The sequence below is a fragment of the Pteropus medius genome, unplaced genomic scaffold (assembly GCF_902729225.1).
Source record: "Pteropus medius unplaced genomic scaffold, Ma_sr-lr_union100, whole genome shotgun sequence".
In the NCBI taxonomy this organism is placed as follows: domain Eukaryota; kingdom Metazoa; phylum Chordata; class Mammalia; order Chiroptera; family Pteropodidae; genus Pteropus; species Pteropus medius.
Window position 1 is genome coordinate 259,023 of NW_024353905.1, and position 65,526 is coordinate 324,548.

At 44.5% G+C, this 65,526-nt stretch overlaps 3 protein-coding genes and 1 non-coding gene across 9 annotated transcripts; 2 read left to right on the forward strand and 2 right to left on the reverse strand.

The window, feature by feature from the left end:
* Positions 1-12,530: 12,530 nt before the first annotated feature.
* Positions 12,531-45,590, reverse strand: SMC1A (structural maintenance of chromosomes 1A). 2 transcript variants are annotated; one of them, XM_039851442.1, is made up of 25 exons: positions 45,404-45,590; positions 42,724-42,912; positions 42,499-42,611; positions 41,340-41,543; positions 41,006-41,244; positions 40,122-40,380; positions 39,888-40,028; positions 35,479-35,561; positions 35,118-35,325; positions 33,946-34,131; positions 33,674-33,853; positions 33,431-33,577; positions 33,204-33,341; positions 32,224-32,340; positions 32,011-32,117; positions 28,903-29,044; positions 26,720-26,865; positions 26,475-26,628; positions 25,353-25,463; positions 17,561-17,717; positions 16,938-17,092; positions 16,657-16,808; positions 15,528-15,597; positions 15,127-15,237; positions 14,223-14,697 (listed from the first exon to the last, which is right to left on the reverse strand). In XM_039851442.1, the coding sequence occupies exons 1-25, from the start codon at positions 45,510-45,512 to the stop codon at positions 14,614-14,616; spliced, it is 3,702 nt and encodes a 1,233-aa protein (XP_039707376.1). In that variant the 5' UTR covers positions 45,513-45,590; the 3' UTR covers positions 14,223-14,613. The 2 variants fall into 2 exon arrangements, with proteins under 2 accessions (XP_039707378.1, XP_039707376.1); XM_039851444.1 differs by lacking the exons at positions 42,499-42,611; positions 42,724-42,912 and having other exon boundaries at positions 12,531-14,697; positions 45,404-45,542.
* Positions 38,371-38,489, forward strand: LOC120593590 (5S ribosomal RNA). Its single transcript, XR_005650395.1, has one exon. It is a non-coding gene; the product is annotated as a 5S ribosomal RNA (ribosomal RNA).
* Positions 44,666-58,404, forward strand: RIBC1 (RIB43A domain with coiled-coils 1). 5 transcript variants are annotated; one of them, XM_039851445.1, is made up of 8 exons: positions 45,704-45,941; positions 49,697-49,772; positions 50,627-50,743; positions 52,026-52,107; positions 52,277-52,654; positions 57,104-57,222; positions 57,652-58,043; positions 58,159-58,404. In XM_039851445.1, exons 2-8 carry the CDS (start codon positions 49,749-49,751, stop codon positions 58,238-58,240), a joined length of 1,194 nt encoding a protein of 397 aa, XP_039707379.1. In that variant the 5' UTR covers positions 45,704-45,941; positions 49,697-49,748; the 3' UTR covers positions 58,241-58,404. The 5 variants fall into 5 exon arrangements, with proteins under 5 accessions (XP_039707380.1, XP_039707383.1, XP_039707379.1 ...); XM_039851447.1 differs by having other exon boundaries at positions 45,715-45,941; positions 52,310-52,654; XM_039851448.1 differs by having other exon boundaries at positions 45,717-45,941; positions 57,787-58,043.
* Positions 58,405-58,549: 145 nt separating this feature from the next.
* HSD17B10 (hydroxysteroid 17-beta dehydrogenase 10) lies at positions 58,550-60,728 on the reverse strand. The gene is made up of 6 exons (XM_039851450.1): positions 60,652-60,728; positions 60,196-60,360; positions 59,500-59,664; positions 59,246-59,374; positions 59,056-59,164; positions 58,550-58,884 (listed from the first exon to the last, which is right to left on the reverse strand). The coding sequence occupies exons 1-6, from the start codon at positions 60,676-60,678 to the stop codon at positions 58,694-58,696; spliced, it is 786 nt and encodes a 261-aa protein (XP_039707384.1). The 5' UTR covers positions 60,679-60,728; the 3' UTR covers positions 58,550-58,693.
* Positions 60,729-65,526: the final 4,798 nt, after the last annotated feature.

Here is a 65,526-nt window from a genome sequence, read left to right on the forward strand (position 1 = left end):
TTAAATAAGAGTAAACAACCATGGACCACCAAGCATTTGAGAAAAGACTGCAAATTGAAAGGGACCAAAATAAGAAAAGAAAAAAAAAAGCAAATCTCAAAGGAAATAAATATTTCAAAGAAAAGAAGGAAATATAAAAATACCTCTATTATTCTCAGAGAGATTCAAGATAATAGTTCATTCATTTAACAATAATAGGATACTATAAGAAAAGAAAAGAGAACACGGATGGATATTTGGAAATTTTAAAATGGGATTGTCAAAATGAAAAGAAATTCAATAGAAGAGTTGGAAGATAAAATTAAATCTTTCCCCAGAAAGAGCTAGAAAGTTAAATGTGAGGGAGAGAGGAGAAAAAAAGAAGGAAAGAGAGAACAGATAAAAACTATAAAAGACCAATTCAGAAGGTCTAATATCCAACTAAGGAGTTCTAGGAGATAACAAAGAACATAGAAGAGAGGAATGTGTCAAAGAAAACAAATGAAAGTTCCAGAGTTAAAGAACTTCAAATTGAATGGACCTAATCAATGACCAACACAATGAATGACAAATCACCAAACCTGAATTCATAATTATGAAATTTCAGAATACCAAGATACAATTTTTAAAAAATAACTTAAAGAGGAGGGTGGATAGAGTAGAAGTGCTGTTCCCTATTCCTCTCCCCAAGTACAGCTTAAATTCTGGGACATTATATACAAACATAAGAAAACTCTGAGAGGTGGAGAGAAGAAGGCAAACCTGCTGGGGACATCAGTAGCAGAGGGGTGACATGGTGATGAGTTCCCTGGGTTCGCTTTTCACCTCATATAACCCAGACTTGGTTCTGGAGAAGATAACAATTAGATAATAACCACTCTACTCCAGCCAAACCACACAGGAAAAAAAAAAAAAAAAAACTATGGCCCCGCTAGCAAAGGCAAAATGGGGAGCCTAGATTTCCACCCTCAATGGTTATTAAGAGTCACCCATCCCCCTTCCTACTGGGGTAATGTCAGAGAATGTTGAGTGGGAAGCCAGAACTCCCATCCCCCATCCAAGAGTGATGAGGAAAACCTCCCCCTAGGGTGTTAATAGAAATAAGTGGGGATCCTGGACTTCCATGCCCACCTGGCAGTAACAATGCATGTCCCCTCTTTTGCTGCCAGAACAGTGTCTGAGAAGGCAAGCTAAAGCAAAATGTTTAAATCAGATCCAGAATCTCAAAAACACAATACTCCAAATTCCCAGGTTTCAATAGAAAATCACTCATCATACCAAGAAACAAGAAAATCTCAACCTGAATGAGAAGACACTCAATAGACTCCAACAGCAAGATGACAGAGATGTTAAAAATTATCTGACAAGGGTTTTTAAGGATCCATAATAAAAATGCCTCAATGTACAATTAAGAACATGCTTAAAACAAATGAAAAAAGTAGAAACTGTCAGTAAAGACATAGAAGATATAAAGAAGAACCAAATGGAAATTTTAGAAGTGAAAAATAAAATAACCCAAACAAAAAACTCAATGAACAAGCTAACAACAAAATGGAGAAGGCAGAGGAAAGAATCAGTGAACTTGAAGATAGAACAATAGAAATTACTCAGTCTGGAGAACTGAGAGAAAATAGACTGGAAAAAAAAGTGAACAGAGTCTTAGGGACCTGTGAGACTATAACAAAATATCTAACATTCATGTCACAGGGGTCCCAGGAGAGAAGAAAAAGAGATGGAGAGGGTTACCTATAAAGCAGTGAGATTCAGACTGATATCAGACTTCTTATGATAAAAATTGGGTGCTAGAAGGAAGTGGAGCAATGCCTTATATAAGTCCTGTGGGAAAATGATATTGAACCTCAAACTTTATAGCCAAGTATAAAGGTGGAAGAGATATTTTCAGACATGCAAAGACTCAGGAAGTCTACCTCCTACACAACTTTCTAAGAAAGTTACTTGAAGATGTTCACTATCAAAACAATGGCTTCCAGTAAAGATAGCGGAGTAGGTAAACACTGTGCTTGCCTCCTCTTACAACCACATCAAAATTACAACTAAACTACAGAATAGCTGTCATTGGGAGTCGCTTGAAGTGTAGCGGAACAGAAGTCTCACAGCTGGGGACACACAGAAGAGGCCACCTCGAGACTGATAGGAGGGATGGAGACATGGAACGGGCTGATCCCCATACCCATCTGCGGTGGTTGAGAATTGGGAGAGATATATTGGCTGCAGAGATACTCTTGGAGGAGCGAAGGGACCCGGCCCCATAATGGGCTCTCCAGTCCGAGGTTCCAATGCCAGGAAGAGAAGTCGCCACAACTTCTGGCTATGAAAACAAGCTGAGATTGTGGCTGAGTGAGACAGAGGGCTGTTGGAGTCACAGACATTCCTCGTAAGGGGCCCGCACACGGACTTACTCAGTGATGGACTCACTCACTCTGAGATCCGGCACTGAGGTTGCAGCTTGAAAAGTGCCCAGGACATACAGGGAGGAACTGAGTTGTCTGGCTTCAGGGTGAGGGCTGGAGGGGCAGATTTCTTCCAGACAGAATTGCTGGCAGAGGGCATCGTTTGTTGAGCCTACTCCCAACCAGAATGCAGACACAGGTGGTTGTCATATCTGATTCTCCACCAACCTGGCTACCCAACCCTGGTGATTCCCTGAGACCCCTCCCCAACCAACTTGCTGGCCCATCCAAGCCACTTCTAGTGGATTTTCCATACAAATGTCCTGTCTTGGCTCATGCTACAGACTTTCTTAAAATTTCTCAAATGTTCACAAAACCCAAGCAAGCAGCATCTAGCCTCAGTGTGCCCTGTACCACTTGCTGCATAGCCTCAAGCCCAGCACTAGTGGCAGCTGGCCTCAGTTTGTGACTTGGCCTCTTAAGACACATCCAAGCCTAGCATGGGTGGTGGCTATCTGAGGATAGCTTGGTGGCTTATGCCAGGTGGCCCCAGGCAGGGCACAGGCTGCAGCTGAACTTGGCCTGTGGCAGGGCCCCTCCCAGGAGGCCCTAGCCTGCAAGCCTGGTGGCCAGCTTTGGTCTGAGTCACAACACCACCCAGGGCCACATCCAAGGATGACACACCCAAAGGGCAGACTGGGCAGGCACCAGAGCCCTGATAAAGTGAACCCTGCTCTGTAGGGTCAGCCCCTATACAACAGCTCCTCCACTGTAGTCACCAGCCAGTTCTCAAAAACAATCAGGGATGTTTCACAAAAATGGAAACAAACAAACAAAAAAATCCCCAAGGGGTAGCAATACTTATACCAAACAAAATAGACTTTAAAACAAAGGCTATAACAAATGACAAAGAAGGACCCAGTAATCCCACTTCTGGGTATTTATCTGAAGAAATCCAAAACACTACTTTGAAGGGACATGAGAATGCATATATCCATTGCAGCATTATTTACAATAGTCAAGATATGGAGGCTACCTGGGTGTCTGTCAATGGATGAAGGGTTAAAGAAGAGGTGATTTTATTTACACACACACACACACACAAATAGAATGTTAGCCATAAAAAAGAATGAAATCTTGCCATGTGCAACAACATGGATGGACCTAGAGGATATTGTGCTGAGTGAAGACAGAGAAAGACAAATGCTATATGATTTCACTTACATGTGGAATCTAAAGAACAAAATAAACAAACAAAACAGAAACAAACTCATAGATACAGAGAACATTTTGATAGCTGCCAGATAGGAGGGGAGGTGAAGGTAGGTGAAAAAGAGGAAGGGATTAAGAAGTAGAAATTGATAGTTACAAAATAGTTATGGGGATTTAAAGTATAGCGTAAGGAATATATAGTCAATCATATTGTAATAACTATGTACAGTGTCAGATGAATACTAGATTTATCAAGGTGATCACTTTGTAAGTTATATAAATGCCTATTCACTATGTTGTACACCTGCAACTAATATAACATCGTATGCCAACTATAATTTAAAAATTAAAAAAATATATTAAAATTCTAAAAAAAAAAAGAAAGAAAAAATAAACACAACAAAAACCATGGGAACAGTAAATAGTGGATATAACTAAAGAAAGCAGTGAAGGAAAGTCCCAAAATGACAGCAGTGCATCAGGCCTAGAGAGCAACTAAGTCCAGATTTGAGAAAGGAGATGGAGCATTCCAGAAAGAAGATCTCTTGGGGAGAAAAAGTGGGCTTGATGGAATAATTAATGTAATAGAGAATTTTTAAAAGAAAAAGAATGAAATATACGATAAAGTAGTGAAAGAAAAAAGAATTAGAAATTTGAGGAAAAATGAACTGCTACAAGGAAAAACTTATAAAAGTATATTAATTGGCTCTGCAATGAACAATATGTATAGTCATATTAATATAATAACTATTTATTGCTTTTCAAGTTTTAAAATCAAACTATAGACAAAACACATGAAAAATTAATCATGATTACAGAACAGAATTCGATGTTATCAACTTTGACAATATAAAAGACCAGATGACAGAAGTTGGGAGGTCGATAGTGGAGAAGATGGTAAAAGGAAAAGATATTATCATCTAACGAAGTTCTGATCAAGAAATATTGTTTCTAGAGGCACTTTAAATGGCATAGATAATAGAGGCTTTGTTCGTCCCTCTTGCAACCACATCAAAGTTGGGATGGAAACACGGAGCAAACAGCAAGCAAAGTCACCTGGGATCTACATGAACAGAAGCACTACAACTAGGGAGAGAAATAATTAATCTGTCTGTAATGGTAGAAGGTAGGAAGGGGCGAAGACGTGAGGCTGCCCGGTCTTGAGCAGCTGAGTGGAACAGAGGCCATAGCAGCAGCAGCCGGCAGCTGCAGATGCTTCTTAAAGGGACCCTGTCCACTAGCGGACTTTCGTGGTGATGGATTTGCCTGCCCTGAGGATCAGCACTGGGTCAGCTGCTCGGAGGCACCAAGGCTGGGGGACACTGAGTTGTCGGAATGAGGACCGGAGGCGAGGCTTTCCCTCAGGCAGAAGTGCCAGTGGTACCCATTGTTCCTCTGTTGAGCCCTCCCCTCTCCCAGTGTGCAGACTCAGTGCCACCATAGCTGAGACATCATCAAACTGGATAACAGAGGTCACTCCACCCAGAGGATTCCCTGAAACCCTGCCTTTCCCAACTCGCAGCCCCACCTAAACCACATCCAGGTGAATCCTTGGTGAGTCTGGTGCTCCTTAGTGAGCCAACCCCAAGACCCACACTTTTGGCAACTTGCCTTGGTTTCTGGTGTGGCCTCTTGAGGCAACTATAAGCACAGCATCTGTGCCTTGATTGCTGAATCTTAACAGGTGGCCCCGGAGGGGCATAGGCTGGGGTTAAACTTGGTCTGCAGCTGAACTCCTCTCAGGAATGTGCGCTGGACACCTACTACACAAACCCACGCTATTAAGACTGGGAAACTTTGAAGCTTTGCTTAGTACATAGAAACAAACACAGAAAAGCAGCCAAAATGGGAAGACAAGGAAGCAAAAACCATATGAGAGAACAGAACAGAGATCCGGGAATAATGGAGTCAAGCAATCGAACAGATGCAGAGTTCAAAACACTGGTTATAAAGATGCTCAATGAATTTAGAGGAAGTGTAAATGAATTCATTGAGAACTTTAACAAAGATAAAAAACACAAAAATGAAAATGGAAATTATAAAAGGGAACCAGTCAGAAATGAAGAACACCTCTGAGATGAAGAGTATATTAAATGGAATAAACAAAGCAAATAAAGAAGAGGATCGAACCACCAATATAGAGGATGGGGAAGCCAAGGGCACCCTATCAGAATGGCAAGAAAAAAGAAGCCAAGACTATAATAATAAGTTAAGGAGCCTATGGAACACTATTAAAGGTAAAAATATTCATGTCATAGGGGTACCTGAAGGAAAACAAGATGTTGAAGAGCTATTTGAAGAAATAATGATGAAAAACTTCCCTCACTTGGTGAAGGAAATAGACATACCCCAGGAAGCTCAGAGAGTCCCAAAAAAGATGAACCCAAAGAGGCCCACCCCAAGATACATCATAATTAAAGTGCCAAATGTTAAAGACAAAGAAAGAATCTTAAAAGCAGCAAGATAAAAGCAGTTAGTTACCTACAAGGGAGCACCCATAAGACTGGCAGCTGATTTCTCAAGAGAAACTATGCAGGACAGAAGGGCTTAGCAGAAAACATTTGACATCATGAAAATCCAGAATCTACAACCAAGAATATTTTATCCAGCAAGGCTATCATTTAGAGTTGAAGGACAGATAAAGAGCTTCCTAGACAAAAATACGCTAAAGAAATTTATCAACACCAAGTCAGTATTACGGGAAATATTGGAGGGACTTCTTTAAGAAGAAAAACCATGTATCAAAAAACATGAATAACAAATGGTAAAAACTACATTCCTATCAACAAGTACCTCAAATGGAAAAGAATTAAGTGCTCCAACCAAAAGAAAGAATGGCTGAATAGAGAAGAAAACAAGACTCTTACATATGCTGCCTATAAGAGACTCACTTCAGATTAAAAGACACACACACAGACTAAATGGAAGGGGATGGAAAAAGATATTGCCTTGATGGACCTAGCAGGTATTGCACTGAATGAAGTTAGTCAGATAAAGATAATATCACATGATTTCACATAAATGTGGAATCTAAAGAACAAAACAACAACAACAATAAAAAAAACTGAAATGAACTCATAGATACAGAGAATATCTTGAAGGCTACTAGATGGGAGGGGACTTGGGGGAATGGCGAAAAAAAGCAAAGGGATTATGAAGTACAAATGTATAGCTATAAAATAGACATGGAGATTTAAAGTGTAGCATAAGGAAATAGTTAATAATGTTGTAATAAATATGTAGGGGTAAAGGGGTACTAGATTTAGTGGGTCGATTACTTTGTGAGCTATATAGATTTCTAATCACTATGTTGTAGTGAAACTGAAACTAATGTATTATTGTATACCAACTATAATTTGAAAAAAACTCATTGAATTTTACAATGTAAAAAAATTTAAAAATAAAGGTAGCCTGGCCAAAAAAAAAAAAAAAAGGAAATATTGTCTCTAGTTCACGAAATAAGAAATAAAGGTGTTACTTAAGTTCATAAAGTTTCATTAGAAGCAGGAAGAGTTGAACTTAGTGTAAATAACTTAAATCCTCATCTGTCTTAGCAGGACACCAATGGGTATCTGAAATTGATAAAAGAAAAATTCCCACATAGCATAATATTTAGATATGGATATAACAATCATAAGAAATAACTAAAAGTTGTTGCTAATAATTAAAAGTGGTAGAGTGGCAGGGTGGGGATGTGTGGGGCAGTAGGCACTTGCTTTTCATAATGTCCTTTTGTACTGATTCTATTGATTTGTTTTCTAAATAACATGCATGTGTTACTTCTATTTTTAAATGAATATGTATTTAAATTTTATTTTTAAAAACACAGAAAAAAGACACTCTTGTCCTCTCCTGCCAAACTACCTTGTCCCTGCAGATCTAATGACAGCAGAATATAGAAAACTTTGGGAAACCTTCAGTTTCCCTTCCTGCCTCTCCCTTAAATGCAGCGCTGCTGCGGTCAAACTGAAATATTCATTCGCCCAAACTTGCCATATTTATACCCACCTCCTTGCTTGTTTTCATGCCTCCCAGGCCTGAAAAGCCCTTATTCCTTATCTCTACCAGCTGGAATCCTGAATTCTTCAAGGCTCAGCTCAAATTCCACCTCCCTCAAGTCTTCCCTTAGTCCTCCTCCCCGCCCCCAGAACTTCCTCCCTCCTCCAGGCCTCCAGAGTCTTAGTTCATGCTTCTAAGAACACTTACATGTTCTTTCTTCAAGTACATTTTTAAGTCAGTGCTTAATGTCCCCAACCATCTACCAGAGTGATCTTCCTTCTGACTCTGTCACTCCCCTCCTTCAAACCGTTCTATGGCTTCCCATTGCCCATAGGATCAAAGCTAAGCTTGATTGCCTGGCTTCCTGCACTTCTTCCACTGCATGGGACAATGCTGGCTCTCTTCCAAACCCATGCACTTTCATACTCTTCACATAACTTTACTTAAGCAGCTTCTCTGCTTCGAAAGTTCTTTCCCCGCTTTCCATGTGGTAAACACCAACTCTTCAAGACTCAGTCAGCTGTCCCCTTCTCTATAAAAGCTTTCTTGAGTACTCCCTCCATCCTGCCCAACCCCAGGAAGAACCATCCAATGGTCCTATGTTCTCTCACTTCTAGACTTCTGTATTTCCTCTGCCACACTTGGTGCACTTATCTGCTTACTTAGATCGGAGTCCCAAATAAAATGTGAATTCCTGGATTTCAGAGAGTATATCTTATTCCCAGAACCTAGCACAAGGCCTGACACACAGCAGGAACTCAATGTATGCTTGCTAAACAAATGGATGGGAAAGTGATGATTGAGTGGATACAGAAAAGAATAAATGAACAAATGAATAAGTGCTTATATTAATGCATGGAAGTGTAAGTGAATGAGTTATACATGAATAAGTGAATAAATGCATGACGAGTAGATGAATGAACGGAAAAAAAACAAGCCAATAAGTAAATGAAAAGTGCCTGTACCAGTGAGGGTATGAGAGAAAGAATGAGTGAATCCCCACCTCCGTCTTGGTTCAAACCCACCTGGAACACCTTCTACCCTGCTTTCCATTCATCTAAGGTGCATAGTACAGTGTTAACCTCTTGTAGATTACAAGAAACAGACACACTCAGGTTAGAGATGGAGATTTATTGAAGGAATCACTTGGAAATAAGAAAGACAAAAACAGCTACACAGGCAGCCTCACAGAAAAGCAGAAACTTGAAAACGGTTCATGATCCAAAGGCCAGGCTACCTTTATTTTTAAATTTTTTTACATTGTAAAATTCAATGAGTTTTTTTCAAATTATAGTTGGTATACAATATATTCTATATTCTGCTGTCAATGGTTCATGATAAGAGCCTAGCTTATCTTGTCATTCCCTCAGCTGCAGGCATCTCTTGGTCTCTTCTCTAGTGCTTCCCAAAATGGTGACTCAACTTCTTTTTGGCTGTATTTATATTCCTACTGCTACTGACTACCTTCTCTCTGCTCCCTTCTTCACTATCCCAGGGCCTTCAGGACCTGGCAACTTCTGGCCTTCCTGGCACCTGCAAGCATCCTGGCTTCTGGGGCTTCAGTTCCAAATAGTCCGGGGCTTCACTGTTTTGTAACTTCTGCTTGCCTTGTAATTCCTGCTACTTCTTCAATTCCTGTTGCCTTGCTGCCACGTGATTCCAGTTACCTTGTGGTTTTTGCAGTGTCATTGCTTCTGCTACCTCATGGATCTTGTCTGCTACTGTATGGATCTCACAGATGCAGAGTTTTGTCACATGGTTTTTGTTTCTCATGGCTCCTGGTACATCATGGTTCCTATTGCTTCATGGCTTCTACCTTGTGGCCCCACATTCTCATGGTACATACATCTCATGGTTTCTTCAGTTTTCCCCTTGCTTTTGCTGTTTAGTTTCTGGCACACCTCATCACCACTTCTGCTTCGCTAAAATCTAATTGTTCACTTCTTCTGAATGCCTCACATTCAGTCTCACTGAAAAAGGATGATTGTTTCATACATTTGTCATTCGATACAGGCCATCTCTATGAGGCACAGTTCTTACATCGGTCCACCTAATAGGCTGCCAGCCAGCCTAGAGATTGGCTGTCCTCGAGTCAGGTACTATCCCAACCTAACCATGTGTGGCCAGGATTGTGAAGTCACACGGTACAGAGCACAGCAACCCAGACTTAAGAAATGCCTTCGAAGAAACTGTGGGCATGGCAGGTTTGCTGACGGTTTCCAGAAGGGGGCAGTGTAATTGCAAACTTCTTGTTTTTAGCCTGTCCAGTACATTGAATTTCAAGGCCAACACAAGCCCCACCTTCTCCCTGGCCACCTCTGCCTGTCCTAATCTGCAGTGAGGCGAGATCAAGGCTCTGGGGCCAATGTGGAAAGGGAAATTAGGTTCCAGTTCTGGCTCCAATACTTCCTAGTAGTAGGACCTTGGGCAACTTCCTTCCCCTCCGAGAGTCTCAGGAGGGGCATGGACAAAGTCTATACGTTTCTTTACAGATCTGACATCTGGGCATCTCACTTTAGGTTTCTTTATAAGGGATGTGGGTTTTACTTGGAGAAATCCTCAAAAACACCTCTTGAGGTAGGAAAGACAAGTCGGCGTCCTGGCTTGGAAAAGCCTCACTGCACAGGAGGTGCTTAGCCAAGATTTATCGAACTGGATGAATGAATCAATGGCTGGGGTTGAGGGAAAGACCACAAAGCACAGAGAGAACGTTTAACTAACTTGAGGAATTGCAGTTGGTGAGGCCGGAAGGAGATTCTGATTCAGATGAATGAGAATGGGATAGGGAAGGAATCTTGGCTATTAATGGGCGAGTACTCATTCTATCCTCTCAGTTACCCTCTATGTCCAGTAATCAGTCACCAAGCCTGGTTCATCATTGTCCCTTAACAGCTCACACCTTATCGCCTCCAATCCATACCCACTGCCCTTGCCCTTGAGTAGGCCTCCTGGTATTTTCAATAGCTTCCTAAATAATCTCCATCTTCTCTTCCCTCAGAAATGCATTCATTGATGCATTCACTCATTCAAAACTATTGGGTGCCTGTTTTGGGTCAGGCACTGTGTTTTTTGCTCGAAATATGACAGTAGCAAGATAATCCTGGACCCACCCTTGTGCTTACCGCTTACTCAGGGAGACAAAACAAATATAGTACACTGTGAGAAATGAACAACAGGGAAACTACAAACAGGGGAGCATACAGCATAAGCATCTAACTTGATCCATTTCTACAATGGCTGGCCAGAATTTGTTACATTGACATTTGATCCAGTCTCCCCTGCTTAAAACCATTTAATGGCTCCCCTACTGCCTTCATGCTACCGTTCTCAAACCTGACTGTACCCTAAAGTCATGTGCTGACCTTCATTGCACTCAAGATTCTCAGGCCTCACCCGTTACTGAAATTGAACTTAGAGGTTGGGGCCAGGATACCCACATTGACCCATGAGATAAATCTGACCTCTGTAACCAGACTCAGGATCCTCTTCAAATCTGGTTCCTGACTTCCTCTCCAGTTTCATTTCCTGCTGCTCTTCCTCACCCTGGGAAACCCTATGCTTCAGTATTTCTGAATTGCTTTGCCGTTTCTTGCCTTTAGGTCTTTGTCCATACCATTCCCACTACCTGGATATTCCTTCCACTTCCTAAACTGGCTAATTCCTGCCTGTCCTTCAAGACTCAGCTCAGGTGTCACCTCCTAGACTAGAGGATGTCTTCCCTGAACCTCTACGTAAGATGGCGCCCCGCCCCCACCTTTTCTGTTCCTGTCAGAACACTGATCATACTGTATGGTTGTCTTATGAATTGCCTACCCAACTAGAGAGTGAGCTCCTTGAAGGCAAGATAAAGATTTGACTCATGTTTGTGTCCTTGACATGCAACACTGTGACATTCAAGAATGAAGCGCCCAATTAAAGGCAGACACTGTTGTGGAATACTCTTCTACTGGGTCCAGAGCACAAGGGATTCAGCCTAGTGTCCTCCAATGAACCCTAAGGATGCAACTCAGACCCAGCTTTCTCATGGAAACATACCGGGGATTCTGCTCTCCACTGAGCACAGCCTTCACTGAGCATGTGTTGCCTTGCGATGATTGAGGCAGTGTAGCACTATGGGAAAGCACTGGGCAAGCACAGAGAAGATTCGAGGTGAAGTCTAGGCTCTGCCACTGAAACACTCGGATTTCAGACAAGTCATCTCACCTCTCTGATCCTCAGGATTTAAGTCCATTTCAGCACTTGTGTTCCTGTGTGCCAGGGCCTTAGCCCAAGGCATCTCATGTAATCCTATCCACCCTATGAGGTAGGAATTAGTTATCCATTATCTACACCTACTAAATTAGATTTCCAGGGGCGGGACCAAAGCAAAGCGCTCCATATCCTTCGGATGTAGAGATGTCAGCAGAGAACTGCTGCTTTTCATTGTTAAGTTCTGTACTACTTTATTTTCTAACCAGTGTATAATATTTTTTTTTTTTTAAAGAAAAAAGCCTCACAAGTGATTCCAATGCACAGCCAAAGTTGATAACCACCTTCACAGTGGAGAAAGCCCGAGACTGAATTGGAGGGCCTGGGTTCAAACCGTGTTATCTAGTAACTGGGTCGCTTAACCTTCCTGGGCCTCAGTTTCCTTACCTGTAAATGGGGAGAATAGCAATCGCTACCCTTAAAGGCATGTGATCATCTAGTTGCCAAATTGCTTCAAACGTATTTCATCTTCCCTACATGGCTACAAGGTAGGCCTCTATTATCTCCTTTGCTACACAAGGAAACTGAGACTCAGGGAGGTGAAGTGATGAACTCAAGTTTCTACAGCTGGGAGTTGAACTAGGGTGACTTCCAAATTGTGCTCTTCCAGATATGCCAGTACTTCCCAAGCTGCGGCACACATACCACTGGTGGTATGGGACATTTTTGATTGAACACAAATTTATTTTGTTTCGATAGTTATACCTTTTAATATGCATTAGAAAAAAACAACAGCACATCAAACCCATGATTTCACGGATATCACTACTTAAGATGAAACTGAAGTAGATAATGATGTTACACCTAAGACAATCTCAAGAAAAATATTGAGTAAATAGTACAGGAGGGCAATTTGGAAGTGTCTATTAAAAACAAAAATATAAATAGCCTATGACTCTGCAATTCAACTTTTAGGAATCGATCATAGGTAAATTTTCAGACACACACACACACACATATTACTCCTATGTAATATTTTGTAAGAGCAAAATAGTCTTACTATCACAAGATAAATGGGTAAGTAAAATGTGGTAGTCATAATGGCAATCTATACAATCACAAAGGTGACCTGAATCTACTGGCAACATGCATAGATCTCAGGAACATTAAGCAAAGAAAGCAAATTGCGGAATGACTCCATATACCATTTGCATTAAACACAATAAAATTTCCAATGATTTCATATATGTAAGTCTTAAAACAAAGTCTAGATAGATGTACAACAAAGAGAACAGCAGTTAAAAAGGGGGGAATGGTAGTTGAATAAGCCTAGCTTTACTTGTAACAACCTAATTTCTTAAAAAGAGAATGACTTCATGCACTCTTGGGTAATCAGAACTCATTTAACTTTTAAAAAACAAAAATGCAGTATACAGACTGGGACAAGGTAATAGTCTGACGATACATATGAATGAGCAAAGGCTGACCTCATGGCAGCAGGCTGTGCTGCCTCTACATGGTCCCTGCCGCTAATGTGGTTAGTTCCCAAAAGGAACGTCACATGGATTTGGCTGGGGTGTGGGCCATGCTACCTCTCCCCCACTTCCTCACAACTCAGGTTGGGGCTTAAGCACCCAGTTATTATAGATGATTGGAGCTAAAGATTTCCTTAGGCCTTCTACTTACCAGGTAAACCCCATCAGTGCCCTGAAACTTTCCCAGTAACCAGGGCATTCAGTATCTCCAAGATTTGGAGGCTCCTTATGTCCCTAACAACTGGGATCAGAAGCACTCAGGGGTCCAGGCATGAGAAGGCTGTATTCTGAGGGGTTGGCACCTAGTGGGCTCCAAGCAAGGATAAGGCCTCCAGTGAGGAGCCTGACATCATTAAATCCTATGAGGTAGGTAATATTGTTAACCTCATTTTACAGATGAGGAAACTGAGGCACAGAAAGGTCAAATGACTTGCCCAACGCCAAACTAGTGAGTGATTAAAAAAAAAAAAAAGGACTAAAACCTGCAACTATCCCCAGAGCCCAGGCTCTGCTCCTAGTGCCTAATCAAATCCTATTGAGTTATCGAGGTACGGCTCAAATGTGACCTTCTCCAGGAAGCCTGGAGGTGACCGTCCTCTTCTCAAATTCTAAGTGCCTATAGACGTGGTTCAGTCAACCACGGGAACTCATGAACCCATAGCATCTCCTTAATAGGAGGGATCATGTCAGATTCAGCTCTGTATTCCTAGGAAAGAGCCTGACAGAGGTTGTTCAGTATGTCTCCGATGAATATATGAATAAATAAAAACACAAATGGATAAATGAAGACAGTTTCATGTGACTGCCTGACTCCTATGAAGTCCTGAATATCTTTGCCCAGCTCTGGGGTGCTGTCACACTAAGCTCTCTTGGAGTCAAATTTAGCCTAGGCCTCTTCTAAAATGGGTCTCCGATATCTTTATTATTTTGCAAACATACCCACATGCACTTGGGGACACACACATACACACATATCCACACACAAGCAATATGCAAGAAGCCCCATAAACTCATAATTACGGGTGATGGGGGGGGAGGTTCTGGGAGGCAGGAAGACGGGAATGGACAGATGGCCCTGTCCAGCTCAGCACCTTCTTCCAGAGGCCAGGATGCTCCCTGTGGCTCAGGAGTTTTTGCTCCAGACCTAACATCACCTATGTTCCTCTTCATGCTTGATAGCAGTGCTAAATCCCATGACTATAGCAAATAGGGGAAGGTTGGGAGCCAAACATCCAGAGATTAAGAGAGGGACAGCTTAGGGACCCAGATTGGGCGGGAGGGCAGAACTGCTACTGCTCATTGGGGTTGGGGTTGGCATCTGGATACTTGGTGAGGTCAAAGGTCAGGACTTTGCTGATCACACAGTCCCCTTGCTGAAGGAATGAGAAAAAAGAAAAATGAAATTATAAGGAGAGAATTAAGAGGGGTCTACCACCACAGGACCAGGGGCCTCAGAACCCTCCTCCCTACATACCTGCCCAAAGCCCAGGCAATGGTTCTCCCTGAGTGAGAGGATGTGTTCCATCCCATGTGCCTTTGCTGCCTGCCTACCTCTACACTCTCCTCCTCCTCTGCTGTCTGGCTGCCTTTGCCTGGCCTTTCCACCTGTCCCCAAATGCAACGGCCCTGCCCATCTGAGCTGGCTAAGCCTCCAGGGCAAGGCTCCAACAAGCCCAGATGGCTGCTCAAGACCTGAGTCTCTATGCTCCCTGGCCCCCATGCCCCTCCACTGAGGCCTTCCCTTCCTGCCCTGGGAAGTCGGGCAGGGTGTGGGGCTGGCTTCTGAGCCAGGCCCACCCTACCTCGGGGTAGACTCCAATGAGGCTCTCAGCCTTTGTGTAGAACTCCTCCTTGAGAGAGATGACGATGGCCTGGAAGTTGCAAGTCGACTGCTCCTTGATATAATTGGCAACCTGTGGGAGGGGCCACCAGGCACTTAGCAGGGCTGATGCCCAAACACTGCCTTGTGTCTTCCAGTCAGAATTAGAGGCAGAGGAGTGGGGAAGGGGTTGAAGGGCAGGGGAAAGAGATACTGAGAGGCGACCATGGACTAGCATGGTGTGGATGATCACGGGCCCAGCCTCCCGGGCACAGAGAGCAGGCAGCATGAATAGCCAGGGCACACTCTACTCAGGAGCTGCTCCCCAAAACCCAGCCCCAACCTAGAGGCCTCCCTCCCGGGTTTCGCTTTCCTTGCACCCACCTTGCCAATGTTGGTGTTATCCAGGGCAGCATCAATCTCATCCAGGACGAAGAAGGGGGCTGGCTTGTAGCTGAGAGGGAACCAGTAGGTGAGCTGACACTGATGGGGTGGAGGTGGGGCGGGACAGCCCCGGGGCCCATCACACAGTCCAGCTTCCCTTCAGCTTCTTCAGAGACTAAAAAACCCAGGCCTTAATGATCCCTGAGCTCCTAAAGGCCAACAGACCAGCTGAGCCCTCCTCTCCATCCAGCCCTGTATTCCTAGATCCTGTAGGACCAGAAGACATGGTCCTCTCCAGAGCTTCCAGACTAGTTGGGGAGATAAAGCCATCCTAGGCTCTGGTCATAGCAACCAAGCTACCTGGAGGTCGGCCCCACCTGCCTGCACCATGCTGTACCCTCCACCTGGAATGCCTACTGGTCTCCCTGGCCAACTTCTACTCATTCTTTGTATTTCCTGCTCAAGTGTTACCTATCTTACCTTTGAAAGCCTTCCCTGGCCACACATACCCTCCTCCAGATTGAGCTGGTGTCCCTCCTCTGTGCATCCACAGCATACATGCTCATGCAGTTATAACACTTAGCTCACTGCCTGTTTACACATCTAGCTTCCGCTAGACCATGAGCTCCTTAAGGACAGACACCATGTCTGACTCATCTGTGTTCCTAATCCCCCAACATGGTCTGGTACAGAGCAGTCCTCAAGAAACATTTGCTGAATGATGCTGTACAATCAAGCACTAAGTTGTGGGGATCAGACTCAGTCAGTACTACTGGCATTTGGGAGGGGAAGGTCACAGTGGTCAAAGCAGGTTTGCTAGAGGAACAGGAGGAGAATGAGACGTGAAGGGGTGGTAGGTAACGGTCAAGCTAGATTCACATGGTAATGGCTGATTAGCAAGCAACCATGTGAGCAAAAACCTGGTGGTAGAACTGAACGCATGCAGAGCCAGTGAGGGCATGCTGAGTGAATGAGTGTGGATAGGAAAGACAGGTGTAGGAAACCAAGGCCAGACATATTGTAGTAGTCAGGGAAACAGGGACACAATCCAGATTCCACCAGAACATTTTCACCTCTGCAGATCTCTGCATATCCTTGAGCCCAGAGCCTCCAGTGGACAAAGCCTTACCTGTGGATGGCAAAGAGCAGAGCCAGAGCTGCCACTGTTTTCTCTCCCCCTGACAAATTGTCCATAGGCCGGAAACGTTTGCCAGGGGCCACACAGTTGTAGTTGATGCCATCCAAGTAGGGCTCTTCAGGGTTTTCAGGGCCCAGGAATGCCTGGGGGGGAGGGGGAGGCAGATGGGTCAGGATCTCGGTCTGGGTCTGGATGGAGATGGGGACGGGAAGCCTAGAGGTAAAGGCAACTAAGGATGGTAGGGGATGGTTGGGTAAGGGGCTCTAGCCTACCTGGGCACTGCTGTTGCGGGACAGGGCCTTGTAGATCTCATCAATGTTGGTGGCCACAGATTCAAAACAAGCATTGAAGCGGTCAAAGCGCTCCTTCTTGATCTGTTCAAATGCCTGCTTGGCCTTCTTGGCTCGCTTTCGGGCCGCTTCAAACTCTGCCACAAGGGAAAGACAGGTGACCCCTCACTGCCAAGGCTGAGGACCATGCTCTGGCAAGAATGACCTACGAATGACTGCACAGAGCAGGGACATTCCACAGAAGGAGAGGAACGCCTGGGGAAGGTCCCCAGGAAGATGGTTGGTTCCACAACCACCTGTATCCAGTGGGCCAGCCACGTAGTGCAAAGAAACATAGGCTTGGAGCCACATAAACATGATTCTCCTCTGGTCTCTACCAGCAACCAGCTGCATGACCTTGGGCAGGTTATTCGCCCTCTCTGATCCTCAGCGATTTTCTACTCTATAAAACAGGTATGATGACCCCTACTGTTTAGGCCACTTGGCAGTTTCAAGTAAGAAGGCATGTAAAAACGAGAGCCTTTGTGATATACAATGACAGGCCCTAGCCACATTTCTGGCCTCCTGTCTTCGTCTCAGGCCCAAGTAAAAGGGTAAAATCCTACCATCTGAGGTCTCCTGGAACTTGTCTCGGACACTTTCCAGTTTTTCCATGGCCTTCATGTTGGGGGCAGCAATACGTTGTAGCACACTCTGCTGCTCATTTAGCTTCTGCTGCAGTGTGTTCATCTCCTGCTTGATCTCCTCCTCGGCCTGGGCATCCTGTAAACCGCAGGCCCAGCAACATCAAGGAACAGGCCCCGAAGCCCATGCCCCCACAGAGATGCCTGACCATGTAGGGGCCTGCTCCCGTGTAGAAGGCAGGTTCTTCCCCAGCTCGGTTCCTCTCATAGTAATCATTCCTACCATCCCTGGAAAATATAGGCTGACACTGCTTTCTCATCTCTAGCCCTTCCCCCAGGCTCTGTCAACCTCTCCATCTCTCAGGAGGAGCAGCTGCTGGTGCCCTTCTCTGGCTCTCAGCCCAGGCCATGAGTCAGCACCATTCCAGGGTGACCTAGAGGCTCCTACACAGGCTGGTCTGGACTCCACAATGAATATGGAACTCATGTTTGCTGCCCAGATCACTACGTCTGAGCAAATTCCACTTGAGTTTGGTTTTAGGTATTATGGATATTGTAATGCATGTCTAGGTTTGTGACTTTCTGCCACTTTTAGTCAATAAATATTTACTGAATGCCTCCCAAGTGCCAGGCACTGGGGCCCTCAGATCCTGTGAGCCATAGTTCCTGTGCTCACAGAGCTCACGACTAATAGGAATGCATGTAAATAAACAATTAGAACACTGTATGGTGACACTAAAACAATGACAAGAAAGGCACCTAATTCAGGTTCTGAGGCTAGGGAAGGCTTCTAGGAATACGTTTAAGCTCAGGCCTACAGGAGGAATGGTGAGGACAGAGAGAAGGAACAGTCTTCTAGGCAGACTGGAGCACCATATGCAAAACCAGGGGTTTGCCATGGTTCATTCAAGGAATCTAAAGAAATTCAAAAGAGTAATCAACTTTAATAAACTTCAAAAGCCACTCCCCTAAAAGGCAATTCAATATGGCAATAGTAGCAACTGTGTGTGCATGTCTGTGTATGCACATGCATGCATGCTCAGGGAAGAGACAAGGCTGGAGGCACACATGGAAGCCCAATGATGTAGGGCCTTTTAGGTCTTGCAAGAGGTTTGACTTTATCCCAAGGGAAGTAAAATACCACAGTATGACTTCAAGTATAGAAAGGATATGAAATATATACATATATAAATTTTTTAGAAAAGCCCTTCTGAAGATATCTATATAGTGCTATAAAGTGGTCTCCAGGATATATTTGCATACAAATATATTTGTATTTTTAAAAGTTCAATAGCAAAAAAAAGTATAATCCAAAAACTAATTAAAATGGTTATGCATAGAGGAAGGGTGGTGAAGGAGACAGGAAAGGAAGCTAAACTTCTCTTCATGTACCTTGTACTATATTTTCGGTTTTAGAACCATATGAAGATTTTCCATAATTATAAATTAAATCAAAATGTGAAAAACACTGGATAAAAAAATTATGGGGGAACAAGATATTCACAAGATGCCCAAGGATGATCCTAAAGATTACTAAGTACTTACAAAGGTGAAAGTGTATGTTTAGTGTTGAGACAACTGGCAATTGATACCTTAACTGAGGCTCAAACAGCACCACAAATATGGGACATTCTAACATTATGTGCCTCCTGGCATAATGCAATAAAAAGTACACAGACAGCATCACCAATGAAATGTTCTTGCCAAAAAATTACTTGACCTAAATTCATCAAGCCTCCAGAATAGATCAAGCTTCCAATTTATAGGAAGAACGAGTCAAGCAATAATGAAAGGAAACTAACATATCTGTAACGTATCCATAACATATCCTTCTTCAAGACAACATGTGGACTCTCAAAAGATCAATGTTATGAAAAAGGGTGAGCAGACTGCTCCACATTAAGAGAAACTAAAGAGACAGAACAACCAAAAGCAATACATGAATCTTAACTGGATCATTGTTTTTAAAAAAGAAAACTATAAAAGACACTTTTGGAACAACTAGGGAAATTTTAATATGGGCAGGATATTAGATGTGAAATTATTATTAATACAGAATTGTGGTTGTGTAATATAGAATTGTGGTTGTGGAGGAGAATCCCTTGTTCTCAGCATGCTGAAGTATTTGGAGTTGAAGTCTGCAACTTCCTTCAAATGATTCAGCAAAAACAAAAAAAAGTGTAGTGTGGAGGGACAGAATCGAGATGAAAGAGAAAGCACACTGGAAAAATAGTCATTGGTGAATCTAAGGTGAAAGGCATATGGTTGTTCACTATACTATTCTTTCAATTTTTCTATAGGTTCGAACATCTTCAAAGTTAAAGATGGAAAAAAATCAAAATGTTAAAAAGAGCAATCCCTTAAAAACTGAAAACCAAACAAAGAAATCTGACTATATATTAAGCTAAACACTCAGAACTATGCATGCTCAATGAGCCATTAGCTTAACAACGAAACGTCAAGGAAATCTTAAACAGCATTCATTAATTAAACTGTTACTAATATCTCGTTGTGATTTTCAAACTATTATATGCAGAATAGGATAAAGTAAATATGTTACTATGTTAGTGTTGCTAGTAACCAAGATTTTTAGCAAGAATAACTGGAGACTCAATAAAATCAATGATATTAAACTGACAATTACAATTTCAATTACGAGTATCAATATAAACTCATGATACATTTTCCTTCAAAATTAAAAATGCATTTCCTAGCCCAGTCTACTGAAACGTTCTGGAAGCACAGAACAACCCAGCAGTCATGAGCACTCCAGTGCCCAGACAGTATGGCAGCCACTAAATAATAGCATTCCCCACTAAAAGAAGTCAGAGCTTCTCAGAGTAATGGCTAATTCCAGGTTTGGGGTAGGAAATGTAGAGGATGAGCCTGGACATACCAGAAAGCATGGAAGATATGAAAGACTATAAGAGTTGTGTCAAAATGATTCAGAAGCCAACCTGAATGAGTTCCCACTGGCCAAAGATGCGACGACTTGATCAATAAGAAGGATAATAACCACAACAGAGTATAACACACCAAATGTGTTTAAACCCATAAGTTCATAATGATAAGGAAAACAACTCAGTGGACAAATCTTGAGAACACCAAAGAAACAACTCATTACTTTATAAAATGGTAAATAAAGGATAAGAATCAAGCATATATATCCTGCCTTTCCTATGTGAACTGTACCTCAGAATAACCAAGTAACTGATGAGAGGAAATCTCTCCTTACAGTATTCCGGCTAATAAATAAAGAAGAAATGATAGAATAAGATCACCATTTTGCAACCCCAGATGAATTTAATAGATCTAGGTAATGATCATCATAACTGCAAACTGCATGAAAAAAGCCACGACCAGAGATTATAAACCTCCCGATGGAACTAACAATGCTACTTAGGAAGTAGTCTTCACCAAAACGAACCCCAAAACTTGAATCTAATCAAACCTCTAGATATGAGCTGTCCAATAAGGCAGCCACTAGCCACATTTAACTATCATGCATGAAAAATGCAGCTAGTGCAAGTGAGGAGCTAGTTTTAATTTTACTAAATTTTGGTTAACTTTCAAAACTGATACTTAATTCAGTTACTGGAAAACTTTTAAGTATATTTGGAACAACTTGAATATGTGGTTCTCCTTTTTCAGTTGTAAATTTTAGGATATCTAAATACAGATCAAGTATTTCTGAGGAAATTTTAGTATCCAAATTGAGATGCGCTGTAAGTGTAAAATATATACTGAATTTGAAGACAGTACAAAAAGAAATCGTCAAATATCTCATCAATAATTTTTATATTGCTTACACACTGAAACAAAAACCTTTTTGGATATACTGAGTTAAACAAAATGTAGCATTAAAATTAATCACATTTTAAAAATTACACATGTGGGTCGTATTATATCTCTATTGAAGAGCACTGATCTACTTCTAACTACCCATTTACAGGAACTATGGGGGATAGCAGAACTCTTTTTTTGCTTTGTTCTGGGGAAACATTTTAAAAATCACAGGATACAATCCACAAAGCATGGAATATAGAAAATCCCCCAGGAGAAATGAGCCAAGTTCTTCAACAACAAAAAATATTCCAAAGAAAAATAAAAACAGAAGGAAGGACACCTTATAGATTAAGTGGGACTTAAGACAGATATCAACCAATCGCTACCTCAATCATGCATCCATCTATATCTATCATCTCATTTGACTCCCAATTCCAACAAGTAAACTGTGAAGAGTTTGTGTATGACAATCAGGGAAATGTGAATACTAATCATAATATTAAGGAATTATTATATAATACATAATGAAATATAATTCCAATATTAAAGAATTATTTTTTTGGTATGAAAATGATTCCACATATTTTTCAGAATTATCTCTTCTGTTGATACACTCTGAAATACTTACAAAGAAATGACATGATGTCGAGAATTTATTTTTAAATAACCTGAGGGTGGAAAGGGAGGATGGAGTGTCTGCAGGTGCACGTGAAACAAGTTTGGTCATGAGCTGATAACTATTGAAACTGGTGATGGCAACATGAGGTAGCACTGTATTATTTTACTTCAGCATATGAAATTTTCCATAATAAAAATCTAAAAATAAGAACGAAAACAAAAAATCAACTTGAAGTGGCTCCCACTAGCCAAGGATGGGACGATTTGAACATCAAAAAGGAAAATGACTCCAATAGACCAAAACAGATCAAAATACATTTAAACAAACTCATGCGTGCAAGAAATACAAATATAAAAACCTCATTGGTCACCTTTAAAGGTTACAAAAGGCAACCAACTTATTCTAAATGCTGGTAAATTAAGGAAAATAATTAAGTATTTATCCTACCTTTTCTACACTAACTGTATTTAAAGGGAACTACGCAGTTGATGTGAGAAAGTTCTTTTTAGATATCCAATTAATAAGTAGAGGAGGAATGAAAGAATTAGAAAATTACCATTTTGAAACCCTCAAGGTAGCTAGGCAATGATCATTAAGAGCTGCTAAAACCAACTATGAAAGGCTGATAGGGAACTTCATAAAAATTGATGGGGCTAACCAACACCTGAACCTATATTGATCATGATTGTTTTCTTTTCTTAACTTTATATTATGTAAATTTTCAAACATACACAAAAATGCAGAGAATTTAATGAACCCCCATGTACCTCTTTCCCAGCTTCAATCATTATTAACTCATGGCGAACACTCTGCCTTCTATACCCAATTCCCTTCTATATTCAATTATTTTAAGACAAATCTCAGACATATTTCATCCATAAATACTTCAGTATGTATCTTTAAAACAGGATTTCTGAATCTCAGCACTATTATTAATATTTTGGGCCAGATGATTCTTTGTTGTGGGGGCTGTCCCATGCACTGTAGGATGTTTAGCAGCACCCATGGTGTCTACCCACTAGATGCCAGTAGTAACCCTCGCCCCAGTTGTGACAAGTGGGTGTGACAAGAGTATCTCCAGACATTACTGAATGTCCCCTAAGGATACAAAATCCATCCCACCCTACTCTCACTGAGAACCACAGTTGTAAAAGATAGGATGATTTAAAAATAAAACCTTACAAAATGGAAACAGACTCATAGATACAGAGAACAAATTGGTGATTGCCAGATGGGTGAAAAAGGTGGAGAGATTAAGTACAAATTGGTAGCTAGAAAACAGTCACAGGGATGTGAAGTACAGCATAGGAAATACAGTAAATAATACTGTAATAACTATGTATAGTGCTAGGTGGGTACAAGACTAATTGGGGATTGTTTCATAAATTATGTAAATGTCTAACCACTATGCTGTACAATTGAAACTAATATAAAATACTGAATGTCAACTCTAACTGAAAAACAAAAATTAAAAAACATCAAAAAAAAGAAATAAAACCCAATGCCATTAATTCACCTAAAATATATTAACAGCAATTCATGAACATCATAAATTACCTGGTCAGTATTCAAAACCATCTTGTTTCATAAAAAAATGTTCTACAGGTTTTTCAAAGCAAGTTCCAAATAAGGTATACACAATGCAACTGGCTGAAATGTCTCTTGAATCTCATTTCATCTATGTCTTTTAAATCTCATTTCACCTTTAAATTCCCTTTCCTCTCTTTTCTTTGCAATGGATTCAAAGGAGGGCCGCATATTCCAATTGGTTGATTTGTCTCTTATAGTCAATAAAATTTCTCCCTCTATTTATTTTCTTTCTTCCCATTTATTTATGAAAGAGACTGGGTCTTTTGTCCTTTAGTTTCCCACACTCTGGATTTGACTAAATGCATCTCTGAGCTTTTATTTAACATGTACCTCTAACACTAATGTTTCACATAATTGGTAGATATAAAGATAGGGAGAACTGACATTCAGTGTTTCCCGATGCGATGCAAAGGGAAGTTCACAAGTACACAGCACCATCTATGATGTACCCTTGCCAAAAATAAAAAACAAACCCGAATCCAATCCAATCAAACCTTAGATTTAACTACCAGTTTTCGGAAAATACAGGGGATGGAAGAACATGTTAAATAACATCATGGGACATAATCAGCCAAATTCAGACTGTAGAAAATTGTGCAGGTCCAATGACCCAGTTTCTTCCATAAATAGGAAGAAAAAAATAAAAAGGGATAAGAAAATGTTATAGACTAGAAGAGACCAATTTTAACATATGGACCTCACTTGCATCCTTATTTAAACACACAAACTGCAGGAAAAAAAAAAAAAGATATTTATGGGACGTTCATGGACATCTCCACATTTACTGAGTATTAGATATTAGAGTTGTGGTTAAAATTATTTTTGGTATAATACTGTGGTTACATTTTTTTAAGAGAGTCCTATGAATGAAATAATATTTGGAATTTGATTTAAAATAGGCCAATGCGGAGGGGGAAAGGTATTAAAAAATGAGATTGACCATATGTTGCTAATTCTTGAAGCTGGGTGATGGGTACCTGGGGTTCATTATAGCATGCTCTCTTCTTTTGTGTATGTTTTAAAGTTCTCATAATAGAAAGGTTTTGTTTTGTTTTTTTTTAAATCAAGTTCCCCTTGCTATAATGATGGATTGGAAAGCATCGGAAACAATTTAGGAGGCTCCTGCAGTAGTCTATGTGAGTGGTGAAAGTGGCCTACACTAGAGAGACAAGGGAAACAGAAAAAAGAATGCAGCAGCAGATACTTAGGAGGTAGAAGGATAGGGCTTGATAATGCACTGAATAGGCAAAGTAAAAGTCAAGGATGAGGCTCAGATTTCTGATCTGAACCCGTAGCTGGCACAAAGGAGAAGGGGGAGATTTGGGGAGGAGGGCTGGGGTCTGAGGTACCTGTGGGACCTAGCATAGAGATGACTGCTAAAGGCGGGGTAGTGAAAGAAAGACCCAGAATAAGAGAAAGCCAAGTGAGAAGGAAAGAGTGCCTAGGACAGAGCACTGAGGAACCCTTGAGGCCTAGCTGTTCACTGTACAAGTGCCTTTTCTCTCTGTGTATATCTGGGCTGCGATGTGTACATGTGTGGAAGGGGCAAATGGGCAGCGGGCAGGGACAGAAACCTGGGGGTGGGGAAGGTGTGGAAATGTCTGTGTATGCATGTAGGGGGAGACCCTGGATTACAATTCTATCCTCTCTCTCTTGCCAGCTTGCCTCTCTTTCTAGCCCTGGTCTCTAGAGGGGGCCCCCAGATGAGCTGACCTTCTCTCTGAAGAACTGGGAAGATGTTCCTCCCACCCTTGTCCCCACCCTTAGGCACATCCTCACCTTCAGATCCTCACACAGGTCACCGTAGTCAATCTCGATGAGGGCCTCTCGTGCATAGATACTGGAAGTTCGCTGGGAACCACTCACTGAATCCTCCCCCTGGGAGCTACCCTGCAATGACAAGAGGGAGTAGAATGAAGCATACTGGCCATGAGAGGACCCCTCTAGAGGGGACTGGGGGCTCCTTTGCAGACTTCAATGACTGAGAAAGCACCTTGTTAGAAAGCACTTGTGGCAGGACAGCAGCTTTGAAGGCAGAAAGACCTGAGTTCAAAATTGGGCTCTACCACTGCCTAAGGGTGTGATGCTGGGCAAGTCACGCTGTCGGACCCAAGTTCCCTCATCTGTAATGTGGGACGGTGCCAGTCTGGCAGAGTTGTGGTTTGGATTAGGAGTAATTATGTCATGTGCTACCATGAGGCCTGGCACATTTCTGGTGTTCAAAGTATTTTGCTGAATTAAACTGAAATACTATTTGGGGAGAGGAGAGGGAGACAGACATGTAGGACTTAGATACATGTCCAGGTTGAAGACAAGATCTACGCAAACCTTCTCAGTTGACATTCTCCACCCCTTGCTACCAACCTTCACTTCCACTGGATAAAGTGCCTTGGCTTCTCTATTGGCTAGTGTCTCTCCCTTTCCTATAACTAAGCTTCATCACCTCTGCATTGCTGATGTCCCTTACCCAACCCTCTCCTGGCCAATCTCCCTCACTGCAGCTAAGCTACCGTCCCTCAAGTCCTCCAGCTTCTGTCTTCCTTTGCTCTTGGCTAATGTCCCTCAATTCCCACTCCTATCAATATCCATCACCTACTGGAGCTAACTTAGCTTAAGTCCCAAAGGTTAGTGAATGATTTCATCTCCTCGCTTACCTCTCTCATCACCTACAGAGATAGGGCTCTACCTCCAATATAACTTCCCTCTCACACCAAGGCTACCACCTTTCACCTCACCTGCCTTCACAGCCTCGCCCTGCCATCCCTCCTTATGTCCCTCACCACTCCTGCCCACCATCCTTCTCTCTCTCCCTTGCCCTCCCTGGCCACTTTCACGCTTTCATCCTCCTTCCCTGGTTAATGTTGCTCACAGCCCACTCCTCCCATCAGCCATGATACCCACCTCTTCCTGACTAATATCATCCATGGTGCCCTTAGAGAGTGGCAACTTGATGTCCTGCATCTTGCAGGCCTGTAGCAGGTTGTGGCGGTCACTGCGCTTCTGTTCAAGCTTGGTCTCAATGGCTGTCACCTCCTTCTGTAAATGGGTCATTTCCCTAAGAAGACCCAAGGAGATAGGTGAGACCCAAATCCAGCAGGCTGTCTGCTCTACCTACTTGCCCCAACCCCAGGCCTGAACCCACTCACTTGTTGGCGCCCCCCAGTTTCTTACGAATCTCCTCCATCTCATGATTCTTGTCATTCACCTCTGACTTCTTGGCCAGGTGCTGATTCTTCAGATCTTGTAGCTGGGCCATGGTCTCATCTATGATCTTCATGTGTCTTTGTTCCTCCTGGTCCCAGCAAGGGGAACAGGACAAGAGGTGAAGGCTTTCATTATCTCACCTTAGGATCTTCTCTCCTTGCCCCCACTCTTTTCACCAGGCAGTTTGATATAGCCTCTCTTCAATGAGCCCTGCTTTAACAAACCCCCATCACCCCTCAAGCTTCTTTTAATCTTATTCTAAATTATCTGGTTGCCCTCCCCGACACACCCCATTTTACCAGTTGTCTGCTGTAGAAAAGTTCAAAGTACAGAGACAGTATTAAGCAGGGGCAGGAAAAAAATCACTCACAATCTCACTAGGCAGAGATAATCAATTAACATATTAGCCTATTTCCTCCCAGCCTTACTTATAAATAGCTTTACATAGTCGAGACTAGACTGTAATCAAAGTTTGGTATTCTGACTTAATGTTATATTTGAGCATATTTTCCACATCAAAACTACTGCCATGAGCTATACAACATTGATGTTTTTAAAAGAACACAAACTAATATGGTGTATTTTCTATGAGTACACGTATATGAATGTGGAAGTACTTAAGTAAATATCTGCAGGTCTGGAATACATACTCCATGGGGTTAGCCCTGGGGAAGAATAAGGGGACTGGGACTGAGAGTGGTCAAAGAGAACTGTAGTCTTACTTATGTTTTGACTGTTTAAAGGAGAATGTTTAGTTTTCATTTTGATCTTAAAGTCACATAAAGGAGATGTATTAGCAATTTACTCTCAAATGGCTCCTAAAAAATAATATGCATATACAGAGAGAATGCAAAAGCAAATATGGCAACATGTTAATGACTGATGAAGCTTGGTGACAGGTAGTTGGGAGTTCTTTGTACTATTCTTGCAACTTTCTGTTAAGTTTAAAATGATTTCAAAATAAAAAGTCAAAAAGTCATAGAAATACATGATTCTGGATCATCTAGATGTCTACCTTGTCCTGCTCCAGAATTTTATTGCCCAATCTGCATTTGCATTTAAGTTTCTGGGGACACCGAAGAAGACTATTTTAACCATCGGGGTATAATGGAAAAAAAACCACACATACAAATCACCAACAACATAGGTAGACAAAGATGTCATGATATGTTCAAACCAAGTGAGGATCAAATCACCTCAGGAGGGAATGCTGTGAGGAACAAAGATTTCACAGAATTTAAAGAGAAGGGGTGTGGAAAAAGTGAGTCATCAGACCACAACTGGTGTGGCACAGACCTGCTCAATTCAAAGGAACTTAGCCATAGCAGTTAGCAGCACAGGCGCACTGTGAAAAGGGACTTGATTATCAGCAAAACACCATCATCTGTTGCACTAAATTAACGGGGTTAATTATAAAATTCAATTTGTAACTGTCTTAGCTTTCTAGTTAAGTGTTCCAAGTATATATGTTTATATATATTTAAACAACGTTACGGATTTTTTAAGTCAACACTAGAGATCTTGGGAATATATTCCTTTTAAATGGGGTCCGTGTATTACTAAAATCTGAAGACAAATAAACTATACAAATATTTGTATGAATGTAGCATAATTTGCTAAATTCCTAATTCTCAGGGGACACTGAATTGTTTCCCCTAAGAAACTATTAATGCCTGTAGTAAACATCAACCTGTGTGCACAAAGCTGTGCCAGCCTTTTGGATTTCCTCAGGTATTACTGAGTTACAGAGAGCAAACGTTCTGAAGACTCCTGATGGATGGTGCCATATGGTATAAGAATGCTAGTCTCACATGCCAGGGCCAGCGGTATTAAGCATTATCCTTTGAAAAAAATCCTGGGTAATGTGATAAGAAATAAATTACATCTGATTGTTGCTTTAATTTGCATTTCTCTGATTTCTAGTATCTAAATTATGTGTATGTTTATAGGCTATTTGAATCCGTTCTTGAACTGTTTGTACCACATACCCCTCTTTTTCCTATTTAGGTCTTGGTGTTTTTATTTCAATTACAGCTTTATAAATTATGGATATTATCCTTTTACTATATCTCTTCCAATTTTTCTCCCAGTTGTTGGTCTGTCTTTTCATGCTCTCCTTCCTTACCTTCTTGAGCTTTTCTATCTCATTTTCATCCTTTTTCACTGTCTGCTCCCACATGTGTACTTTATCCTGATCCTCCTTCAGTTGGTTCTTTTCAAAATCCAGTTGGATACCCAAGCGAGTCTTCTGATTCTCAAATTCCAAACTGTGGAGAGAAAGGAGAACTAGGCCCAGGGCACAAGGATCCTGGGTTACTGCTGAATTTCAGTCACCACTCAGCTCATCCACCCACATCCACAATAAAACTGTCTCCTAAAGTTGGAGAACTAAGTTCCTCAGCCTAGCCTTGTGGAAAAGGCTAGGAAATGGCACAAGGCAGGGGAGATTGGGCCAAAATTCTTTAACCTTGCCTTTAAACACTGGAGGACTCCAGACCTCCCCACCAGCTTCCTAGATGGAAGCACAAAAAGGCCCACCGGAACACACCAGCTATAATTTCTACTTACTAAGCTTCTGTGCACTTTACATACATTACCTCTAATCTTTTAGTCAGCGGCTCCAGAATAGGTATTATTATCCTTACTTTACAAATGAGGAAACTTGGGCCAAGAAGTAAAAGACTTTGCCCAAGGCCACAGAGCTAGTAAATGGCAAATGTGACATTGAAACCCAGGTATAACCCTAAACCCAGGCTCCTTCTATGGCATCAGTGCAATATAATGTGGTGGGATAAGAGGATTAGTATCCCAAATCTGCCATTTTCTAGTAGTATACTCTCAGGCAAGTTACTTATCCTCTCTACCTCTGCTTACCCATCTGTAAAATGGAAATAACAGTACTTACCTTGGAGTTATTGGAAGATTTTTTTAATGACTCAATATGTATAACTTAGAACTATGCCTGGCACACAGTAAGTACTCAGCAAGTTTTAGTTACCATCATTATTGCCAGGTATACAGCACATATTTATTCTTTCCAACTACCACTCCCACATTCGCACCCCCACCCCAAGATTCCAGAACCTCTAATGGACAGAGATTGGGTAATAAAAACCATGGAGAAGATACTACATTCCTATTATTGTTCTCTTCCCCATCTCTTCAGAAACTCAAAGAGTATGTAACCGGCACATAGATACTAGCAGGCCAGGCAGGGCTAACTTTCGACTGCCCAATATGGTGTGACAGATGCTGCCAGATGTCACGTTAGCAGTTTAAACCTATTAGTCACTATAATCCAAATGGAATGTAATTAACTCTATAATTTTGAGCGATGTAATTTTAAGTCCAATCTCCTAAGCATGATTCATAAAGCCCTCTGTGATCTGGCCCCTGCAGACCTCTCCACCACCTCCGCCTTCCACCCGACCCCATTTTTATGCTCCAGACATTCAAAACTATTTAGTTTCCAGAACAAGGCATAGTCTCCCACACCTCTGAGCATGCTGTTCTCACTGTTGGGAACTCTCTTCTTCTGTCTGCTGCCCGGCTGGCTAAATCCTACTCACTCTACAGGTCTTCAGTTCATCATTCCTTGTTCTGTAAAACCTTTCCTGAAGGCTGTGAGCAGGTTCTTAGTTTCTATTACACTTTGTTGGGTTACTCTCTTTTTGGTCCTGTTAAGTTAATCACACCCTATAGTTCACAACACACTTATGATTGCTGTCTGTGCAAGACCCTTCCTTTGTCTTCTCTGGTTCAATTCCTAATTTTCACTCCCATTATTTTCCTTACAATGAGCATGTACTCCAAAGTGACACACATATACATGTATATACATACACACACACATATACACATATGTATATAGCCTTCAAAATGCATATCCTTGCAAAATGTCATTTTGTTTTTTAAATTTACACAAATGTACAGTGTTATAAATTTATCCATGGTACTGCCTGTAAATCTAGTTCTTCCTTTGAACTGCTACGGGTATTCCATAGCCTAGATATTCATCACATTTAACTTGTACTTTCCCCCACTGATGGCCGTCTACACTGCCAACATCCTACCACCGTAAATTATGTCAAGATGAACAATCCTGAATGTGCCCCTTTGTGACCCTGTGATAAGACTCTCACTGGGATATATCCAGCAGTGGCTCTGCTAAGTCGTAGGGCTTACAGAGACTTATTTTCACCAAATTCCATTAGATTGTTTTAATTTGCATTTCTCTGATTAGGAATGAGACTGAACATCAATTCATAATTAGCCATTCAAGCATGCATCTTTTTCAGTGAAATGCTAACTATATCTTCTGTCCAGTTTTCTATTGTCTCCAGATTTTATTTTTCCTCTTGTTGATTTGCAGTTCCTTAACCATTTCCTCTGTACTTTGTATCTACTTCAAGTACAGCATCATATTGTTTTGAAATCGTTGATCTACTTGTTTGTTTCCCCCACTACTCCAAAACTCAACTCCCTGTGGGTAGGGCCAGTCTCTGATGCAATTCTATATCCCTTGAGCTTGGCTTGGGGGTAGAAGAGCAATGAATATTTACTGTATGGATGATGGGCTCGATAAACTGACCGAGGCACAGGGTCCAGGGGAGGAGCTCTTTCAGGGAGACTATGTCGTTTTCATCTGTCTTATCCCCATCTCCTGGCCTTTCCAATACCTAGCACAATATAGGTACTCAAGAAAAGTTTGTTGAACAAATGACTAAACTAAAGCGAGGAAGAGAAGAAACACTGTGGTTTGTTCTTACTATTTTTCCAACCTAGAACTTTGTTCCTTCTCCCCTTCGTTGCTCATCAGGATAATAACAATTAAAGCTAATATTTATTGCTTTTAGTAGGTGCTAAGTATTATGCTAAATACTTTATCAGGATTATTTCATATGATCTGTCCAACAATGCCATGAGACAGATGTCATTATTACCCCATTTTACAGATGAGGAAACTGGGGCTCAGGGATCAAGTCACTGCCCAAAATAATGAATTGTGGAGCTGAGATTTTAACTCAGGTAAACCATGTTTAAAGGTGGCACTCTCAACCACTAGACTATGTGACACTGCCTCACTAATGTTCTCTAAGGCTGATCTATAATAGACGCCCATCGTTCTAAGAGCTGCTCTCTGCCTTATGATGATGGCATTTGACTTTCCAGGATATCAGGCTGAGGGCTCAAAGGCATCTCAGTTTCCTCTTCTACCCACACTTCCACTTACCGCTTCTTGGCGATTTCATTCTGCCGCTTCACCTTCTCTTCCTCAAACTCCCGGATGTTGCGTACACCAATCTCCCGACAAAATTCTTCAAACACCTCATCCTCTACCTGAGAGGAGAAGCAAAGGAAGATAAAGGCCCTTTGGGTCAAAATGCTGCTTCCAACCCCAGTCCTGCCCTGATGCACATGCTAGCATGGCTCATCCTCTACCAACCTGGTTCATCTTCTCCTTTAAGTCTTTCATTTCCCTCTCCCGGCTCTGGATGATCCTCTTGATATCATTGATGCGAGGCCCAAAGTTGGCTAGCTCACTCTCCAGCTTGGACTTTTCCTGCAGGAAACAGGATTGAGAGGGCAAAGAGACCAAGCTCCTTGGAGGAAAAGAGCCACCCTGAGCACTCTGGCCCCATGGACAGGAAGAACTAGCTTCCTATACTCTGAGAGAATGTGACTTAGGCTCCACCATCTCTCACTCAAGCCATCGCATAGCTTCCTCCCTGGCCTCCAGTCAGCCAGGTTCAATCCACAGCGCTAGGTATAATAACCATGATTACTTACAGGTCCATGCTCCCTTATGTATAACCCTCGCAGCCAGATGTGTTTTGGAATTCAGATTTTTTGATTTTAGAAAAAGCCAAAATGAGACAGACACACACACACACCACACACACACACACACACACCACACACACTACATATAACACCTCCAGGGTGGTCTGGGGAAGCACCTCATGATCAAACACATTAACATACCTAGAAGAGCACCTCTACCCACAGGGACTGAAATGCCTGCAGCTCACTTTCAATTCATTTTTAGATGAAGCTCAAACATTTATTAAATGAATGAATTATGCTAATAACAGCTCCTAACATTTACCGAGTATTTGGGTACGAGGAATAAATCTAAACACTTTACCTGTATTAACTCGTTCAATCTTTACAACGACCCTATGGTAGCATTCTAACTCCCATTTTACAGATAATGATGAAAAAACTAACACTGAGAGGTTAAGTAACTTGCCTAATATCACACAGAGCCAAGATCTGAACCCCTGGCTGTCTGACAATATACTATGCTTGGTTCCCTAGAGCAGTCTGGGAGGAGAGAGGGAAATGAGACAAGTTCCCTAGAGAATCCCAGGCCAGGAATGGGAGGATAGCCTTTAGAAAACAAAGTTAAAGGCTAGATCCCACCTGCAGATTCAGGGCTAGATGTCGTGTCTTGGTCTGTTCTAGATCACTCTGTGAGTACTTGAGCCGCATCTGTAGTCCATGGGCCTGAGACTGCACCTGACGTAGCTCTGCCTCTTTCCGCTTTGCTTTCATCTGCTCCTGAAGTGGACAAGAAAAAAGGGCAAGGTGTTAAGAAGGTGGCTAGCCTGGGGTTAGGATGCCCTACTCCTAGAGACAACGCTGCTTACTTTCAGCTCCTCTGTCAACCGCTCCTTCTTCTCTTTTAACTTGTCTACAGCTTTCTCATCCCAGCGCCGCGCCTTGGCCTTCAGGTCACTGGCCCCACCAGAGATCACTCCTGACTTCTGGAACAGGGTCCCATCCAGCGCCACTGTCTACACACAGTGGAGAGAAGAGAGAAGGAAGAGCTGAATAGAAGAATCTCCAATACTAAGCCTGTCCAGCTCCAATCTGGGCAAGGGCATCCATACCTTGTGGCGCTGGTGGCCTCCAAAGGCGATGCGACGGGCATCCTCCACGTTGTCACAGACAAGGGCATTGCCACAAGCATACTGCAGGGCCTTTTTGATGTGAGGTGGCTCATATCGAATCACATCAATCACCAGTTTGGCCCCCTTAAGCTCCCGGAGTTTCTCATCTGTAGGTTTCACCTAAGAGAAGAAGCTCAGTAGATGGCAGAACATGGAGGACTTGGAGGAGGGGCCTCCACACACACTCCTGGCCCAATCCCAACCAGCCTCACCTCCAGGTAATCAAGAGGCAAGAAAGTCTCAGGCTCCCCACGCTGCTCCTTGATATACTGAATACAATCCCGGCCTGTCTTCTCCGAGTCCACAATAATGGCATCCATGTTCTTACCCAAAACTTTGGTTACAGCAATCTGATACTTCTTTTGTGTGGGCTGGCAAAGGTCAATGAGGCGGCCATACTGAGAAAGTCAGAAGAGAAAACTGAAGCATGAGGCTTCTAGGAGCTGGCTCAGAAACCCCAATTCCCAACTTGGAAAGGGGGATGGACCAGAATCTGTATCAGGAACATAGCCACCAAGCTATGAAGGAAAAGCTTACTCTGTGGCCCCAAAGCAACAACAACTGTAGGCAGTCATGTCTGAATCCAAAATCATCTTTCTAAACCTCATTTTTACCATTTCACAGACCACTGCCACTCCAAGTACTATGCCAGATACCCTACATACATTATCACAAATTCTCACAAGCACCCAGCAAAAGAAATCTCTTTTCTCAATTCACTTCCTCCATGCCCCCAAAACCAACCATAGTAACCCAAGAACTATCATAAACAGGGAAAGATCTTTGAGGACAGGGACTGAGCCTAAATCACCCTTATAAACTCCCCAGCAGTGTCCAGAGGAGATATCAGGAAATATTTATGGTACCCAATTAAGTTGAACCCAGAAATGGGATTACAGCAATAGAGGGATAATATTCGGGAAATCTGGGAAGTCAGAATTTGACTCAAGAGGCCAAGATATCTGATAAAATCTGGTGAATGAGTCAGATGGTACACGCCAAGGGAGCTCATATAGAAACCTGCACAGAGCTACTTTCTGAAAAACCAATTCCTGCCCCACGGCCCCTCCCTCTTCCAAGGGCCTCTCCAGTTTTCCCACCTCCCACAAGCAGACACAGCAAGGCAAAACCTTCGGAAAGATGCAACTGGCGTGACCAAAAAAAAACAAACATGAGGTTAAAAGTCAGAACAAGCTGGGTTTGAACTGCAGTTCTTCCACTCATAAGCTGTGCTCTTTTACACAAGTCATTTAACCTGAGTCTCAGTTTTCCCAGCTGTGAAAATGGAATTAGCAATCCTGTCCTCACAGAATTGCTGGGAAAATGACCTGACAGTAAGTATGAAAGTAAATGCTCAGGAAATGAGTTCTCTCTACACTCTTACCACAGAGCCGGGGTACAGGCGCTTGATGCTTTCCATAATCTCTGCCTTTCGCTGTTGGCGGCTGCTCTCCTGGCGGTCAATACGGGCATCCCCCAGCTGCTCCATCACCTGGTTCAGCTCCTTGTTGATCTCATCGATACGCCGCTTGGCCATTTCCACCTCCTCTGTCAGCTCCCCCTCTAGCTTCTTCTGCTCCTCTAAAGACTGCCTACAAAGTAAGGAGACAGGGATTACTCTGGCTAGTCAAGAAATACTCCTGGTTGAGAGGGTCTCTGGGGGTCCTGCCTAGGGAGGGGCAGGACATGTAGGGTTAACAAGAACAGGCCTAGAAGTTAAGAGGGAAGGCTGCAGAGCCACATACTTGCTAGTTGTGATGTACTCCTCCAGTTTCTCAATCCGCTTTTGATTCTCTTCAATCTCCCGCAGCTTTTGCTTGATCTTGGCCTGAGAGAGAAACAAATATACTCCATCACCAGGGGCTGAGCAAATAAACTCCAAGACCATAGGGCCTGGGCTTACAGCCGCTATGTGCCCACTCATCCAAGAGCCCAAAAGTCCAAGACAGCCTGTCAATAATGCAGGAGGCCTACTAAAAAGCAGACATACAGACAGTGCTCGGAGTGGCTCTGCTAACTGATGGGGCCTCCCAGGGCCCAATGAGATCCTTTCATAGTGTTCTACCCAACCTAGACTATCTTCCTCACCACTCAGGAAGGCTCAAACCAAGGCCAAGTAAAGCTTTTGGGGCCTTTCTGCACCTCTGTTTTCTCATCGTAAAACAGATAACCTCCACTTCAGAAATACACATTAAGTGCTTGAGTTCCAGTCAAGATGCTGGAGTAGGTAAATGTTGTCCTGGCCTCCTCTCACCACCACCTCAAAATTACAACTGAACTACGGAACAACCATCATTGAGAATCAACTGAAATCTAGCTGAATAGAATTCCTATAACTAAGGATATACAAAAGACACCTCCTCGAGATTGTTAGGACAAGAGAAGATGCAGAACGGGCTGGTCTCACGTCCACCCGTGCTGCTTAAAAACAAGGAGGGATATCTCTGCTGCAGAGGTCCTCCCTGAGGAACAAGGGGTCCTAGGCCCACACTGGGCTCCCCAGCCCAGGGCTCCAAGGGAAGAGAAGTCCCCATAACTTCTGACTGTGAAAACGAGGGGAGACTGTGGCTGAGTGAGAAGGAGGGTGGCTAGAGTTCCAGGCACTCCTTTAAAGGGCCCATGCATGGACCTACTTGCTGATGGACTCACTATCTCTGAGCTCCAGTGCTGGGGCAGCAGCTGGACATATGGGAAGGAACATATGGGGAGGAACTGAATTGTCTGACTTCAGGTCGGGGGCTGGAAAGGCAGCTTTCTCCCAAAAGTACTGGCTTAGTCCATTGTTCCTTTGTTGAACCCCCCTACCAGCATACAGAGGCAGTCAGCTGCCATATCTGAGTCTCCATCAACCTGGCTAACATTATTCGTCCTGCCCTGGTGACTCCCTAAAACCCCGCCTGACCCAATGTGCAGGATCGCCCAAGCCACTTCCAGTGGATTTTCCATACAAATGGCCTGTCTTGGCTCATGCTGTGGACTTTCAAAGGTCCACAAACTTCAAACAAGAGGCATCTGGCCTCAGCACGCCCCATGCCTCTTGCTAACTGGCCCCAAGCCTGGCACTAGGGGCAGCCGCCTTGGTTCGCAGCTCAGCCTCTCCCAGGCAGCTCCAAGCCCAGCACAGGTGGCAATCATCTGCAGATCACTTTGTAGCTTACACAAAGTGGCCCCGGACAGGGAACAGGCAGTGGCTGACTTTGGCCTGCAACAGTGCCCATCTCAAAAGGTCCCAGAACCAACACACCCAGTGGACAGCTTCAGAGCATACCAGGGCATCACCCAACCACCTCCAAAACGACACACCCAAAGGTCAGACTTGGCAGGCACTAGAGCCCCATTAAAGCAAATCCTGCTCCATAGGGTCAGCCCCTGTACAACAGCTCCTCCACTGTAGTCACAGCCAGTCCTCACAACCAAATGGCTGAGAATCAATCCCTCCTATTAATGTTAAAATAGCAACCAAGGCTCAACTACACAGGAGGATACACACAACCCACACAAGGGACACACCTTGAGCACCCGGCTCAGGTGACCAGGGAGACTGTGCCACTGGGCCCCACAGGACACCTACCACATAAGCTCACTCTACCAAGACTGGGAGACATAGCAACTCTACCTAATACATAGAAACAAACACAGGGAGGCAGCCAAAACGTGAAGACAAAGAAACATATCCAAGTGAAAGAACAGAACAAAGCTCCAGAAAAAGATCTAAGCAAAATGGAGACAAGTAATCTACCAGATGCAGAGTTCAAATCACTGGTTGTAAGAATGCTCAATAAACTTAGGGGAAGAGTAGATGAACTCAGTGAGAACTTTAACAAAAAGACAGAAAACAAAAATGGAGGCAGAAAACATAAAAAAGAACCAGTCAGAAATGAAGAATGAAGAATATAATAGCTGAATGAAGAGTAGAGAAAATCAACAGTAGATTAAATGAAACAGAGAACTGAATCGGTGATGTAGAAGATAAGGTAGCAGAAAATAACCAATCAGAGCAGCAACAAGAAAAAGAATCCAAAAAAATGAGGACAGTTTAAGGGGAACCTGGGACAACACCATGCATATCAACATTCACATCACAGGGGTACCAGAAGAGAAAGAGCAAGAAACTGAAAACCTATTTGAAGAAATAATGACAGAAAACTTCTCTAACCTGGCAAAAGAAACAGACATACAAGCCCAAGAAGCTCAGTCTCAAACAAGATGAACCCCAAAGAGGCGCACACAAGACACATCATAATTAAAATGCCAAAGGTTAAAGACAAAGAGACCATCTTAAAAGCAGCAAGAGAAAAGCAGTTAGTTATCTGCAAAAGAGTTCCCATAAAACTCAGCTGATTTCTCAACAGAAACTTAGCAGGCCAGAAGGATTGGCATGAAATATTCAAAGTGATGAAAAGGGCCTATAACCAATATTACCCAGCGAAGCCATCGTTTAGAATTGAAGGACATATAAAAAGCTTCCCAGACAAGAAAAAGCTAAAGGAGTTCATCACCACCAAACCAGTATTACAAGATGTTAGGACTTAAGAAAAATTTTTAAAAATGAATAATAAAATGGCAATAACTACATATCTACCAACAATTACTTAAATGTAAATGGATTAAATGCTCCAATCAAAAGACATAGGGTGGTCTACGGCCATGCTACCCTGAACAAGCCCGATCCTGTCTGATCTCGGAAGCTAAGCAGGGTCGGGCCTGGTTAGTACTTGGATGGGAGACCACCTAGGAAGACCAGGTGCTGTAGGTGTAAAAAAATAAAATAAAAAAATAAGGGACTGTAAGCTGACAAGGTCCTTGCAATCTGTGAGGTCGACGAAGGGTTGCCTCGCCTAAAAAAATAAAAAGACATAGGGTGGCTGAATGAATAAGAAAACAAAACCCTTATATATGCTGCCTACATGAGACTCATTTCAGATCAAAAGACATACACAGACTAAAAGTAAAGGGATGGAAAAAAAAACTTCATGGAAATAATAAAAAAAAAAAGCTGGGGTAGCAATATTTACAGCAGACAAAATAGTCTTTAAAACAAAGGCTATAACAAGAGACAAAGAAAGACCCAGTAATCCCACTTTTGGGTGTTTATTCAAAGAAATCCAAAACACTTCGAAAGGACATATACATCCATGTTTATTGCATTATTTACAATAGTCAAGATATGGAGGCAACCAGGGTGTCCATCAGTGGATGAATGGATAAAGAAAAGGTGGTACACACGTATAATGGAATACTACTCAGCCATAAAAAAATGAAATTTTACCATCTGTAACAACATGGATGGATCTAAAGGGTATCATACTGAGTAGAGTAAATCAGAGGAAGACAAATGTTAAATGATTTTACTTATATGTGGAATTTAGAGAACAGGATAAACAACAGAAACAAACTCATACATACAGAGAGCATTTTGATGGATGTCAGATTGGAGGTGGATTGGAGGGATGGGTGACGGGGGAAGAGATTAGGAGATACAAATTGGTAGTTACAATATAGCCATGGAGATATAGAGTATAGCATGGGGAATACAGTAGTATTGTAACAGCTATATATGGTATCAGATAGGTATCGGATTTATTAGGGTGATTACTTTGTAAGTTATATAAATGTCTAATCACTGCGTCATACACCTGAAACTAATATTATGTGTCAAGTGTAACTGAAAAATAAAAAAGTTTTAAAGAATGGTTAATAAATTTAAAAAAGAAAACACATGTTAAGTGCCTAACATAGGGTAGCTATTAATACTAATGCCTACTGCCAAAGAAGTGCTTAGCAGAATACTTGGCGCACTGTAGGCTTTAGGATACTATAACAAGTTTCTACTGTTATTTTACTATTATTGTTATTAGGAAGGCAGTAAGTGAAGTATACTCATGAGTGTGAGCTTTAGAGCTAGCTAGACTGCCCAGGTTCGTATCCTATTTCTGTCACTTAATAATGAGGTGACCCTAGGCAAATTACTTCACTTCTGTGATGGTTTCCTCATTTGGAAAAAGAAGACTTACATTAGTGAATATATATATAAAATATAGTGCCTAGCACATAGTAAGTGCTTGCTGAATGTTAGTTATTGTCATTACTGTTAAGACTATCATTACTGCCTTTCCTCTGGACCATCATTTCTAGTCTTGTAACCCATACTCACCTCTGTCTCTACTTTCTTCCGCTCTTCCAAATCCAGCCGGTCCTGGTCGGCTTTCTGGTCTCGATTGAACTTCTCCAGCTCCTGAGCCAGGGTAGCTGCTCTCTTGCTGGCTTCTTCTTTCAACCGGTGGTATTTCTTCACCTGTGTTAGAAACAGGGAAGGAGGACACGGATGACCAGTCAGTCCATGTCAGCCCAGTGATCTCCCTATCCCCCCAACCCTCCTAGAGCTTACCTGATTCTCCTCCAGAGTCAAGTCTCTGCCCTGACTCTGACTCTCCTCTTCCATCCGTTCCTCAAATTCCTGCCGGGCTTTTTCCACTGACAGCATCTCCTTTTCCAGCTCATCCATGTCGCCTTTACGCTTCTTGTAATGCTTCTGAGCATTCTGTAGGGACTTCTTGGCTGCTTCTAACTTCTTGATTTTGTGGGAGGTATTCTCCTTGGCTTTGATGTACTGAGGCCGCTTCTGGTTCAGTTCTGAATCCTTTTCCCTTTTGCCAGAGGGGAGGGGGAAAACCAGTTAATACTGTTGGAGAAGGGAGAGTTCCCACACCAGCCAGCCTCAAGGAATTGCCTAAAAGAACAACAGCCAGAGGCCCCACAGATCCTCAAAAAAGGGGAAGTCTGACTACTCCCTGGAACCTTCGGCCTGGCATTCCAGCCACTCCATAAGATAAAGCTACCATCTCAGCCTCAACCAGCCAGGCCAGACCCCTCAGTAACAACTCCCAAGAACACCCTATCTTCGCTTAGCTGTCCCCCATCTGATCTAACCTTTCCAAAGTCCTGTCCTTTAAACTTCTAGCTCCAGTTTTCCTCTTCTAGGAAGGCATTCCCAGCCACTCTAATACCTGAGCCTCTCATCGCTTCCTCTCGCTTGGGAAGGCCACCACCCCTTTCAAGTTCTCCCTCTTCTGAGTGCCTATCTACCCAGAGCCTGAGTAACTAGACTCTATTTGTCTAAAATGAAAGTCAAGAAACGTGCCTGGTTCTGGCCAAAGTAAGTCAAGGGGAAAACAGAGAAAGTAGTGTGAGCACTGGACTCTAGGTTTAGGGAAGCCCTAGAGGATAGTCTCTTGGTTTCCCACAAGTTGCAGGCCAAGGCCTGCCTCTTACTTGATCTCCTTTTCAATCTGCTGCTGTTCCCGCATCATTTTGCCCAGCTCCTTCTTCTTCTCCTTTAGTTCATCCTCTACCTTGTCCATACGCTTCTTGTCCTTTTCAATTTCCTTGTTCTTAGAAGCCAGTTCCTTATTGAGCTTCTCGATTTCTACTTCATTATGATAAAGCTTAAAGAGCTGAAGCTGTACCTGAGCTCGCACCACCTCATCCTTCAGGCGCTGGTAGCGGTCAGCCTGTGCAAATACGGGCATGGAGGCAGGGGTGCATCAGTAAGGCACTGGCTCCCCATGCTGGCCCCTCAGGGCCCAGAGGTAGCCTGGCCACCTACCTCTTCTTTCTCCTGTTTGGCTTCCTTGCGTTCAGCCGCGATGTTTTTCTTACGATGGTAATTAAATTGCGTGTCCTCTTCAGCTTTCACCATTTCCTTCTTTCGCTTGTCATATTCCTGGGCTAGCTCCCCAGAGCGACTGATTTCTTCAAATAGAGCTGTCCTCTCTTTGGGGTTCTTCATGGCAATAGATTCCACAGCACCCTAGTAAAGGTCAAAACACTCTCCCCACTTAGACCCTAACCAGCCCAGTTCTCCTACCTACTCTCACTCAGTCATTCAGAAAAAGCTCACTGACACCCTCTCACACTGGGTGCCACATTTCACACTGTGCTTTGAGGACACATTCCTGGCCTTTTGAAGTGCATGCGGAGCAGGACACAGAAGCAAAGCCAACACTGTGTGTTATGTGCAATGACAGAAGTAGCAGAAAAAAGGACTAAATGAAGCTTGGGAGCAGGAGACTGGTAGGGGTGTCTATATGGAAAAGATTACCAAAGTTGACATCTAAACTGAGTTTGGAAGATAGGGAAGAACCAATAAAGAGAGACGAAGCCAAAGAAAGCAGGTCAATTTGGGGAACTGTAAATGGTTTAATTAGGCTGGAGCATAGGACTAGAGGGGGAGAGTATTGACAGATGAGGCTAATGAGGTGGGCAAGAACCAAAGGATGGTGATGACAGTAGTTTGGATTTCATGCAAAGGCAATGGTTCCTAGATGACAGTAGTTTGGATTTCATGCAAAGGCAATGGTTCTCAAACTTTAGCATACATCATCATTACCTGGAGAGCTTGGTCTAACACCAATTGTTGGGCTCCACCCCACAGTCTCTAAGTCTGTAGGTCTGGGATGGGGGCCCGAGAATGTGCATTTCTAACATGTCCCCAGTTGATGCTGATCTGGAGACTATAATTTAAAAACCACCATCGTTAGGCAATGAGAAATCGCTGAAATATTTTAAGGAGAGAAGAGAAAGAAAAAGATTTCTGCCCTCATAAGATGAACCTGGCCTAGGGGACGAACTGGAAGAGGCCAGACTGGAGTCAGGAAGCCCAGTGAGGAAGCTGCTACATTAGTTCAGAGGAGATGGAGCTGGAGATAGAGTAGGCCCAAGGGTTGGCAAAATGCAGAGAGCCAATAATTGTTAAAAATGCCCACCTGAAAGACAAGGAAGTTACGAGCTTTGATGAGAATGCCCAACTTCTCTAATTCCTCACTGTACTCATGTAGCTGGACCACTTTGTTGTTGATCTTGTACTCAGAGGAACCCCCTACAAGATAATACATGAGTCAGCCAAGGGTCAGGTCTCCCTCCCACCCCAGCCAGCTAGTCTAGCCCACCTCTCAGGAACCAAGGAGAGCCTTCTGGCCAGCCTCACCCACCAACAATGACACGGGCAAAGGTGCGGTCCTCAGCACCCTCCTCGGAGTAGACCATGCTGACAAAGGCCCGGTTGGCAGCTGGCTTGCCCACAGGAGCTCCGTGGATCAGGTCCCTCAGGGTCTTTACCCGCAGGTTGCTGGTTTTTTCACCCAACACAAAGCTGATGGCGTCCATGAGATTTGACTTACCTAAGGGAGGAAGGGAAAAAGTAGAGAATTCAAGAAGGGGAGAAGAAAAGGAATAAAAGAGACATTGAGAGGAACAGAAATGTTCCCTAACCACTCAGTGCTCAGACTCATAGGAGGTGAAAATATTGCTCTACCTCCATAAAGCCTGGGCCCAAACAAAGCCCAGAATCAAAGGCTTAGAAAAACAGTCCTTTTGCAGTTATTACTTATAGCAGTCAAAAACCAGAACTCCATCTAAGGAAATGGTATGTTCAAAGAATAGATTGTTCTACAACCTTTAATGACATGAGGAAAAAACCCACAATAGGATAAACAAGCAAGATACAAAATCTAACATACTTTGATCTCAACGAAGTTTAAAATAAACAACGGGGCTGGAGGAAGGGAGGAAATAGGGAGTTGTTGTTTAATGGGTATAGAGTTTCAGTTTTGCAAGATGAAAAAGTTCAGGAGATCGGTTGCACAGCAATGTGAATATACTTAACACTGCTGAACTGGACACTTAAAAGTGGTGAAGATGATAAATTTTATGTTATGTGTATTTTACCACAATTCTAAAAAGATATAGCCCTATTGTGTTACAATATGAAGGACACAGCATCATCTATGATCTTGCCAAAAATATTTAACCTGAATTTAAATTAAAACAAGCCTTTAGACCTCCCTTCAAGTTGACAGGAAATAAAATGTTTTAATGAATGTCTTCTTTGAGGCACTCAGACCAGTGATGAAGATACAAGACAGAAGAAAATAAATGTTAACATATATCAAGTGTCTACTCTATACAATTCACTAAGGGGAATCAAGGAATGCCTTATGGAGGTGGACACTGAAGAATGGGGGAAAGAGAGGCAGTCAGACAGACCAAAGGCCTTTTCGAAACAGCTGGGTATACAAATCTACCCATGGTGAGGGGACTAATACTAAGAGGTACATCCTGGCTCTTTCCACCACACCAAAATCCTAAGAAACTGGAGTGGAACCCCAAGCATTAGCCTTTAGGCCAGTGTTCTCAAATGAGGTTGGGAGGGGGAGTAATTTTGCCCCCCCCCGGGGGGGGATTTGGTAATGTCTGGAAACATTTTTGGTTATCACACCTGGGGGTAGGAATACTGGGGTCATCTACTGGGTAGAGGCCACTAAACATCCTACAATACACAGGACAGACCTCATAGCAAAGAATTATCTCGCTGGAAATGTCAACAGTGCTGCTGTTGAGAAACCCTGCTCTCCATAGAGAGCTAAACCCAGCAAAGCTGTCAGAGCTACTTCAGCAAGGGCAGCCCCTAATGCTAGGAAATGATTTAGCTAGAATAACTCTGGAGGAGGTGCACAGCAGTGTTCCAAAACAAACCTTTGGGGTAGATGGAGGAATCCATGGTGTATCATTTAGAGATGGGGAGTTAAGATATGAAATAGGGGTCTTACTCTACCACCCTTTATTTTTTCCTAGTTTTACTGATAGAACTGACATATCATATTAGTTTCGGGTGTACAACATAATTCCATATTTGTATGTATTGCAAAATGATCACAATAACTTTAGTTAACATCCATCACCTCACAGTTAGAATTTTTTTCTTGTGATGAGAACTCTAAAGATCTACTCTCTTAGCAACTTTCAAATATACAATACAGTTACAGTGTTAACTACTGACTACCTTTCTAAAGACACCACCCAAGTCACTCTATTACATCAACCTGTCTCACTTCCTGCATAGCACTTATCACAGCCGAGAATTATCTTCTCTCCTTTATTACTGTCTTTCCCCTCTGGAATGTAAGTTCCCTGAAAGAATGGCTTATTCTAGTCTCCGCTGTTTCCACAGCACCTTGAATATCTCCTTATAAGACAGTAAGTATTCAATAAAGGTGAACGAGTACGTTCTGACTTTTAACGGATTCAGTGGTAGCAAAGGGGCTAGTCTGAGGCTTCCCCATCTCTGAGATGGGGGATGGGGTGGAGAGTCGAGACCCCAAGCATTTTGGAGACGCGAGCGCTGGGTCTCAAATTCAAAAGTGCCGCCTCCGGAGGAGAGTTTTAAAAAAGGAGAAATTGGAGCGTACCAATGCGAGGAGGGACGCGTAAGCGTATCGTTTGGGACCAGAGACCATGGGAGGGCTACCAGCGGTCCCACATCTTCCGGAGGTTTCATACAAGACAGAGAAGCCAGCTGGCTGGCAGTGGACTCCGGACAGCCACTTTTGGCGGGAGGGGGCAGAGGGCGGGTGAACGTACAGTCTGGCGCGTACCACTCCGGCGGGAGCAGGGGGAAAACGCAAAGACCGGGCACCTGACACCTGGGGAAGAGGTTTGAATCAGAGCACCCGAACGGGGAAAGCAGGTTTAGGCCGAATCCCTTAAGGAGGGGCAAGGAACCTGTTAGGGTTTGCGACATTCCAGGTGGCACGGGCTGGGTTGTACTACTCTGCTGCCGGATTGGGGGTCCAGGCTGGGACGTGTGCAGGGCCACAGCAGGGCTTATCTCACCAGAGCCGTTGGGTCCAATGATGGCGGTGAACCTCTGAAATGGTCCGATAATCTGTCGACCCTTGTACGACTTGAAGTTCTCGATCTCAATCAGTTTCAGGAAACCCATGACGGCGGCAGCGGCGCCTGTACGAATGGCCGCGCCGTACGCCGGAGAACTGGGGTAGCCTGCGCGGGAAACACCGCAGTGCAGGCCGGGCGGATCACAAACCTCGCGAGAATAAGTGCAAGGCGAACGGGACTTCCTGCTTCCGGAGAGGGCGGAAGTCAGGGGTGGGGGCCTTCAGGCGGGTGAGGTTTTGTTGATCCGTTGCCAGGGCGCGAGTTTACGGCAGGCGTTTGGGCCCCGCCCGCCTTTCTTGTTGCATGGCAACGCAGGCCGCGGCCGCCGCCACTACCGGCCGAGTCGCGAAGGCAGCAGTTCCTGGAAGAGACTGCGCCGCTTTTAGGCTCCCGGGCAGCAGACGGGATCAGAGCTCACGCTTGCCGAAACGAGTCAAAAGTCACAGCAGGGCTATGCCCTGTAGGGCAGGGGAAGGTGAGAGTACAGCTGTGGTTTTAACCGGAAGGCTCAAACAAGAACAGGATCTGGAATTGGAAGGACCCCGGGGAGCGGAGGGCTTTACGGGAAGGAGGGCGGCGGGAGGCTGGTGTTAGGTGAGCTCAGACCTTGCTGTGGTTGGGGGTTTGGAGGCGGAGTGGGGTGCGGTTAGAGGTGGGATGGGGTGTGAAGGGAGATGAGGGTACTCTGGAACAACAAGGATACCAGCTGGGGAAAGCTATGGCCAGAGGTACTGCCTCTATCCCCTGCCTCCCTCCTGTTCCTCCAAACAAAGACTGACACTGTAGGCCAAGAACAGTCTTGGACCTGAGCCACTTGTTGGCTACTTGAATCTAGACCCCACCTAGGAGCTTGAAAATTGGGACTCCTTGCTGAGAAAGGTATTTTGTGTGAACCCTTAGGAGTCAGAGCCCCTAAGCCAGTGTTCTCCACCTTTATTTTATCCTTTCCCCTTCATCTCTCTCTCTCCATGCCTCACCCCCATCCCATTCCCTCCTCTCCATTCCCTCTGCCCCATCTCTTGTTTTCCCCTTCCTCTTCTCTCTCTGCTCTCTGTCCTCCACCCTCATCCCCCTATCACCTTATACCTTTTCATTACTAAGGCCATGGCCTTAGCAGTCCAAGAAGCTTAAAATTCTGCCAAATCTTCCCCTTCAGTGACCCTATGTTGTGGTGGCAGATGGAATTAGTAGGCTGGGGTTGGTGCTTAGACTTAGATATGGAAAGGGTCTGGTGGTTGCCATAGCCATTCCTGTAACTGTTTTAAAAATGATTTCTGGAGGCCGAAAAGAATCTTAAAGTCTTAGGACAAGTCCAGGAAAGTGAGAAAGCTTGGATGATGGAATCTAGTAAAGGAACCATAAATGAAGTTCAACTGGGAGAAACAATCGCAATCAGGCTGAGGGGATAAAATGACCAAAGGACAGGAATCTGACAGGAACTATTGTTACATTGTTAAAAGATGAAATGGGGCTTGGGGAAAAAAAAATCAAATTGAATCCCCACCTCCCATATCATATACGAAATGCAATTCCAAATGGATTAAAAACTTAAATAAGGAAGGTAAAATTTTAGAATATACAGGAGAATGTATGATCTCGGGATTTCTTAAATAATAAAAATTATTATCAAATAATAATAAAGTGAAAAGAGTAACCACAAATTGGAGATGTTTGCCACATATAAATTGAGAAATGTTTAGTGTGTAGAATACATAAGGAACTCCTAAAATTAATAAGAAAAGGATAAACAACCTGATTTTTAAAAATTGAATAGACACTTCACAGAAAATCAAACAAAAATGGCCAAAACACACATGAAAAGATGTGCAATCTCATTAGCAATAAGGAAAATGCCACTTAAAGTCGATAATTATAATTTTACACCCACAAATTGGCAAAAATCCAATACCAAATGTTAGTGAAAATGTGGAGTGGCTGGAGTTTTTATACACTATAATGAAAGTGTAAATTGGTACACTCTCCTTGGAAAACAAGTTAGCATTCATTTATCTGGTAATGTTAAATAATGCTTTAAATACTATGATCCTGCACTTCCACTCCAGGTCTATGCTAGAGAATCTTTCCCACCTGTATATGTCTCTTTTAATCTTCAGGTTCCTCCTCCCTCTTTTTCTCTTGCAGTTAAAAAAGTAAACTGGGTTATTTGTGCCAGAGTCTTATTCTTTAGTGAACCTGCTTCAATCAGGCTTTTGGTCCCACATCTACACCAAAAATGTTCTTGTCAAGATCACCAGCAACCTTCATGTTACTTAGTTCTCAGTCTTCCTCTTAACCCATCATCAGTTGCTCAGTCTCTCCCAAAAACTCTTCACTTGGCTTCTCTAATATCACACTTCTGGTTTTTCTCCCACCTCACCAGCCACTCCTCCTTAGCTTCCAATGCTGGCTCCTCTTCTCCCTGTCACCCCTAGGACACTCTTAGCCATCTACACTCACTCCCTTAGAGATCTCTTACAGCCTTATAGTTTTAAATTCCTTTGTATCAGGTTAGGCTAAACTATGCTGAGGTTACAAACAACCCCAAAATCTCAGCAGCTTATAAAAACAAATTTTATTCCTGCTGCTTGTTCATTGTGGGTTGGCTGCATCTCTGCTCTATGTCATCATTCCAGGACCCAGGCTGAAGGAGCAGCCCTTACTTGAGACATTGCCAGTCTCAGCAGAGTGAAGAGAAAAGGTGGCTATCACCTAATGGCTCTTGATTCTGCTTGGGGATGGCACATGTCAACTCTCACACGGGGAAGGCAAAGCAAATCACATGGCTAACCCTGTGATGTATAATCCTTCTATAGAAAGGAGCAGCAGATCTTTTTGAGCAAGAAAAAAATTTACCATACCATTTGTATGCTATCAATGGATATATAATAGACCTGTCAATCTCAACAGTCCCAAACTGATCTGATTCACCCCCATCCCATACATCCCATCTCCCTACACAGTGTTCAGTTGATAGTCCATCCCTCTGATTGCCAAGGCCCACATCCTTGAAGTTGTTCTTGATATGGCTCTCACACCACACATCCAATCCATCAGGAAATCCTGTTGGCTCTGCTTTCAAAATATATCCAGAAACTGACCACTTCTCACCATCTCTGCTGTTACCAACCTAGTGTGAGTCACCATCATCTTTTGCCTGGACAACTGCTACAGGTTCCTGTCTGGTGTACCTGCTTCTAGCCTTGCCTCTCCTGCCCCTGGTCTATTCTTAACACAGTAGCCAGAGTGATCTTTTAAAAACCAAAGACAGCACACATCACTCCCACTGCTCAAAACCCTCCAATGGCTGCCAGTTTCTCCCAGAGTAAAAGCCACAGCCTTTACAGTGGTCTGCAAAGTCCTGCATGCTCTGGCCCCTCCGTTATCTCTCTAATGTCATTTCCTACCTACCTCTCTTTCACTCACACACTTGCCTCCTGCTGTTCCCTTGAATGTGTGCCTCTCATGTCCACATTAAGGCCTTTGCACTTGCTGTTTCCTCTGCTTGGAGTGCTCTCTTCCTAGATATCTGCATAGGTGACTCCCTTCAAGTATTAGCTCAAATATTACCTTCTCAGTTATGCTTCCCCTGACTTCCATATTTAAAATTGCAAAACAAACAAACAAACAAACAAACAAACAAAACAAAAACCCAACCATTTCCTTGGCACTTCCAATTCCCTTTATCCTACTCTATATTTTTTCTCATAGCGCTTATCTTCTTACAAACTATTTAATGTACTCTTTATTGTAAGTCTGCCCCCACTATAAAGTAACCTCCACAAGGACTCAGATTTTTATTGCTTATGCTCCTTGATGTCTTCCGATGCTTAAAGGAGTGTCTGACAGTAAGCACTCCATAAAAATTTATTAAATGATAGAATGAACGTGAGTGGAAAAAGCAAGATGCAGAACAATACATTCTTCATGATATTTTATAAAGTTCCAAAACAAGAAAATATTTTAAAATATTGTTCGGGGAATGGTACATATAGTATATTAATACATATTAGTGAAGGAATATTAACATTTTGGATAGTGGTTATCTCAGTGTAAGGATGAGAGAAAGAAGGAATGAGACACGTAATAGTAGTGATCGTGTTCTATTTCTTAAGTTGGAGAGTTGGTTCATGTGTATTTCATACTTCTTAACATGCATATGGATTATATGTATTCTGTATGTATCTAATATTTCACAGTTACAAAATGGTTTTTTTTTTAAAAAAAAAAAGGGGACCGGAACTAGCTATAAGAGGAGTTGAGGAATGGTGTTCCAAACAAAAGAATGGCTGTGTATAAAGGCCCTGAGGTGGGAACAGTTGTTTTATTGGAGGACTTGATGGGAGGCCAGTGTGCCTGGAGCACTGTAAGCAAGGGAGCGGGTGGTAAGAGATTAACTGAAGAGGTGTGCAGGAACCAGATCTTGAAAGTTAGGAGTTTGGATCTGATTCTAAGTGCAATGGGAAGCCAGCGGAGGGTTTTAAGCAGGTGAGAGACATGATAAGATTTATGTTTGTGAAAATGTTTTTGGCTTTGGCTTTAGCTGGCTCACATGCCAAAAGTGGGCTTCCCAAAATATGAAGGAACACAGGCAAATTTAAGTCCTCTAGCCTTTCATTTGACTAAAGAATAAGTAATAAAAATAAATGAAATGCTAAAATAAATAAGTAAATGGGAACATGGTATCAGTTACTGAAATGGGTAAACCTGAATAAAGTATAATGTGAAAGGGAGAATGTTGTAAATGAGTTTGAGACTTGGAAAGGTGAGCAGGAACTGGATCATGGAGACCCTTACAAATCTAGCAAAGGCAGGTAGACTTTATCTTGTAAACACTGAGGAACCATTTAACGGTTTTAAGCTGAGGGGGGTGCCATGGTTAGATTTGCTTTTAGAAGGATCACTCTGGTAGCCAGTGCAGAGGAAGAAATAAAGAAGGTAACACTGGAGCAAGGGAGGCTGCTGAGGCTCCTGGGAATATTGTCCAGCACCAGATTGTGAGGCCTAAATTAGGGTGGTGACAGCAAAGATGGAGGACACAAATACGAAATATATCAAGAAGTAAAATCAATAGGAATCAGTAACTGGTGAGATACTGTGGGGAGAAAGGAATGAGGGTGGGGGTGTGGCATTATGGGTCATCCCATTTCCCCCTTACTCCAGATGTTTAAGCTAGACCTGCCACCAGATCCCAAGGAGGTGGCAGCCATTGAGGCTAGAAGAAATCGAGAAAAGGAGCGACAGAGCCGAATCTTCAATGCGCGGACCCGAGTCATAGGGGTGAGTGAGTGGGCAACAGGGACTTTCTTGGGACCAGGAGCCACCTCACTCTTGCACCTGGAGGAGAATGGAGCAGTGCCTTGTACAGCCCCTCCCTAATTCAAGCAGGCCCTAGGGCTATAAAGGAAGGAGAGGAGGAGAAGGCACTCACCCCTGGGTGTGGGAAGGGCCTGGGAGGGAGTGTGGAGCTGCAAGGGAAGAGACTGGGGGAAGAGGAGCCAGTGACAGCCGACTCTTCAGCCAGGTGGCCTGGTTCTCAAGAGACAAGCAACATGGAGCCAGAAGAAGTCTAAAGGATATTTGGTATTCCATCTGCCTAAACTCTCTCTGGAAGGCTACATAAGAAACTGTTCATAGGCTGAGGGACAGAGATGAGAGGGACACTGACTTTTCACTAAACTATATTCCGTTTTGCACTATTTCGAAATGTTTTAAATGAATCATTATCAAAATAAAGAGAAAATATTGATCGTTTAAGAAAAAATAGATTGCCGAGTGGGTGGATAGGGGGAGGATGGTATTCTGGAAAAGACCCCATACCTGTGCTCAAGGGCCAGGTCTACTGTTTACTAGATGTGTGGCTTTGGATGAGTCACCTGTCTCCTCTGAGCTTCAGGCTCTTCCTCAGTAAAATGAGGCTAAAGGAAGTGTTGAGGTGAGTATGAACATATGGTGGCAGCTCTGGAAACCAGAGCCTAGTGCCTGACACAGTTGGCTGAGGGATGAGTTGTGTAATTGCGATCCAATTGGCAAGCACCTCCTAGGGCCATCTCTGTGCCAAGCTCTGCGTTGTGCAATGCTAAGGCTCAGTCTCTGGGGGAGATCATTGATTAAGGCCACCTTCAACATAAATTGCCCAATGGGTCCTAGACCCTGTGGGAATAGCACCTGTCAGGGGAGTCAGGAAAGTGAAGCCTGAGCTGGTCTTGAGGAATGAAATGAATTTGAGTAAAAAGGGGGAGGAAAGAGTGCTCCAAGTGGAGGGAGCAGCTGGAACAAAGGCTGTTGGTTTGAAACTGCTTAAGTTGTTCAGAGAATTACAAGCACAGAGCTTCTGAAGGTGGGACAGGGGAAGAGGGTATGAGATGAGGTTGGAGAATGAAGCAGAAGCTCGACCACTGAGGGGCTTAAAAACCATGCTGAGATGGTGGAACATTATTCAGTAGGTATTGGGGATCTATAGGAGGATTTCGAAGCCAGTAAATTCCGAGCAGTTTGTATTAGAGTATTCAGGCCTGCTACTAGGCCCCTACCCTGATTTAGCTCATTTCTTTGGGATCAGGTGGATGTCGAAGCCCTGAATAGCCAGGTGGAAGAGCGGAGGCTTCGGGAGGCAGCAGAGCGGAGCAAGGAGGCAGCTTATGGTAAAATCCCAAGGCCAAAGGCCAGCCAAACAGGATAATGTAAGGGCCTGAGTGGGGTGAGGTATGGCAGTTCTGCCTTGGAGCCAGGCCTGACGCCTGGGTGTGGTAGAATAAACCAGATGGGCTTGGGAGCACAGGCTGTGCTGAGTGGGTTCTGTCCCTCTCGCAGGACATTCTACATGTCCCCGCCTACCACCCACAGGTACCAACCAGGTGCAGTATGATCTGGTAGCCCAGATGCTAGAGAAGGAAGAGGCAGAACGGACACGTCGGCTGGCCAAAAAAGTCCAGGACTTTCGTGAGCAGAAGCAGCAGCTCAGGAATAGGTGTGAATTTGACCTTTCGGATCCAGACCGATTCTGGAACGAGTTTCCAGCCTGTCACAATGACAGCGTTCCCTACTATGGCCTAACCAGCCTGCAGTACTTGTCTGGGGAAGACCTGGACAGGGCTGCGTGCCTGAGAATGCAGCAGGAGCAGTTTAGATCCAGCCTGGAGAGGCAGCTTCGGGAGCAACAGCTAGCCAGGATTGAAGAACAGCGTATAGGTAAGCAGCTGGGCCCTCCAGGCTGAGACCTGAAGCCTGGCAGGGAATTGTCCTGAGTCAGGTACAGCACCCAGGAGAGATGAGAACTGTGGAAGGAGGTCCAATTACCCACAGGGCTGCTGCTGAAAGACTGAGCAGACCCCAACTTCTCTGACTTCCTTCAGTAACTGACAGGATAGCCATTGGTCCCAGACCAACCTGTTATTCCGTTACCTGGAGGCAGCACAGCGAAGCCAAACCTAATAGCTCTGCCTCTTACTGGCTGGTTTGGGCAAATGAATTTTCCTCTCTGTACTTCACTTTCCTCAACTTTAAAATGGAGACAGAGGTGGCAGCAAGAGAAAGAGCATCAGGGCTGTGAATGGTCTGGGGATTTAGGATACACGAACAGTTTAATGTTAACAGCCCAGGGTTGAGGGCTTGGAGGAAGAGAAAATGGGCCAAGAACCTTCTACACCAAACTAAGGAATTGTGACTTTATTGTGTAGGCAGTGGGTAGCCACTTAAGGGTTTGAAGCAGAGGAGTGACAAGACCATTTCAGTATTCGACAAATATTAAGCTACCTACTTTGTGCCTAGCACAGTGAACAAATCAGAAAAATCTTTGCTGTCATGGAGTTCACACTCTAATGAGGACAAACAATGAACAAGATAAAATAGAGAAATATATAAAGTGGTTAAGATAATTGCTAGAGGAAAAAATAAAGCACAAAAGGGTATATAGGAACTTTTGAAGAAGGGTGCACAGTGGCAATTTTAAATAAGGAAAATCTCACTGGGATAACATTTGAACACAGATCTGAAGATGAGGGAGTGAGCAGTGCAAATATCTGAGGGAAGAGCTATTCCAGTAGAAGAAATAGCTAGTGCAAAGGCCCTAAGACAGGAGAGAGGGTGTCTGGAATGTTTGAGGAATAGCAGTGGGGCCAGAGTGAATGTGGGGAAGAGTGGTAGGAAGTGAGGTCAGAGAGGTAATAGGGGCCAGATCAAGTAGGCCTTATGAGCCATGGCAAGGATATCGGCTTTGAGTGAGGTAGGAGCCACTGCAGTTTTGAGCATTGGGGTCACATGATTTGTGTTTTAGACAGATAACTGTCAGCCAATGTGGAGGTTAGATTAAAATGAGAAGCCCAGAGGCAAGGAAATCTTGCAGCCAAGAGGAGGTGGCTGACAGGCAGCTATGTATCTATATGACGTTCCAGGGCCAGTCTGGGCTACAGGGAGAGATCTGGGGGCCATGGTGGGGGGTGTGTGCAAATGAGCAGAATGCCAAGCCTGGAGCCTGGGAAAGGGGTGAGCAAATGGTACACTCTGTGAAGACAAAGACCAAAGCTGTCTTATTGACCACTACAACCCCAGTGACTTACACAGAGCCTGGTACATAGTAGATGCTCAGTAAATGTATCTTGAGTGAATGAATGAGTAAAGGAAAAGGAGCCCATAATAAAGACTGAGAAGGGATAATGGAGGTAGGAAAAAGATGCATAAAATAATAACTAATACTAATAGCAAACCTTTATTGAGCACTTACGTGTACCAGATACTGTGCTAAGCTTTCTACCATGTATGTAATTCATTTAATTATCACAACAACCCTATGAGGCAAGTACTAGTATTATCCCCACTTTCAGTAGAGGAAACTGAAGAACTGAGATGTTAAATAACTTACCCAAAGTCATAAAGCTCATGGGTGATAGAAAAGTGGTAAGTAAACTCAGGCAGGCTGGGCGCAGCGACAGTGCTCTTGACTACAATGCCATACTTAACTTTCCCTCAGTCTCCATGAGAAAGTGGGGACTCAGAGGCCAAGAGGAGTTTCAGAGAGGGAGTCATTGATAATGTCGAATGACCTGGAGCAGTTCCAGACAGGAACAGAGATCTATGTATTGGATTTGGAAGTGAGGAGTAGTTGGTGATTTTTGTCAGAGCAGTTGCAGCGACAGTGTGGGGCCAGCTGCCCAATGACAGCAGGGAGGGGTAGAAGAAGGCAGAGCGAGGCACAGGGACAGCACTACACTGAGAGTCCATGTGGTGTGATGGAAGGAGCATGGGCTGATTCCTCCAGAGACCTTGGATTCAAATCCCAACCCGCTTCTTGCCAGCTGTGTAACCTTGGGTATTTTACTTCACCTCTGAACTCTCAGTGTCCTCATCTGAAAAGTGGGTCTGAGCCTTTCCAGATTGCTGTGAAAAGTGAAATGAAACAGCACACCCTTATCTCTTCCCGCCAATGCCCCGCTTCCCAAGCTCTCCAGTCTCTGAAGTCCGTGTCCCTGTGCCTCTTCAAAGCCAAGCTTTTAGCCTGTGCTCTGGACCCCATTCTTTCTGCTCTGGCCCCTGCCCCCAGTCTGTGCTCCCTCAGGTATCCCCTCCCCTGAGTTTTCAGCACTTCCCCTCCCACTGGCCTTCTGTGTGGTAAACATGCTTACATCTAACCCATCTTAAAGAAACAAAAGCCTCCTTCCACCCTGTGATTCTAGATCCTGTGAGCTAGCTGTTTCCCTTTACTATCATACTTTTTGAAAAATCTGCTTCCACTTGCTGTCTTTTCTTCCTAACTTTCCAGTCACACCTCAACCCCCCTGAGATCTCATTTCTCACCACACAACTTCGCCGCCACTACTCTTACAAAAATCACCAATGCCCTTGGTGTTATCAGGCACAAGGGGCTCTGTTTACTCTTTTTTCCTTGACTGGACCTTTCTTGCTACGGTTGACTCTGGTTACATCTTCCTTCTTGAACCCTTCTCTTCCTTGGCTTCTGTGACAGCACATTCTGCTTGTAGCTTTCTGACCATCCTTCTCTGTCTGCCCTTTATGGGCTCCTCTTCCTTCTACACCTTCCTTCTTGAGACTATCCCTAGCACACCACTGCTCTCCCTACCCTACATATTTACCTCAAGTGCCCTCGGCCCTCATTCTGGTTTCAGCTACCATGTCACCACCTCTGTGCTGAGGAGACTCTACCTGCAGAATCAGATATCCAAATGCCTGCTGACCACCTCCAGCTCAGCTTCCTAAACAGAATTCATCAATGCCCCCTAACCTTCTCTTCATTCTATATCTTCTACTTCCAGTAGTGGCCACACCATGCACCTAGTCACCTAGGCGAGGACCTGGGGAAGCATCCATGAGTCTTCTTTCTCCTTTAGCCCCTCATCCAATCCATCAAGTACTATTGATGTGTAACCGCCTATATATTTCCCCTCCATCCTTTCCACTACTGGCCTAGTTTGAGCCCTTGGAGGTTACTGGCCTACTGCAGTAACCTCCAGGATGACTTCCCTACCTCCATTGTCTCCCACCAGAAGGAGCTTTCAAAAATAGGAATCTAACCGTGTTAACCGCCATGCTTAAAATTCTCCCATGTTCCCCACCACCCCCAGGTGAAGTTTCTAGCCCTTAGTCTGGGCCCTGCAAAGCTCTCTAGCCACTTGCATTTTATACTCTATAGTAGGTGCTCAATAAATATTTGTCGAATGAATTCATTGAGCACCTACTATGTGACAGGCTCTGGTCTAGGTGCTAGCGCATGGTAGTGAATAAAACAGACAAAAACCTTGCCCTCATGAAGGTTACTTTCTAGTGAGGAGAAAGCAATAGACGAAATAATTGAAAATGTAGAGTATATTGGATAGCGACAAATGCTAGAAGAAAAATCAAGGAAGGGGGATAAATGTTGGAGGTAGGCAGTTTGCAATTTTAGATAGGAGAGGGACAAAGCCTCACTGAAGTGGTAACGTTTGAGCAAACACCAGAGGGGAGCAAGTGAGATGGGCCAAGAGTAACGTCTATTGCAAATTCCTGAGACAGGAGTGTCTGGCATGTTCGAGAAAGCAAAACCGGTGTAGCTGGATTAAAAGTGTCGATACCTTTGCTCATGTTATACCCATGGCCTGGAATGCCCTTTGCTCTTTCTGCCTGTGTACAACATGTATTTCAAGGATCACCTCCTCCTGGAAGCCTTCCTCTCACCCACCACCTAAAGCTCTCATAAAGCCCTGTACACATCTCATTGACCTTACCACATTATAGTATGGTGATCTATGTTTGATCTGTCCCCCTACACACATGCTAGCCAAGGAGCTTAGGATAGGATCGAATTCCGTGGTGTCCTCAGAACCCAACACATGGCCCTTAAACTGAGGCTCAGAGAGATGAAATGATTTCCCCAAAGTCACACAGCTCAGAAGCAATAGAGCTGGATTTGGAACTCAAGTCCATTGGAGGTATCTTTCAGTTAGGCACTTGAGAAATCCTTGTACTGCCACTTTGGCTATCCCTAGCCCCACAAAGTAGCTCCTTCTACGTCTCTACAATCAGGACATTACCCCCACTCACAAACATACATACACACATGTCCACAATGCTTGATGAACAAATGGCTGAATGAGTGAACCAGGAATGGAATAAGCCAGTATAGTGCCTTGACCATATTTCTCTGTGTAGAAATGCTCAATGACCAGCTGCGCCTAGCCATGGACACGAGGGCCGCCCAGGTGGCCAAGCTGGAGGAGTCCTGTCGCATAGCCATGATGTCTGCCATGGCCAACGCCAACAAAGCCCAGGTATGACCTGAGCCATCCAGTGCTCTGGGCTCTCCCCAATCCCTTGAGCAAAGTTCTGGGGAACTTTAGCAATACTTTTCTCCTCACAACCTTTCTCGAATCAACACCAGCCCTCTCATCTACCTGAGGACTTCCCCCCTTTACCCAAGGGCCCTCTTAGGTCAGAAGATGCCGTTCTCCACCTCCAAAGTCAGGATGACTTGAGAACAAAACACGCTGTTCTCCCTTTCCCAGCCTCAGTCTAGACTTCCAGAGGGCAGAGAAGTTCCCTGCCCATTCCACACTCCTCACCAACCTTAGGTCATTCAAGAGCCATGCAATATCTCTGTTCCTGCTCTCTCTGAGTTGGAGGAAAGTAGGGCCATGTCTCCCCATCCCCTGTGAGTGAGAGTTCCCTGAGGTTGGGCTCACATTCGGGGACCCCACCAGGCAGCTGAGCTGGCTGAGCGGCAGCGCCGTGAGCATAAGCGCAAACAGGATGCCAACTTCACGGAGATCCAAAACCAGATCACAGGTGACCTGACTAAGAAACACCCCATTGCCCAACACTCTGTGACTCCCCAGCGGGTCCAGTCCCATTGCTGGAAGGGCATAACTCCAGAGCAGCGAGCTGCCATGAAGAAAGCTCAGGAGGTGCAACGTCTTGAAAAGGAGGCACAGCGCAAGGCCGAACGAGCACAGAATGCAGAATGGGAAGGCCAGGCCGTGTGCCTGGCCCAAGCAGCCATGGAACTGGAAGAGCAGGAGAGGCAACTGGGTGCTGAATTCCGGAGGGGGCTGGGCTCCTTCAACCAGCAGCTGGCTAAGGAGCAAAGTGCTCAGTGAGTTCCAGGGGGAGGCAGCAGGGATGAATGACAAAGGAAGTGGGGAGGAATGGTGAGGGCCAGAGAGGGAAAGCCCATCAGCTGAAGCCTCTGGACTTCCTTCATTTCACAGGCATAATTATCTAAATTCGATAATCTACACCAATGAGCCTACAGCCCAATATTACCTACAGTTCAACACCAGCAGCCGCTGAGCTCAAGATGGTTCTCTCTCCCTTCTCCCCCATCAAGCTCACAGAGGCAAGGAGTCAGAGAGGAAGATGCTGCAGACCTCCTCCCCATTCATTCCCCAGTGGGAAGGAGTTGAGCAAGTACCCCTACCTTAACCCTATGAAATAAAGCTGTCCACTAAAATCAAGGCCATGTGTTGTAACAGGACACAAAAGATATGAGGTACTGCCTTTCCCACACCACCCCTGGGATCTGAGCATCCAGCCTTGTCAGTCTTCACCCATTCACTTTTATTTCCAATGCCAGTACCCCCAACACACAGTGCTACCCACTCCCTGTGAGAAACAGAGACTTTATTAGGCACAGAAGGTGACGAGTGGGTAGTTACAAAATGGTTACTGGCTTTCCCAGGCTGTAGTATAGTATGCCTGGGAAAGAAAGGGTGGAGAAGTATGTGTTTTCTCTGCCTTCTCCCTTCAAGCCTGCATGCGGATGGCCCCATCCAGCCGGATGACCTCTCCATTGATGAATGGGTTCTCAATGATGGCCTGTACCAGATGAGCATACTCAGCAGGGTCACCCAGTCGGTTGGGAAAGGGCACCTGGCTGGCCAGGAAGTTGCGTACTTTCTCTGGGAGGCTGGTCACCAGCGGGGTGCCAAATATGCCTAGACAAAACAGAATCAGAGTCAGAGTCCTCCCTCACCTTAGGCCTACTTATGGTACTTCCCTATGCTTGGAGATGGAAGGCTGCTGCTGCTTAGGTGGTGGATACCTTCCCCTCTCAATAACCCATGGATCTCACCCAATCCCAGATGTGGCAGGAAGGGTATGTCTACCTGGAGCAATGGTCATCACCCGGATGCCCATGGGAGCCAGATCCCGAGCAATGGGCAGTGTCATGCCCACTATGCCCCCCTTGGAAGCAGAGTATGCAGCTTGTCCAACCTGGAGAAGGAGTGGAGGTCATAGGTGGGAGGGCCTCGACAAGTCACTAAAGAGGCACAAGCCTTGCCCCTGTCTACACACCTGGCCTTCAAAGGCAGCCACGCTGGCGGTATTGATGATGACCCCACGTTGGCCTCCCTGGTCTGGCTCATTCTGGCCCATCTCACCAGCCACAAGGCGGATCACATTGAAGGTACCTAGGAGATTCACCTGGAAGACCAGTAGAGACATGGTTAGGACGAGGTAAAGGCAGCCTTTTGTCCCCTAAAAGCTTCGGAGACAGCCACAGCCAGACACCTCTTACTCCCACCCCTAGAGAACCTCCAAGGCTTTACATTAAGAACTCGCTGGAAGTCCTCCAAGGAATGGGCCTGGTTCTTCTTTAAGTTGTATGTCTTCATGGCCACTGCAATGCCAGCACAATTGACTGCCACATCCACACGGCCAAACTTTTCTTTTGCTAGAGTCAGGGCTGCTTGCACATCCTTCTCTGAGGTCACCTTCAAAGGGAAAAGTGGAGAACGTATTTATCTCCCAGCACAGACACAAAGACACACAGACACACACCACTAAACCTATGGCGGGGAGGGGAGAATTATGTAAGCAAAGTAGAGGCCATGAGAAAACCCGAGGGTGGGATAAAGTTGAAAATGATAGGTACTACAGAACAGTGTTTCAAAACATTTTTCAAATCTATATCCTCTTTTGGTAAATTCACGTACCTGTGGACATTCTCAATTGCTGTGGATCAGAGCACTGTTTTAGGAATTGTTGCTATGAAAATAAGCTACCTTTTTGTACCTCTTTACTGTCCGTAGTTTGTTTCATGAAATTTTTCGACTTTGTAAATATAAAATTAGAGCTCAATAAGGATTCTCAAACTATACATAACCTCTCCAGATTCTATTATGTCCAGTCCCCATCCCCACTTTGTGAAGGTTAAAGGAGATGGGTCCACCGCTCACATGGACAGCACCCTGTGGGAGGTGACCCCATAAACACCCTGGGGGAGGGGAGGTGACCTCACTTACGTCGGCTGGGGCGAAGGCGCAGTTCTTCCCTAACTTCTTGGCCTGGGCCTCCCCATCCGAGTTGGGCAGGTCCAGAAGAACAGCAGTGGCCCCCTGCCCCACTAGTCGCTCTGCTGTGGCCAGGCCTAAGCCCGAGGCTCCTCCGGTTATTACAGCGACCAGGTCCTGTGAAGAGAGCAGTCAGCAGCTACGCTATCCAGACCCTTTTATCTGGCCGTTCTTGAGGCTTCTGCGGGCAGAATCCTGGTCACCTCTGCGGTGTTACCTAGGTGTGCCTCTCTCCTTACTACTGAGACCCCACATACACGTGAGGCAGAGAATTGACCTTCGCCTCCCATGCCCCACCACTGCAATACAAAGCCTATCTCCTAGCACCGCTCTCTTCACCCTAGTTTAATGGCCACGCCGTAGTAGCTGGTACAGCAGAGCAAGCGGCAGGGAGAAGAGCCCGAATACCTTCACGTGTCTACACACCGCAGCCATTTTATGCAGACAACTCAATGGGCGGGGCCGCCGGCGTCGCTGGTTGGCCAAAGCGAAGCCGCGGGGCGGGGCTGGCGGGGAGGGCGTTGTGCCGCGCTGGACGTCAGGGCGGCTACCAACTTCCTGGGTCCGAGAGGGTTAGGTTGCGGTAAGGTGCCCGCAGAGTTGATTCACCTGGGAAAAGAACCCAAGAGCAGCAGCACAATACCACCACACCTTCCGCCCGACTCTCTAGCTGGCCCGGGGACAGAGGCCAGCTTCGCGGGGACAGCGGTTGGGGAGAGACGAGAGATTGAGATAGTGTCCCTTACTCCTCAGAAAAAGCCTTCATTTAAGTGTAAACATATCTGAGAGACTCTTACATGCTAGGCTTTGCGCGGGACACTGGGGAAATCCAGAATAATGCATACATAAGATAAATAGAATTACAATAGAAATGCAATTACCAAAATAAGAAATGTGTCTGTCATGTAGTAATATATGTGCTTCTTTATCAATACATTAAATACCAAGCTCTATCAACAGGTCTAGTGACTACCATGATTTCAAGGTGGTGATGTTATTTTGAAAGATCTGCAACAACCATAAGCTATGAAAATCTGATTTCCATTGGTGAGAAAGCCACAGGTACTGCTAATACTACTATAGTTTGTTACTCACATCCCCTAGAAGGACATGCTGCATTTCTGTTAGCGATAGTGAAAATAAAGATGCAATTTTCCCCTCCCCCATCCAAGTCCATGGGCTCTTAAAATTCTCTCTACAGACTCCAAAGGGGCTGTACATGCTGTGTTTAGAGCAAATGAAGGCTATCAAGTGAATGCTTCCTCTCTTGTCACCTCCAACATTCTCTCTAACCACACTATCCTTAGAGAAGAGAGGTCCTGTTTGGGGTTTGCCCTTCCCCCTGGCCTCTGGGTCCCAGCCCCTCCCACTTCCTTGGGGATTTGTGCCACTGAGCAGCCCACTCTTTATTGTTTGCACCTGTCTCAAGATCATTAGAAAACAGGAAAGAGATTGAACTCAACTTTTGCACACTTTGGATAGTCATCCAATGATGAATTATGGAGAGCATCTGAATGTGTGCCTGTAATTTCAAAGTGAGTTGGGACACAATTCAAATTAATGGCTTAAACTCCAAAGCAGTGTTCAGGGCATGAGAAAGACTGGTGAGCCTCTGAGGACACATGCTAGCTGAGTGTTTACCATTTGAACAAATGAGGCTGATGTCTGAATGAGCCTGTGTGATGCCAGCCTAAAGTCATGATGACTTTAGCATTGCCCAAATAAATAGGCATTGTTCAGGCTTTGTGTAATCAAAACTTTCTGGTTACATTTGACATGGTTGATCACTTCCTCCTCCTAGAAACCCCTTGGTGTCCATGACACCTCACTCTCTTGGTTCCTCCTACTTCCCTGACTGTTGTTCCTTCTTAGTCTCCTCCCTGGGTTCCTTTTCTTCTGCCCCCTCTCTGGGGAACTCATCCATCTCCTGGTTTCGACACTACCTCTCTGCTGAGGACCTCTCTCTACTTCCAGCTCACCTCTCCACTGAACTTCAGAATGAGATAGCCAATCATTTGCTAGCCCCCTATATCAGATGGCCCTTAGGCACCTCCAACACATGTGCTAAACTAAACTCAATTATCACCACCTAAACCTGCTCTATCTCAGCTGGTAGCAATATCATCTTCCCAGATCCCAAGCCAGACCCTGGGGCTGATGCCCTCTTTACTTCATCTAATCAATTGCCAAAACCTGTCAATTTAAGTCATACTTCTTGAATCCGGCATGTGCTCTCTCCTATCTCCCTATAATCACCACCCCAAATTTCTTGTCTGTACTATTGCAAGTGGTCAGATCTCACTGTCGTCAATCCTAAAAGGATCCTCCAAGAAGCCAGCAGAAGCCTCTTCCTAAAACTCAAATTTTGTTATGTTACCCTCCTTGCTTTAAACCCTTTCCGTGGTTCTTCTTCACTTTTAGGGCTCTCCATAATCTGTGGCTGCTGCCTGACTTTAGCTTGTATAACACCGTACTTTCCAGCAACAATGCACAGTAGTGCTGCCAGATGAGATACAGAATGCTCAGTAATTAAATTGAATTTCAGATAAACAACAAATAATTTTCAGTATGAGTATCACTCATGCAATATTTAGAACATACTACTACAAAAATTATTTATTAACTAAAATTATGTTATTTATCTCAATTCATATCTGAGTGAGCATCCTGTATTTTTATTTGCTAAATCTGGCCAATGTACCCACAGATAACACCAGCGCAGTGAGATGGCCCTCCTCAGACTCCCACAGCTCTGTATGCCCACCTCTGAACCAACCCTTACTTCCTGAGAGATCAGGGATCTATTCTGATTTCTGATTTCTGGTACGCCATACGTGGCCCAGCGCAGAACAGATGGCAGTGTTTATTGAGTGAATGAATGCATATATGTGACATCGCAATAAACCTATATCATTTTGTGGAATCAGTGTTATAATCAGTGCACAATGTCAGTTCTACTTATATCCACCTTGCCTTCACAGCCTTGGAAGAATTACTTCATGGTTTACACATCCACCTAGCAGAAGAGCTACAAAGCTGGGAGTCATCTGCAGACTTAGTGAAACCACTAGAGCATGTTGGGTTGTGTGTGTGTGTGTGTGTGTGTGTGTGTGTGTGTGTGTGTGTGTGTGTGTGTGTGTGTGTGTTTTGTTTTGTTTGTTTTGTTTTGTTTTGTTTTTGTTTTTTTTCCGGCAGGGCTGACAAGTGGGAGGGAGATGACCTATTCTGGCAATATGGAGGTCGAGGAAGGCAAAGAGGCCAGGAGCCAGGGAGGCAGTGGGGCAGTGGGGAAGGAAAAGAAGGGGTTGTGGACAGCCCAAGGAAATCAGGAAAGCAAGCAGGTAGGAATGAATGCGAGGAACTGGGAACCAGCTGGCATCAGAGCAAGGAATGACAGCCGCTGTCGGCAGAGGCCTAGAGCCCAGAGGAGGGAGGCTCCCACAATGCACCATTCTTCTCTCTCCGGGACTCCTCAACACCCCTCCTCCTAACCGAGGCGTCTTGGAGGACCCTGCCCTGCTACCCTGCCGTCATCAGCGGTAGACACCGGGCCTTGGCCCTTCTGGGGTTCCCAGCTCTCCAGCTTTGGAGTTAGACTAGTTTCAACAACCACTACCCCGACCCCAAAATCGGAAGGACCAAGGAGAGATTCTGATAATCCCTTCCCTTCCGCGCCCGCCCAGGTCGAGTTAGGCAAGACCTTGGAACAGAATAAATAGGGTGGGGGTGGGGAATGAGTCAGCCCGGGCGGGGCGGCAGCTGCCAGTGTAAGCCCTGCCAGTGTGATCTGACAGTACCTAGAGGTGGGCGGCCCGCGGGGTGGGAGGGTGCCTATTCCGGGTGCGAGGCTTTAGAGGCAGTGTCTGTAATAAGTCTTGACCACGCACCTACTGAAGGGGCAGCTGTGAGACCTGGGTCACTTCGTCTTGGTCTCTCAGTTTCAATTTCCTCACATCTGCCATAAAAGGCAGTCCGTCTTAGCGCTGTGCATTCTGCCCTATGCACTTGCGCCAAGTGAGGCTGTCCTAATAGCGGGGGCGTGGAGCGCAGTGGGGAGACTCTGATCCCGTCATCACTAGAAGCCCAAAGGTGGCTCTGGCCCTCAGGAACCCAAAATGTCTGGCGAAGGGGCTTGGGCAGGAGGCAAGTTCCTGTTTTATTTCTGTCGCTTCCAGATGGGGAAGAAAAGTCGCCCACTCTGAAACCAAGTGTAGGATGGCAATCGACATACAGGCTGCACCCACTCTAAGCAAAGGCACTTTAGACTCACTTTTATTTTCTTTATTAGAGGGACTGTCAGCTGAACGGAAGGATTCACGCTGACTTGAATACGGGTCTGTCCTATAGACCTGACTGAGTGTGGGAAGACGAGACCTAGGGACAGGAAAGAGGGCAGCATGGGGGCACGAAGACGCACAAGTCCAGCTTCGCGTCCGCACCCACTCACGGTATCTTCTCTGCTGGAGCGGCGCGCAGCATCTGCGCATGCGTTCTCCGCCACCAACTGGGCCCTCTGGCGGGTTTGTCCTGTCCTCCGTGGAGGTACTGCCCGCGCATGCGTGTCCTGCTCACATTCTTGCTCCTGGGATGCTGGCGGTGCCCTCTGGCCCGGCCCTTAGAGGGTGGCTGTTAGGGAATGTTGACAAAGCGGTGTCTGACAGTGACAGGTCAGAGGGAGGAGGAGGAGGATAAGTGTGGCCGCCAAGGGCGGTTTAGGCGGGCGCAGAGTCCTCAGAGGTAGACAGGCAGCTGTGGTTGCTCTTTTCGCCTGAACTGCAGTTTGCGGTGCCTTGGGGAGACTGAAAACCAGAGAAATGAAGGGAGTGGGTGTGTTTGACCCAGAGGAAACCCCTCTCAGTCCCGTCCTCACATCTCCATGCCCTAGAAGGGACTCAATCTGAGGTCTAGTTGCCCCCAGATCATCCTCCCCAAGAGAGGCTAAATTTGGAAAGTAATGGCACCCCACCCCCAGTCTTCCAGTCAGTTCTAGGGTCCCACCCCACACTGCGGAACTCTGAGCCAAAAAGGGGGTCCCGCGGGGTGGGGCGGGGCGAGGTGGAGTTCAAAGTCCTACTGTGGAGCCGCCTCTAGGGCTTGGGAGAACCTCTGCTTTCCTCATCAGGGGTGCAGGAAGACTCCAAGTGGGCCTGGAAGAGTGACTTCAGACCATGGATCAGAAAGTGAAGCGTGAAAGATGTGCGAAGCTGCCCAGTGTGAGTGTTGTAGCCGCCAGCCCCGGATAGACACACGGACCACCAGATATCAGTGAGTTATAGGAAACAC

Bases quoted from the DNA above. Each gene is read 5' to 3' on its own strand.
- SMC1A (XM_039851442.1), bottom strand. From the start codon at position 45,512: ATGGGTTTCCTGAAACTGATTGAGATCGAGAACTTCAAGTCGTACAAG. The intron at 17,718-25,352 runs GTGAGGATGTGC...TGCGGTTTACAG, and splicing joins ACCTGTGTGAGGATCTGAAG to GATGCCCAGGCCGAGGAGGA. The intron at 17,093-17,560 runs GTAGGATTTTAC...CCCTTGTGGCAG, and splicing joins GTTCCAGGAGACCTCAGATG to AGTTTGAAGCGGCCCGAAAG.
- RIBC1 (XM_039851445.1), top strand. From the start codon at position 49,749: ATGGCTGTGTATAAAGGCCCTGAG. The intron at 50,744-52,025 runs GTGAGTGAGTGG...CTTTGGGATCAG, and splicing joins CGCGGACCCGAGTCATAGGG to GTGGATGTCGAAGCCCTGAA. The intron at 52,655-57,103 runs GTAAGCAGCTGG...TTCTCTGTGTAG, and splicing joins GATTGAAGAACAGCGTATAG to AAATGCTCAATGACCAGCTG.
- HSD17B10 (XM_039851450.1), bottom strand. From the start codon at position 60,678: ATGGCTGCGGTGTGTAGACACGTGAAG. The intron at 59,665-60,195 runs GTAAGTGAGGTC...TTCCCTTTGAAG, and splicing joins GCGCCTTCGCCCCAGCCGAC to GTGACCTCAGAGAAGGATGT. The intron at 59,165-59,245 runs GTGTGTAGACAG...CTCCTTCTCCAG, and splicing joins TGGCTGCCTTTGAAGGCCAG to GTTGGACAAGCTGCATACTC.